At 41.1% G+C, this 72,089-nt stretch overlaps 1 protein-coding gene across 1 annotated transcript; it reads left to right on the top strand.

Annotated features, from left to right (window-relative positions):
- The first annotated feature begins 33,997 nt into the window (after window positions 1-33,997).
- LOC146330282 (axin-2-like) lies at window positions 33,998-50,804 on the top strand. The gene is made up of 11 exons (XM_084715805.1): window positions 33,998-34,223; window positions 35,139-36,082; window positions 38,641-38,781; window positions 41,527-41,629; window positions 43,540-43,680; window positions 44,285-44,706; window positions 44,795-44,944; window positions 45,036-45,269; window positions 45,425-45,529; window positions 46,165-46,290; window positions 48,886-50,804. Exons 2-11 carry the CDS (start codon window positions 35,250-35,252, stop codon window positions 49,010-49,012), a joined length of 2,382 nt encoding a protein of 793 aa, XP_084571931.1. The 5' UTR covers window positions 33,998-34,223; window positions 35,139-35,249; the 3' UTR covers window positions 49,013-50,804.
- The last annotated feature ends 21,285 nt before the right edge of the window (window positions 50,805-72,089 follow it).

Genomic DNA, 72,089 nt, shown 5'->3' with positions numbered 1-72,089 from the left:
AAGCAGTGGTGGACTAAAAAATACACCACCTATAAGTTGTAATGCATTTATAGTTCCAATCCATAGTTTAAAATAAAATTCTTTTATTGCTAATTTAAAATACAACAACTACTACACCTCTGTAATAAATACACACTGGGAATGTTTTCACCACATATAGGCAGGTAGAGGTCAAATCATTTTTTAGCAGGTAGAGCTGTCTATATAGAAATTTATCATGTTTTGGCCACTGGAAGGCACCCTAGAGGACACTTAATCATACTTCATCTACCACAGGGGCATCCAAGAGGGCACTTTGTGTCATTTTTTCAAACATGGGGGGACCAGGGGGGCGGTGGACCCCGCTTGAGTCCACCACAGTTGGAAAGTATTGATTTACACTCTGGTTTTGTTAAAATGGGATTTACTGACAGAAAGGAAATACAGAATTATTGTCAGCCTTACTCTGGCTGTACATGCATGTAAATGCTGTGATTGTAAGCTCAAACACAGGGCGAAGTTCATCATTCTTTCTTTGAGGTCAGCACTATCAGGCACATTTGAATCTCTGAGGCCTGCAAGAGCAAGTTTAAAAACCTGCACTGTCCTGTTCCTATAGCTTTATTCCTCTCTGTGCAGGGCATTGTGTTGACCTGGAAACAGCTATTCACTGCTGTGAGAAAGAGGCCCCTGAAACGCTCCTTCTCACTAAGAGAAACATATAACAGTATTAGATCTAGTTTAATTACACAGGGGCTTGCGGATGGGCCCCTCTTTTCTCTCGGCGGTGAAAATGCTTAGCGTTTGTTGTCGGTTCAAGGCTCTCTAAAGGATGTGCTGGCATGTGTAGGGTTCTGGCAGAGAGGAAACTTGCGGTGGGGGGGTGAACTGTTATTGTTTGAAAAGCGTGTAAGCGGCCTTCACAACACCGCATCCACGGAAATGAAGCAAAGACAGAGAGAGAGAGGGAGAGAAAGAGGCAGAGAGAGAGCAAGAAAGGAAAAAAAAAAAACTCTCGCGCAGCTTTGACTGACGACTTAACAGGCGAAACCGAATTTGTCTTTTGCCGGGAGATGTCAGATGCCTTGCCAGTGAGAGAGAGAGATGGAAAGAGGGAGAGAAAAAGCACACCACAGAATCTCTCCTGCGTCTTTTTCGCCCTCTCTTTTCTCCTCCGGTTTAAGACGGCTCGGTGAATGCAACAACATCAAAGGCCCAGCACTCAGAATGTACATTGTTGTTCCAGTAACCACATGAAACAGAAAGGGAGAGATGGAGAAAGGCTGGGAGAGATGGAGCAAGTTTTTTTTTCCTCTTTCTTTCCTTGTACATAAATAGGGAGCTATGGAGGGAATCGGTTTAGAAACGGTAGAAGATTAACTCTTTTATCTCTTCATTTCAAACGTCCCCCGTATCCACATCCTCCACATGCTAACCACTGTCAGGATCTTCATGCCTGACCAACACCACTACAAAGCAGAGGTGTCTCCTGTATTAGGACACGTATGACTCCTCCACAAACAGAGCTGATGAGAGGAGAAATGGAGCCGAGGAGGAGGTTTATGTAGCGTCAGTCCTGACTCATTGTCATTAAGAAAGCTCTCTGTAATCGCAGCTAAACTTAGAAAGCTGCCACAGACATTCCACATGTGTGTAAAAGAGGAACATAACGAAACAGTCCTGAACTTGTGCCTCGACGTAACCAACCGGCTTTATTCATGCCTGCCCTTATCTTTACACAGAGACCACCCAGGAGCAACAAGTCAGCTCTCACCTTTAGTCTGTGTGTGTGTGTGTGTGTGTGTGTGTGTATGTGTGTGTGTGTGTGTGTGTGTGCGAGCTTTGTACTTTATAAGCACAAGTGTACGCCTGTGTCTGTATACAGTCTTGTGTGAGTGTGTGTGTGTGTGTGTGTGTTTGTGTGTGTGTGTGCGCGCGTGTGTGTGTGTGCATGCGTCTGTGAATGAATGTGTTTTCTGTGTATGTGTGTGCTTCTACCTCCCACCATCTGGGCCCTGTTTGGAGAGATTTTCTGTAAAAATCACAGTCACGCCGTGGCAGGATTACCACTGTGAAAAGCAGCACCTGGAAGAAACTCAGTGCTCCTGCTCCTTTCCCTCAGATGCTCAAAGAAGTTTCTGGCTTCCCAGCTTGAGGCGCAGGATTTGTTTTTGACCTACATGGGCGTCCTAGGCCTCATGTTCCTTTCCAAAAAGCAAAAAAGCAAAAGAACACATCTCAAATTCACACTCGGCTACATCCAGCAAGGTTACAGTATCACCACATTACAGTAGATAAACAAGTGCATGTGTGTGTGTGCGTATGTGGGGGTGCACACCAGTGTGTGTGTTTACACCATATATATCATATTCCCATGTTTTTTTTAATAGCAAGCCAAGACACTGAAGGCTGATTATCCACACTGAGATATAAGCCTGTGAATGAAAGAGTTCAATAATCCCAGATGGAAATTGAGTCGGAGCATCCCCACTGAAGATTTCCCATTAGAAATAATCTTAGTCCAGGATTAGCCACAATTAAAACTGTTTTGATGTTCCCACACATACACACAAGGAAATACCTCATGCAGCCTAGCAACTATGTCATATCTGTGCTTTTATTTGTATGCAACTTCTTCAGCTGTAAAGGGTAAAATGAAGCTTTCATAATCACGCCTGTAACTTGGAGTAAAACATCCATAACAGTTTTAGGTCAGTAGCTTCACTTCAAAATCACAGCTAGTTCAATCAAGTACAGTTAAATGCCACTAGGGGGCCGTATCTGAGGCAAGACCCCTTATAGTCTGATTTAACCTTAATCCTACCAACCGGGGTACCCACAGACTCCAGATACAGGCCTGTATTTCCTGTCATGTCTCACAGGTGCTGTATTCTATTATTCCATTTTTTTTTAGTTTTCAGTGGTAAATCAGTGTATATTCCCAGTGACTTCATATCATTGTTTTCTGTTTCAGTTTTCATCTGACCTTTCAAAAAATTGCAATCAAAAGCACGCAATTCTGCCTATGTGGTTGAAGTAGATGGAACTTTTTTTTTTAATTGAGTTCATGTTTGCCACGGGTTGTCACCCACTGCCAGGGGGTAGGTGTCAGTCATTTTGAATTAGACAGACACAGCAGACACATAATTTTAGATACGGTTTTACACGAAGTGAAAATTAACTGTAAAATATTAATTACATAACTAATAATGTTATAACAAAGAAGTCTCTGTAGTAAGAGTTTAAATAATAAGGTGACAAAATTGTTGCTTTAGTCAGGGCTGTGCATTGAGAGAATGTGCACACAGTGCCACATGATTGCTGTACGAGATCATGGCTCTGCAGCAGATCAAAAGCTCATCTTTTGTCTCTCTGGTCTGTATCTCCTTCAATCCTTCTGTTTCTATTCATGACTGTATACATAGGTGCAGATTTCCATGAGAGTGCAGGGGACATGTCCCCCTCAATATTTGTCCCTTTTGCCCCCCCCCCCAACAAAAATATGGAAGTAGTAGAGGACTTTTATTTTGACAAACCACTAGACTGCGACTCACTGACACAATAATACCTTCTCTAAAGAAAGTGGTGGTAGTATGCAATCTCAAAAGCAATGGCTGTAATCTGCTATAATATGGAAAGAAAATGAAGCAACTATGCATGGTTGATAATAATTCGCCATGTTCACATGGTGGCCACTTTGCTTTGACGTAATCAAAAGGATAACCCCAACTGAAAAGACAATGGATAGTAGTAATTCCAAGTAGTTTCAAAGTAGTAGTTCCAAGGTAAAACGACATATTTTATAACCAGTTAGCTACTGTGAGATGACAGCTTATGTTAGGATTCAGCCACCTCTTAGCTATCATTAATGCTGGTACATAATACAGTATGACAGGTGTAAATTAATCTGAAATATCAATGAAAGAATTCATTTACATCTTTCTGATCATATTGTGTAAAACTGGCTGTAGTGTAATGGTAGCTGCGGGGTTATCAAATATGCTGTTTTACCTTAAAATATGACTCCATGTATCTCTGGATTGCTGATCAATCAAGAGTCTGTCATGTGATAACAATTTGTCAAGCTGAGTATGTTTATGACCTGCAACCTGAAACACAGCAGTATGCCATTATTCTATTGCTAACAGTATTTCAGTTTCCCACATTAAGCAAACAAGATGTCCTTCCTTTTACGTTGTTGTGATTATGACAGCAGTTCTTGCCTACTGTAATATTTCCCCATTAATAGGATGCTTTTCACGACCATTTGTTTCATACTCAGGTTTCAGACATATTAATAGATCTCAAACACTTTTGTAGCACGTTAACTTTGGTAAGCTAATGCTATAAAAAAGCTAATGCTATAAAAAATGTTAAGCCTGTGTTAAACAAGACAGAGAAAAAAATCTCCATCAAGCTAATTAATCACCTGAAGATGCTGATGAGGTTGTTGATGCTTCATTTAAAGTTTTGTTGTGTACAAAGGGTTAAGTTACACTGTACAGGTACTAGCTGCAGACAAGCTAACGCTATGTGCAGCTGTTGTTGGGGATTTGGCTTTAAAGCTAAACATGGTAAACTCTTCAGCTTTTAAATATACTGTAATTTATGTTTGGTTAGATGTGCTTGCCAGCTTTGCATTTCACATTTCGAATCTTGCAGTGATTGAGTGTGTTGAGTTTTGAAAAGTTAACCGCCCTGGCGATTGCTTTCAGCTCACTACTGCCCTGACTGTGACTGTAACAAGCTGCGGAAGTATCTCACTTTCAAATCACTTTCTCTATTTTTCTTTCTCTTTATACTCTCTCTTTCATGTGCCTTCAGGCACCAAAATTTAGCACTGATTAATTTAATGAGAACTGGTACTAAGTAGAACTGACACGATACGGTTGGTAACCTAAGTACGGACTTCAATACCAAACCCTAGTACACATACTGTATTTTGCTTAGAGTGTGTACTTCTCTCAGCTGTAACATGACCACACACACAGACACGCACTCTCTATTCATGCCCCTGCAGCCCCTCGACCCTCGGCCCCGTGTCGCTGTTACCATTTTTCCATCCGCCCTCACTCTTGACCCGCTGACCCTCTGTTTGGTGTCTGGCAGTGTCAGGGGTCTGATGTTGGTGACATCATCCGTCACAATGAGTCCACTGCCACCTCCAGCTCCACTGTCCATTGTCTGGCTGACAGTGAGCGGCCTTGTCCTGGCAGAGGACGGCACTGGCGCGGCACGCTCCCTCTGTAAATGATGAAAGAGAGCGAGAGAGTTGTGCTGAAAGCGCAGGCCTTGTTTGGCCAACCGCGCTGGCCGCTGAGCTGATCGGAAGGCGCCTTTCTCCCCTGACAGTAACTTCTGTGATCTGTGGAGATAAAAAAGAAGAAAGAATGTGTTTGATGTCTAGATTTGAATAAATACCCTGATGTTAATCGTTTTACAGCGTTAATCACATTTGGTGATAACATAGCTCCTTGTGTGTGTGTGTGTGTGTGTGTCACCATGAACACATCTATTCAGTATGAGTAAATTTGAGTCACACATTGCATACATGAGCATGATTGTTAGTATGTGAGGATTTATTGTTTTCACATTGAGTTTGAGGTAGTGTTCATGGCTCAAGTGTGTGTCCTCGATCTCCTGTGCAGCCTTTAAATTTTTATGACACTCCCATGTTTGTTTTGTTTTAATGATGTGGCTCTCCTTTGGTTAACGCAGAGGCGCATGATTAAATCTTCACATGTAGTGGCTTAACAACATGCAATTAAGACCCTCCATACAGAGCAGAGCCCAGAAATACTTTGATAAATCCACTTTTGAGAGATGAAACAAGAGAAGTCAAGAGCGGCGTGTCTTTGCAATTATTTGCTGGTGATTGAGTTTAACCTGTTGTTAGTTTTTGACACATACGAGGCATACATGTGGATGAATAGATTGGTGATGTGTGTTTCCTGGAATTCCACAGGGATCCACATCTGGAATGGATTTTTACTGCGTTGTGAAAGGTCTGCCGAGCCGAAAGCTGAAATGAACAGCAGCAGCTCACATGTTGTGGTTTTTACCCATATTCTCCACGTCAGGTAGCCTGGAGAGCAGCTTCACCATGGTAAACTTGTAAGCACCTGGCTATATATTACCATGCTTCTAAACAACTCTTATAAACTGTAGCGAAAAAATATTTTTAGCCCTGACTGAGCTTTTAAAGCAGATGTCTTGTCCGTCTTTCACAATCTGTTCTTTTAGATATTGATGTTTGATATATCTGATGTGCCTGTTTGATCATCTGTTATACCTTTACTTGCTGAGACAGTTCAGGGTCTTTTGTGATGTAAATTCAACATCCTATGGCCCATGTCCTTTGAAGGATGGAAGAGGCTCAGACAGACCTCGACAGAGAATTTTCACAGGTGTCACAGAGACAAAGCTTGCCCCCCTCCCTTGTCAAAAAAAAAGAAGAATCTTGCTTGCCGCCACAGCATATGGAGAATTGTCCCAATTTCTTTTCCTTTATATCAAATGCAGTGCGTTTCAAGTCGAACCTTTTGTAGCATATACCACATGCGATTTGGGCTCTTGTGTGGCGACGCAAACTTTGTGACTTTTTGATATCTCGGTGAGTGCTGTCTGACAAGTTTCTGTCACTCACACTTCTTCCTTTTTCTCTCTCCACCAGCAAGCATATTTTCTACCCCATCGATTGATTAGCATACATCAAGCCCCTGTCGTCATGGCAAAACTTCATTTGAATCTTCAGTACTTTCCCCGTGTCTTTCAACCAGCAGCTGTCAGCCACATCAACACTAGACACGCTCTGCGCCAGACGAAGTTAAATTGAAGCACACTCTAACACTATATATAGATAAAATGTCACTTCTTTCAAGAGACAAGGCACCTTCGAAGTCGTCAATACGGAGCGCTTTATCACAGGCAAAATAACTTTGAAACTGGAGAAAAGAGTAAAGATGAAACGATTATTCTCTCTTCCCACTTTGTGCTTGAAAGAGGGAAAAAGCGAGATTATTCTAAAGTGGGTAGAAGCGTTTAAGGGGCTTGCTTTTTGATCTGCCTGTCCGTCAAGGAAAACGAAGAGCACCTCCTGATGCTTCTGATCGTTAGGTGTCCTCAAAGTGTCTCAAAGTCTCTTTGTTATCGCTGAGTGCGTCGATTAAAGGGAGGAATATCATTTATTCATTTTGCCATTGAGCGAGAGAAAGAAAGGATTCAAGAGCTTAGCATTCATTTTCGTCAAACTCTCGAGGTGCGGTGATGAAGTCAGCTTTCTTTTGAGAGACGAGCGGAGTTGAGGCAAAAAGAATTGGAGTGAAAGTTTTTGCTCGGCAAATTTTGAAAGGCCCCACTGATCTCTGAGATAAAATAAATGGTGATCAAACTTTATTAAACTTTTCTTTTAACGGCACGCTGCAGGACGGCAGTTCTGAGAAGAATTCTGTCTAACAAGGTGTTACTGATGGTTGTCTAATACATAAACATATGCACATCTCTCTCTCTCACACACACACACACACACACACACAATCACTCTCTATCTATTATGTCTATCTATGTCTGTCTCATACAGTCACACACTCAGGCACATTCAGACTGAAAATATATAGAAAGCTTAAGTACATGTTTATTGGGAAATGTCAAATTGATTTTAGGGATGTGGGCAGACAAAGCGAGCCAGAATCAACACGCTCTATACGTGCCTGGTTCCTCTTTTCACCGGAGGACAATGCCATATTCATCTTCGCTCCGTTTTCCAAACGCGGTATCTGATTCTTTAACATGCCTCTCAGTCTGGAAGTCCCTTCCATTCCTACTGTTTCAGGGTTTTTTTTTTTCTTTTTTCAAATACTCAGTCCTGTTGCGAGGTGTCTCTTAGAAGTTGAAAAGTTCTTTTCAAGCCCGAAGTTTTTGCCGTCTTCACTTTTCAACTGGCAAGATGAATATCGGTGGGACAAAGCATAGAAAGGAAAGGCTTTTGACAAGACTTCTGAAGGCCCAGGAGCTCGTCCTGTCTCTCCCTTTTGCAGTTTTCCCATAACTGGCTTTCTCGCGTGGCTGCTAAAAAGACACCATATCAAATGCAAACTGAGAAGTCACAGTCTTTCATGATACATCAGTGGGGCCCTTGTGGAGATGCTGCTCTGCTTAGGTTTTTCACAACTTTTGAAAAATGAGAAATTGGTGCATTCTCTCTTGTGTTATCAGAGCTGCTGACAGTAAGTTCATGTTCCGTATGTGCAGAAAGACGTTGCCATGAATACATGACCCAGAGCAAAGTCGAGTTTTAAAGTGCAACTTGTCAGACTTTATTTTATGCCATATGCGATTCATATGTCTCTCACTGAAATCACAGAAGTGGTGCTTACTTTTATATTATATGCAGACATCTCCCATTCATAAAAATGTGTAAAATGCTGTCATGGTTAAAGGAGCAATATGAAACAATTATATGGTGAATGTTTTTACTGTAATAAATCATAATATGACCATATGTCATCAGAGATCAAGGAAACATGTTAAGTTGAAATACTCACTATTCTGACATCAAAGCTGCAGCCACAGTCTCCACCTTTGAAATTTTTAGTTTGCCAATTTAACGTTAATTAGAGTTCATACTAATGAATGAGTTTATGTCTGTTTATGAGTAGTAAGAAATCATTAACTCAGTAAATCATTAAATCATTAAATTAGTCTTATAGAAGCCGTAGATGCTTATAACAGTTAAATTGAGTCATATGTTAATGGAGACTGACAGGCAGTTAGACAGGCAGTCACTTTACTCAAACTCCAGAGTGTGTATTTTCAGAGCAGTGGACTTTTGTTTTATAGATAGCAGGCTAAACTTTACATTTACAGACAACTGACCGTTATAAATGGCTGATCAACTCACAGTGGAGTTCTTGTTGTCGCTTGTTATTGTCAGTTTACGATGTTACGTGTAACTTGTACGTCTTTGGAGCTCCTACAGCCTGTAGTCTACCCTGTCTGGGGAGGAGGGGACAGGGAGACACAATTATTCATTTATTAATTAAATAAATGAATGAATTGAAAATATTTGGACTGCTGTACTCATTTTCACACATTCAGTTGCTCCATATTATGCCTTTAAATAGGTTGAAATCCTATTTAACATAGAGTCCCTCCTCCCCAGACTCGAGGAAGTTCAGGCAGGCTGCAGCAACGTTGCAGGAGCAGAAGACTAGTGCAACAATGTAATCTGATAATAACAAGCGAAAGTGAGTGCTATACTGTAAGTTAATCAGCTGTTTATAACTGTCAGTTGTCTGTCAATGTAAAATTAATCCTTTCATCCTGAAAATAAAAGTCCACTGCTCTGAAAATACACTCTGTGCAGGTGGAATTCAGTGTTTTCCAGGCTTACTGTCTGCCAGATCCCATTAACATATTGCTCAGTTTAACAGTTATAAACATCTACTCCTTCTAAATATTATTCATGTTTTCTTACGACTCATAAACAGGGATTTACTCATTAAGCAAATATATTCATATAATCAATATTAATTTTAACTCTAATAAATGTGAAATGGGCAAAAGGACAGTGCGGCTGAAGCATCATTGTCAGAGAAGCAAGTATTTCAACTTAGCGTGCTTCCTTAGTCTCTGATGACATGTCATGGTTGTTTTATTAATCAATTACAGTAAATACATTGCAGATTTCTTCTTTAAGGAATGTACGATGGCATTTTTGGTATAAAACAACATAAATGCCCAACTAGTTTACTTTCTTTTCATTCAGGCGTGAGTTGCTCTTTGTAGTTTGTGCTGTCTGGACAATCTGTGTTGGATATTTGAAGTCTAAACAGTCGGTGTTTTGTGTTCACCAAGGCTGGGGGCCCCGTGGTTTAACACTTTCAAGAATCACTTTGTGGGGCGACATCGTGGGGCAGCCTCAAGAAAACCTGAAATAGCTGAAACTAGACCTCTATGCAAATAATCACCCTAGGCCTCTGTAAACCATCATGTTTATGCATTGTAAATTGTGAAAAGGAATGCTTTAACATTGTGTGGCATATGTATTTCAAGGCTTTGAACGTTGGATGGTATCCGAATTTCACCCACACAACCACAGGCTTTTGCTCTCGCCTTTTGACTGAAATATCATTCAGATTCCAAGGGGACTAAAAAAAGGCTGCCTAAAGAATGTGTCTGAAACCATTCCCAAGTGGCTTCCATGCATTTAGCTATCGCTGCTGCAGGGTCAGAAACCTTCCACCAACCTCTCACTATTCTAAGTTTTGCTTTGGTGACCATGCATTTCTGAAATTACACAACAGACTTTGAAAGGTTTGTCCTGACTTCAAAAATGTTCTAAATCCATAGAAGACATATTATAATCCTTCAATCCTCCACTAAAACTGGACATACAAGGTAACAACAGGGCTGCTTATATAAACACACAGTGGAACATATTTAGATGTTGCGTCAACCTCTTTTCCACCTTTGAAGGAGTTTATAAAGAAAGGTTTTTGGCAGGAGTGCAGTCGCCACACCGGTTATCTCCTTCCTACGCTGTAATTCACCTCATTTGTAACACACCTCCTGCTTTGATCTGCGGTCTTGAAACCTTGTCTCACAACCTGTTTACCCACTGAGTCCTTGATTTGACTGGGAACAGACTTGGTGATGTCCTGACACACAGAGAAAAGGTGCACCCACTCCTTGTATCATCAACAGGTTATATTACCTTCAGTGTGTCACAGGCTAAAACACAGACGTCTCAAAGATTTGTTGGTTTTACACTTATAAATTCTCTCCCTGAGCTCACTTTACTTATTAGTCCAGGCAAGTTCAAGTTTACTTCACTTATATCCTAATGTTCAGAAAGACAAACGTTTGAATTTTTGTAATTGACTCCCAGATGGCCCTTGTATTATACAAAATAAGAACAGAGATTGGATATTAGTTCAGATTTTAGGGTAATACAGTCATTGTGTGTAGTGTGTAGGATTTTGTGGCATCTAGTGGTGAGCTTGCATCACCCTCCCCTTCCACATCCAGATCTACAGTGCCCGTGTAACTTGTAAAACACAGGAAAGGGAACATGGCAGCCTCCATGGAAGAGGCTCATTCTAAGGTAACAAAAACAAAAAACAATCTTATTTCTAGGTGATTATACACAAATGAAAATATATTTAATAATATATTCCACTTCTGTCATATTCTGCCAATTGATCCCTGTGAATCTTGATCTGAAATTAGAGTTGATTTGAAATTTGAAGTCTCACTTTTTGTGTAAAAACTACCAGTCTGCAGTTATTATGCAAATTTCTCCTCCTTTAATGGCCCTTGGAAATGTTTGACTGACGTCTGAGGGTCAGCATTACCTACAGTACCATTAATGGTCAGCTTTTCTGGGTTGCTGCATTTGGAGGACCCATCATTCTGTTAAGTGTGTATTCTGCTTGTCAGCTTGCTAATGTTACTGACTCCTACTGTTATTATATCTTCATGTTATTTCACTACCTGGAGTTGCTGCACTACTGTTGTCTTCGTCCTGTATTAAAGAAAAGTGCATCAGCGGTCCACATGTGATAATGGGAAATGACATGACGCACAGCCACAGGTAGTCCACTAACTTAAGTGCTAAGTCAGAGTATCATTGTGACTAAAGGCTGATTTATAGTTGTACATAGGGCAGCGCTACATATTGGCCTACACAACAGTTGGCGGTAGGATTTCTATATATCGCTGTGGTGAGCTTCTCCCGTCTTCCTGTAGTAGAGTTGGAGCAAGTAAATCTTGTACATTTTTATTGATAACACTAATGCTGAAGAAAAGAGAGAAAACATCAGATGCCACGTTGATACCTCAGCTATTTAAATGCCTGTTTGGCCATTGGAATTCAAGCTTTATAATAACTTTTTTTTGTGTCCATGCACAGATATTTTGCCACTCAAATTACCAGTACTGACCCACAATGGGTGCTATCAATATGGAAAACTCTTTGAAGACAAAGGATGTATATAGATATAATGCAATGAAAATGTGATGTGATTTTACCTGAACCTAAATCTGTAGACCCAACAAAACGTGAGAAACCAGCCCATGTGCTCCCAGTGAGTGGTCGCCATTTAGCACTGGATTTTTATTCCTGTGAGTTCATTCTTGATCCCCCAAAAGATCATCATGCTCATACAATCATACAATTAATGTCACAGATCCTAAAATAATCTTCTTAGAACAAGGGGCAGTCTGGGCAAGGTGCCCAGACAAAAACTGTCAACGTGACAGGTACAACCAGTGTGTTAAGATCTTAAAACTCTGCAGACATGCCTCTCTTGCGGCCTTGATCTTGCCGCCTTGACGTTTGCACATACATATAAATGCATGCACATGTATGCGCTTACACACACCCAGGTGAAATCCTCTCTCCTTTGTGAAGCGGAGAGGTGATTTTTATCAGGCAGAAAAGCAAGTAGGGTGACATTTTGGAGCTTTGGAGCTCAGAGGGAGCTTTGAAAGGAAATATATTCGGTTATGTCTGTGGAATGTCTTTGCAAGAATGTGCAAGGATTTGAACTCTCACCTTGTCTGTGTAGCTGTTGAACTCTGGTTGCAGTAGCTCGTGCATTCCTGTTCATTTGACAACATGCAGCTAGTATTTTTTCAAGTCCGTGCCATATCACAGATTATCCCACAACTCACTGGGTTACGGAGCCAACAACAAATGAGCTTGAGTGTGGGAACAACTTGCACTGGCATACAACTTGCTAAAAGTTATAAAACATGAGAGGTTTTAAAATTTGTAGTTTGTTTACTTTGCTTTTGTGTTTGTTTCTTGCAGATGGTAGTTGACATTTTGGTGGAAACATCGTAAGTGTAGAGCTTACATACACCAGTGGGTAAGTACATGTTTGCGGCTTTAAAGTGCTTTAAAGTGCTGTTATGTCAGTCCAACTTTCAGACAATTCGTCTGCATCATCGTTCCCTTGAAAAGCTAATTTATGGTACATGAATGATCAAGCATGTTTTATTTAAGTCATGCTGGAAAAACAACCCATTTCTCTTTCCCACCTCTCACTAAACCTTTGATTTCAAGTTTGAACATATGGTCATTCTTTTTGTGTCAAGTATTTTTTTGGTCATTTTAGCCTTTAGCATACAGAGAAATGACAGGAGTTAAGGAGAGAGCGAGAGAGAGAGAGAGAGAGAGAGAGAGAGAGAGAGAGAGAGAGAGAGAGAGAGAGAGATGGCAATGATGATGATGATAATAGTTTGACAGAGCAAGTTTAAATTTTTTCTTGCATCACAGCAGCTGTATTTTCAACATCACATAAATGCATATATTTTACATTACATTCACAGAACACAATAATCATGAGTCTTCAAAGTACAAGTGGGATTAAGCTCCATATTTAGTTTTAGGATTGATTGGTGTCAAAAGAGTTCTTCAGTCTAACCTTATTAAATCGCTGAGTTTCTCCGGTGTTTCTCCAGAGATTCTCCTACAGTCTTTGCCCAGATTTTCATTTGGTGGAGCAGTTTTGACTTCAAAGTAGTGAACAAACACTTGCACCACGTAGTATTACAAAACTGTAGAACATGCCACAATAATGGCATGCAACAAAGATCCTTAAAGGTTCTTCCCCTGTTAATGTTGTAGTCCTGCTGTCTCGCTATCTTAAAATATCACAGTGAATACTGTTAAAAAATAATTACAGTTTATTAATTACAGGTTCATTGCAGAGATCTGGAAACATAATAACATGACAGAGCATTAACCACAAACTGCCACATGATCAGGCAAGTTGTAAACAAACTCCCAAGTCGACCAAACTTATTTAGAAGAAAAAAAATCAGGACGAACACTACAATGAAATTAAAATGATGCCAATTATAAACATCCATCACAGTTTACAGATGGACCTCTTGGTTCATTGTTGACCTAGAGCTGCAACACTTAGTTGAAAGAAAATTACTGCACAACTATTCTGGTCATTGATAAATAATAATTTTTTTAAGCAAAAATTAGTTGTTTCTTGTCAAATGAAAGAATTTGATGCTTCTCTTTGTAATATATGACAGTATATGAAATGTCTTTGGGTTTTGGACTGCTGGTCAGCAGTGGTTGGATGTAACTAAGTACATTTACTCAAGCACTATACTTACATTGATGACATGCTTGTACTTAACTTGAATATTTCTATTTTTTGTTACTTCTGCTACTACTATTCTTCAACTCCACTACATTTCAGAAGGAAATTTTGTCCTTTTTACACTGCTAAATTTATTTGACACTTACAGTTACTGGTTACTTTAAATGAAAGAAATGTGATATATGAAATATGAAATATGATGCAGTATTATTATTAATCTATCCAGTGGTATACAAAATATCTAAAGTTGGCTCCACATTGACAAACTACATCAAAATGGTTTTACTGATAAACACAGAAGAAAACCTAGAATTCTACTTCTATGATAAAAGTGAAAGGAGCCATTCTACATGCATGAGTACATTTTACTGATAATACTTTGACATACTTTTATGATGTGCTTGTACTTAAGTGACTTTTGAACTCATAAAGAAAAGTAAAGTAAAGAATCTAGATACTTCTACCACCACCGCTGGTCAGACAAAACAAACAATATGAAGATTTCACTTTGTGCTCTGGGAAATTACACTGAGCAGATAGAAGATCTGTTTGGCAGATGAATCAATGCTACATTATTAGCAACGCGCACAATCACTCACCTTTTCAGTTTTATTTCTGGATAAAGTAGGTTCTATAATCTGGCTAAACCTTTGGCTTTTTTTTTTTTTACTAACTTGTCTGATCATCACATTTCTTGTCTGGCTTTGATGTAGTTATGTTATCATGTTCCCAGATCTCAGCAATGTTAATATAACTGATAGAAATTGTGTCTAAATCTACATATGAAGGAAAATAAAATAAAAAAAAAAACAAGTTGTAAAAAAAAACAGTATTTATCCTTTAAAGTATAGGATGATCATGGGTTTTGGAGATTGAAAATATGTGATTAAAAGGGTTCAAAACACACACACACACACACACACACACACACACACACACACACACACACACACAAACACACACGCCATTAGTCCCCAGAGCTCCAGCTGCCCAGGGCTCTAAAGTCATGTTGTCCCAGTGTGATTGAAGGTCCAGCTGGTAGACCAGCCCTTTTGATCCCTTTCCCTTTTATGAGAAAGACAAACAGCTCCTCGTCGTCACCCACACTGGAGTGATTGATCCACACACACACACACACACACACACACACACACACACACACACACACACACATACATACATACATTGTGTTCACAGTTAGGCACACACATGCATGCACACATTCACATGGTGATCACAGACAGGCACATGTGCACATACACTCACATTTCCTTAATGGATGCCCTCTTTCCCACTGTAATCACTCTTATAATGACCTGCATGAACTCTGAATGAAACCCAGAGGTGAGAACAAAAGACTGCAAAGATTCATTTTGGCCCACTGTTATGAGCCGGATATGTAGATTATAATGTGCTGAGGTTATTATCAATATGATTTAAATTTCATTTCTTTTACTAACTTGGGGTTCAAACCACTGCCTGATTTTTTTTTAGTTAAAGAATCAAATTCCAGCCTACTATAAATATCATGATATTTAATGTTTATTTAATATTTGTGATTCCAAAAACTGGAAACTCGAGAGTCTAATGTTTTGTTCAGTGACTCAGTGAAACAAAACATGCTAATATGTTAAAGACTTCCTTGCAATGCAACAATCAAAAATCCTGACATGCCTCATGAAATGAACATGGAATTGCTTCAGCATATCACTGACAGTCCTGACTTTCTTTTAACCAGCTTCATGTATCTTTCATGTTCAAATTTCTAGTCCAAAATCCCAGAAATTCATTTTTCTTCCCATAGCTGCTAGGGCAGTTGCAGCTACTTTCTTCTTCTTGCATTCAGTGGACTGCACATCTGCTTCCAAGTTGTGTCCTGGTTGTTGTGTCTGGCTGGTGACGAGCTGCTCTTGTTGTGACTCTTTCACTTCCTGGTATTATTTATGTCATTTGTTACTGATGTGTTTTGTCTCAGAAAACAGAGATTTGTTTTGTATTGTAATGTTAAAGGAACTTGTCTGTATGGGAGCAATAAACCATTCCTTCAACAAGCATAGCTCCCTCTGAACAAGTCATTCCTCCCATTGCTGTTACAGCTCTACATATATTCTGTCTATTACTGAGTTTTTTTTTCTCAAAGAAAGTAAAAAAAAAACTATGATTGTTAAACCCGCTACCAGCAGTCATGGCATGGTGATGACATTTCTATCATGTGACCCACAGTAAACAGGAAGATGTCTTCTATGTGCTGTAAACAAAACGCTGAGATTTCCACTGGGTACTTTTTGTGTCATGTGCTGTCCCCCACTAACCCCCACTGTTGAGTTCATAGTTGAAAATGGTACACTTTCACTAAGACACACTAATATTATGCTCAGAAGCATTTCGACAGTGCTGACAACCAAATACAAGATTATGTAGTTATGATCATATGTGGAAAAATAACAAGGGAAAACACTACATGGCTGATGTAAACAGTTGGCTGAAAATGATGCATAAATGTTAGGATTGACATAAGCTGTGGTGGAAAGAGTGCTGAAGATCTGTTCTCAAGCACAAGTACTGTTATATTACTGATATATTATTCAACTACAAGTAAATCTACCGGTGTTAAAAATGTCTAGGTAAAAGTACAAAGTATTCTTCTCAAAACTACTCAGGAGAACTACTCAAGCTAGCAATAATTACACAAAAAATATAATTTAATATTTGGTCCATGGCCACTTTGAGCCAAACAGGACAAAGGAGCAGCAGTGTGAGCCACTTTACTGGCTTTTACAGCATTGACAAATCATCCATGGAGGCTGGGATCATTTTCAGCATGCTGATACAAATGAAACATTTACACAGATCTGGAACAGTTGGTGTTATATAAATACTGTTTTAGTTTAGTATAACCATTGATCTTATAAACACTGAATTACAAAACAGGAACAAATCATGCTATGATTGTGAAGCTATAATATCCAACCTGATGTTTGAAGTGGGGTTTTCCAGTGATGGGCTCTCTCTGCCTTTGGCAAACTGAGGAAACAATAGAAGAGCAATAGTGGAGAGACGGGAGGGGAAGAAGGGAATGTGGTGCCAGATCTACACTTCCTGGGTCCCAGCTGCCCTCGAGGTATTTCAGGGCCTCCTTACACGGGAGCCATCCATACATGGGATTTGCATTAAACTGACTTTGATGGGATCTCCCTGCAGCTAAAGTGCTGGGACACAACGTGTGCTCAAATTCACAACTGGGCACTGCACGGCAGATGAGAAAGAGCTTCCGCTCAGAAAAGGGTGTCATCTTTCTCATTTTTGCACCACGGGGCGTCAGGATGTCTGAGTTTGCTTTTAGACGGCCAGTTTGTAACGATCATCCATGAGGAGAGGGACACAGCCAAGAAGAGTCTCATACATACACCTGATGTGCTGTAAATGCCTATTTCACTGTGGATATATAGAAAGAGCACAAGAGGCAGGGAAGGAAGGGTGGACAGGGTGAAAGACAGATGCAGACAGAAACAGACTACAAATAAAGATGGAAAAAGATAAAGACTTGAAAATCCACTAAGGGAGACAGACAGAAACAAAGGGAAAAGAGAGGCGAAGGACATATGAAGCAAAACGGACAGAGGTAGAAACAAAAAGATGAAAAGAATGATTTGAGATACTGTGAGTCCTATAGGGGTCAGCTTCTTTTTCTCTTTCCTGTCCTCTCCCTCTTACTCTTACGGTAATCCCTCCAGTAGCAGTGAGCTGTTAGGCTCCTCCATAAATCAGCGTTTGTATGAAATACCAGCGGGAGCCAAAGGTCAAAGGAGAAAATTAGCAGCTGTCTTTTCCTCTCCTTTCATGTTAGCCGCAGGGCTAATCGCCAAGTGCGCCATCAGCCTCATTTCCACTTTAAAACAAACTCCCCGACAAGCTGGGGAGGAGCTGTTTGCCCGCTCTTACATTTTATGGCACTGAATTTTATTCTGTTAGGGAGGAGGAAGGGGAGGAGGAGTGGTGGGAGGGTGCTCCTGCTCTCTGACACCTCTCTCTCCGTCTACACTGTTCTTTGCTTCCACCTCTCCCATCATCCTCAGGTGTGGGAGGGCAAACAGTGGAGCATGCTCCTCTCACACTGCTTTGTTGACGCATTTCAGCAGTGCAGGAGCGGTGATGATTGGCGGTATTTCCCTCTGCTCCACTCCGAAGCGGTGCTGCTCATTAATATGAGGCCTTGTGAACTTTGTTGACCTCTTCACTCCTACTGTTTCTTTAATTTTCCTGCCCTACTGATAGGACTTCCCAGTAGTTGGAATACTCACATTTTTGGACTAGATGTGTTATTATTGGCCAACATTAGTACAAGGAAGGTTTTAGTAACATTTACAAATAAACTGAACATTGAAGTCAATTAATTTATTTTTGTTTTTCAAGAATTGGAACCACTCCCTTACTTAATATTTGCAAATATAGATGCAAAGAGGCAGGAAGTCTCTTATAAAGGCAAGGTCAAATTCCAATTGCTTTCAAAAGAAGTTGCCCACATTGAGCTCCTGAAAAGTGATGGAAACACTACACTACGGTGCACACACTATTTTTTTTTATTGCTTCTACCTTTTTTGGAAAAGTAATAGGGCTTGTTAACGTGATCAGTAACTTCTGTGACTCCTTTGCTCCCTTCATTTTTCCATTTTGCTTCATAAACATGTGCAGCTTGGCTTGACTCGGTTTGACTTGGTGCATCCACACAGTACACAGAGTTTGTACCTGCCTGATGGTGTATATTTAAGAGCCTGATGAAGTGTTCATATTCAGCGTTCAAACATTTTACTTCTAATAAATTCTTCACAATAAAAGCCCCCATCAGAATGCTTTTATTATGAGGCAGCAAAATCAGGAAATGTTTTTTCATCAACAGTAACCCTAACCCCTGCAGCTGAAACTGAACATGAAACAGTAAATAAGACAGAAACCTTAAACTATAAACTGCGACACAGGAGAGAAACTAACCAAACAGAGATACAGTTAGAAGCTACAAAAGCACTGAGAACTGAAGACACAGAGACTTTTGAAAATGTTTTGACACAAGTTGAATCCCGGCTTTCCAGTATGCATCAGAGAAAAACCAGAAGGGCAAATTAGTCTAATGACAATAGAAAAAGAGTCAATCGCCTATTTTTGCAGGTTTACCTACAGTATATGAGAGTGACACTACATTCTGTAGCCCAGTAGTGTGATAATGAACTTAAACACTTGGGAATAAGAATGAGAAATTTTCAATTTCCTACACACTCAATCTTTTAAGCCTTGAGGGTATTGAACACACAATTTCCAATCTGAGCCCCGATTGTGCATTTATTTTCTCATGTTTCCACTACTGTTAAGTATTAAATTTAACAAGCAATGTGTTTCCATACATCTTTATTTGTTCAAGGCGCAATAGTTAATTTAAGTTTTTTAGAGAAAAGTCAGGAAGGCCCTGACCGTGAAGATCACAGTTTCGTCTTTTACATATGAGTGGAGTAGAAAACAACAATCCAAACTCCATTCGTTGGACTATGATTGATTGTCTCCAGGTTGTTGCTCCCACAATGATCACACATGTTCATAAAGTTGAACCCTTCTCAACTCCTCAAATCACTTTGCTGGTTCTCATACTTTGAACTGTGACAAACAGGTTCAACTCACAGTAAATGAGATCCATTCGCCATTCACCAAGTCACAGGAACTGAAATTTATGGATCTAGTGGAGTTTAAAACAGCTCAAGTCATGTACAAAGCAAGATATAATTTACTACCTGGCATCATAGAAAATATGTTCTTAGACATAGAGGGGGGTATAACTTAAGAGGTAAAGGTTGTTTTCACACCACTCTGAAAAGTATTTGCATATCAGTTTTTGGGGTGATTTTGTGGAATGCACTGGGTGAAGAAATCAAACAAAGTAAAGTACATAGTAAGTATGTATATGTATATATATACACACACACACACATATGTATGCAAAGATTCATGGCAGTGCTTCATTTTGTGTTGTGTATAAACCCATGACAGTTCAATAGTACTGTTCTTATCTAGCTTCTAATTACATGGTGTGTTCTTTGTACCATGACAGTTTTCCTAAAATTAGATTTAAAAAACAGCAATATATCACCTCGCTTCCAGTATCGCAATATATCAGAATATATTCAATCATAACCCCTGTATGGTGATATTTTATTGCCAGATTTTTGCCTATAGACTAATCCAGTGAAACAGCAGAGGTTAAGAAGCCACCATTACTGCTGTGTCGTCTCCATACAGTTTGAGTCAGAATGAATGTGAGCTGTCATAAGAGGTTTACAATTTTCTACTTTTACACCTACATTTTTGTAATGTTACTTTTGACAACAGCATCTAGGAAGTTGGGAAGGACCTGTGCAGTTCAGTTGCTTCAACTTATACATACATTTCTGTCTGAGCCCAGAGACTCTACAAAGGTTCTCTGGCTGTTTTCACAACCAACATTTAACTACTGTGTACTGTGTGTGTCACTATTAGCGAGTAAAAGCAGACACAGTGTCTAGAGGGGAACCCCAGATCCACAGGATCTCACCAGAGTGAACTTTTTCTTCAAAACCATGAAAAATCATTTACAGAAAAAAATATTTGAAAAGTGCAAACTACAGCATTACAAGATGTCAAATTGTGCTACAATTTCTCACACAGATTTACCAAAAACACTTATACTTCACAAATGTTGTGTTTGTTGTACAGCTGCTGTACCTGATAACGATAGATTATACAGGTGTCTCCATTACTGTTCCACAACCGTATCTTTGTGTTTATGCCTGTATGTCTCCTCCTATTCTCTGCTGCTCTCTTCTTATGACACCTCAAATTTCACTTGCCTTGTTTCTGGCATGACATGTAAATGGTGATCCCAGCTTCAATGTTGTTAAAGCATATAGACAAGACATAAGACATGAATAAAATAAGAAGCTCTGTTCCTTCTCTCTCACTCTCTCATCCATCTCTATGTCTGTTGGTGTCTTCTCTCTTCTTCGACCCTCTTCACCTCCATTCCCTCTCTCTTTCACTTTACGTCTCTCTTCTTCTTTTTCTTTTTTTTCTCTCTGTGGGAATGTTTTCCCTGTCGGTTGTCAGAGCAGTCAGTGAGGTGCATAGCAGCAGTGCTTTGTTGATGTTCCTCTTTGCCTATCTGCTGTGCAGTGTGTTTTGAAACTCACCCTCCCTCTGCACACCTGCTGAGTAGCTGCATGACACTGGGAAACATCCCACAATAGGGTCAAAACACTTTTATCTTAGTTTTAGTTATGGATTTAGAAACTCTCTCAGGAATAAACGAACAATATGCAGCTGGCCAGAGCCGAGGTCCTGGATGGTTGTTCTCTTTTGCTGTATCCGGGACTTCCTTTATTCACAGTAGGTGGGTTTAACTCTTCAGCTAGAAAAAATATCATAACCTTACATAATAAATTCAAGAACACACACACATTTATAAGTTTAGAACTCCATAAAAGCTAACAGAGATAGACAATATGCATGCACACACATAATGTGTGTGTGGGCATAAGCTTGAGCACTAGTGTGTATGTTACACGGGAACATATGCATGCACACCTGTTAGAAAATGATCTTTTTAACCTAATGGCCACTATCTTTGCATGTACAGTTTGTAAAGACTACAGATCTGCAGACACACAATGTTTGCCTAAAGTGAATGATCTGCTACATCGTCTTGATTTTCTAAATGTTAACCTTGAGGTTTAATAATGTGATCCACTTTTACACTGGACAGAAACCCACTTACACCCACTAATATCTGGCTTTTGTCTTAATGGGCTTTCATTCCCAGGTCAAATGACTCTGCTGGGGCAAATGGGTATTTATTTGCCTCAGCTCCAGTGGGCAATGATGGCAACATGACATGCGGCTGGACGGGTTAATTTTTGTTCCTTTTCCACTGTAGGCAGTGAAGGTTGTGTCTGTCGGTAACTTCCGCTACACTTTTTCTCCTTTTCCATAAACATGTGCTGCATGAACAGACATGAGTTGAGGTGAGTTTCCTGTGCATCCTTGACATCCTTGAAAAAAAAACAGGAAGGCAAACTCAATCACTAGATCCACTGGCAATGGGAAAGCCAATTTTAGCAGGTTCACCCCTGCTTAAAAATCTACATATACATGTTAATTTTGGTGTGAAAACAGAATAAGAAAGAGCTATTGGTGTGGCTTTTCAGACATTGCTCCTCTCATTCTCACAAAAATACAAAACTAACAAATCTAATGAACAGACCAAGTCTTACATCAAGTTAAAACTGAAAAAAATGGCAATTTGACAACATGACTGCCAACCATGTTCTGTTTTTCACAAAATCACAATTTTATTTAACTTTTAGCCTGTTTTGCATTGTAATTGCAGTTTCTGCTTTAGTATGAGATACTATGGGGGACTGTAAAAGTGTAAGGCATAGCCTTAAAAGTGTATGACTCACACCAAAGCCATGAGAGCCTGTGTAAGTACTAGTTAACTTCAAAAATTCAAGCAATCTTGTTGTTGTTGTGTTCCTTGACTTTTCTGTCAGGCCTGTTGAGTTACACTAAGCTTAAGGTACAGACTATATATCAGTAAAAACTCCTCCATCCTTTATATTCACATGCCACTTTCATACATATTTGCCTAAAAGCATAAGGAAAATTAAGAAAGAGAGTATGCGTAATGTGTGAGAATGAGCATGTTTATGTAAATGAGCCATGTTTAAACAATCAATAGGAGAGCTGTTCTCAAATCTAATCAATTAGGAGCTGGCAGAGCAGAGCGAGCCATACGCATACTGTAACATTTAGGATGAATAAACACAAACCACCATCACCACACATGATTGGCAGGTAATCATCTCATATGCCAAACATCCACTTGACAGCTACAATTATTATGGATTTTTATGACAAGCATACAGTATTTGTTCCCTCCTGTTCATTGAGGAAAAATGCATCTGTATACATGATAATCACACACTCATGTTTCCACATTTCTGAGCTCTGATACACCAAATATTTTTTCCGATTTTTCTTCTTTATCCTGGAGAACTTTGCTGAGCACACAAACAAAAAGACTCTTTTGTACAGCAATACACAAAGTGGAATTTACCCAGGGAAGCTAGAGACTTCAACTATTGAGCTAATTAATTAGAAAAATTTACAGAATGAATGCTTTGCTGAAGGGCTTAGCAGTAGCTGTTGGGGGATGGAAGAGAATTACTCATTCCTTTTCAGTTTTGGTGTTTCTGCAAGTTTTCCTAGGAATCTTATGTATATTGGGCATCATGATTTATGTCCAATGCCAAAGCAGGAAACACTGTGCCCTTAATGTATATTGTAACACAATGGAAAGTAAGGTTGTGCAGATTGGGTTGGTGGATGTCATGTGGCAGACCAGCGTTCATGTTCTGTCACATAACTGCAACTCATGTTACTTTTTATTAACCCTAACCCTCATCATTTCCTGATCTTAACTGTTTTAGTCACTTAGTGACAATCTTGACTGTTTTTCAGCAACCAGACTTTTCCTGAACCTCAAATAGGGATGCACAATATTGAATTTTTGCCAATATGCTGATTGTGCCAATATATTTTTTCCACTTATTGTAGAGAACAAGTCTCTCATGTAGTGGCTGCAACATATTATGTCGACTCTTATCATGATGGTCCACTATTTTTCTTTTGTTGTTGTTTGTTTGGTTTTTTCTGTGTCTTTTTGTCCTTTTTGTAAATATTAGTATTAGTAGTTAGTTGTATCAGTAATATTAGTATTTTGGAAATAGTTTTTATGTTTTAGTTATTATAATTTTGACTGACTTTGTTTCATCTTTGGGTCACCCCCAGGCTCCTGTAGGAGGGAGCTGGCCCACAGCAGTCTTATTGGGCTTTTCCACCAGCGCTTTTGGCTGCGCCGAGTCAAACCGTGCCACGCTCATGTTTTCATTACCATTTTATCGCACCAAACTGCGCTGAGCCACACCCGAGATGGACCTAGTCTGGAGTGGGGCCATAGCAAGCCTGACCCGCCTCCAAGTGGGCTGCTCTGACGTCTCGCCAGCTGCGGTCAACCTGTGATGAACCTCCTTTCTCCCCCTTGAACAAGCGAGTGTTGTGATGCTGAGCTTGTGTGTGCAGGATAGCAGAGAGAAAGATATTTCTTAAAGTCTCTGTATGTTCGGCTCCCAGTGCTTTTGTAGCTTCTAACAGAATCTTTATGTTTTGAAATGTAGTTACTCTCCTGTGTTGCTGTTTGTACGGTCAGGTATCTGCATTGTTTTACCATTTCATTTTACTTTCAGCTGTGTCAGTGTCATGTTAAGTTTCTGCTGATGAACCTCCTGAATTAAAACATTTTCTGTTTGTGGTGCTTCATAATAAAAGCGTTTAAATACTGAAACAACAGGGGACTTTGATTGTGAAAAACTTTTAAAAATGTGCATTTATCCCAGAGGTGTATATGAACGGTTTATCCACTGCGTTACAGCTGCTTGATTCAAGCTTTGTCGAGCTTGTGTTCAGTTAAAAGACACACCTTCAAGCGGGTAGCCCTGTTGTAATGGAAATGCAAACCCCTGCCATGCTGGGCTGACAGGCCGAGTCAAAACGAATCGAGCCAAGCCAACTCTGTGTATGGAAAAAAAAAAGGACCCTACAGAGAGGGCCTGTTCGTTAGGGATTGACAGACACCATCAGTTCTGATGGTAATGGCTCTTTAAGAGCTGCATTTAAAATTGCAGCGCTGAAGAAATGTGATTTAGTACCTCCTCTTACAATCAGTGTGGAGCAATCATCATGAATAACAACTTCCTACCCACCTCAGACACTAAAAAACATAATGTAGTTGTCATGCACTCACATTATGGCCCTGTCTCACACTAATCTAAAGCATAAGTGTAAAGTGTGAAGCACATTGGATTTAATTTGTTCAAAATGTGTCCAAATTCACCTTTGCCAGCTTGTGCCAGGGGTGCAGGGGTATCCTGCACAGTGGGATACACCTATCAGCTGTGCCCAAGTACCTTGATTAATTCACAGGCAAGTTTAGACCGAACATGCAATGAACCAATCAGAAAGTCAGCTTTCATCACATTCAAGAAGGTGTGCCAGGAGCTGATTTTTAGCGAGGTGACAGATCTCCTGGTTCGAGAAGTGAAAGTGCAAGAGCGTGCAATATATGGAGATGGCAGAATGTCTCCAAAAAAGCTCCATGTGTAAATAGTTAATTTTACATGAATGCCTGCAAAAAGTAATACATGAATGATAAAAGCCATGCAGATATGTAACTGGTTATGTTTTACACTAAAGCACCTTGAAATTATGTTGTGCTTTATAATTCATTTTTATCCTCATCATTATTATACAGCTCTGATGGCCGAAGCTCCTGAAGAAGGAGCCAGTGGGCAGCAGGGGGAGATGAGTGAGTAGTGAGGGAGAAGTGAGACTGGCCACAAAGCTGCACCTCAATCCAACTGACCACCCACCTGAGTCAGACTGGGCACACGTTATCCACCCAGCACCACACGCTGATAGATATAACAATATAAGATCATTGCTCAGTCCTTGTTTTTTCTGAATCTCAATAAACACGCAGACACAAACACTACAGCTGCTCCAGCTGTCATGCGACTGATCTGTTAAAGATGGTCTGACAGCTGTGATCCATGCACACTTTGCAGGTCTGTTGAGATTTATTGGGCTTTATAACTATAATACATAGACATAAATGAAGGTATTTTGTGATTGTGATGTGTGTCTGCCTTGGCCAAACACGCCGGGTGCGATCTTGTGCAAGCAGACCGATTGCGCCATAGAATTTGCGCTTCAACCCAGTTTTAGCTGGTCTAAGGCACAAATGGTTATTACTCCAATGCGACAAGCACAAGACAGAAAATGTGCGTGGCCACACCTTTGTTTTGCCTTCCTTTTTAGACCTCACACCTGTGGCCACACAGATCAGGCACAAGTTCATTTGCTATCTTGCAGAAGTGGCAAAATTGGCAACTGCGCTGGTGTAAGATCGCAAATCCACCTGTGCCACTGGTGAAAAGACTTTGCGCCAGGTGTAAGATAGGGCCCTATATGTTGAAAAAAACTGCTGCTAAACATAACCCAGGGTTTTGTAGATTCATATATTCATATATATCATCATTCTTCTTTGGCACTAGGGTTGTATAGATTGTATAGTACAACCTCCTTAATTGTTTTTTTAAGACTTGTGACTACTGTCACTCATTACAGAAGCTATGAAAAGTGGCGGATATGTGAATAACCTTTCACTTTTGTTAACATTGTGAGTTAGGTCATTTGGCCTTGGCAGAATAAATGCCAGACGTTGTAAAATCCAAGAGATGGCATATGATCACTCTGTTTGACAGTCCACATTCACAGATAAAAGTAATGCTCTGAGGTTAAGTGCACATGTAGCTGCTCAAACTTCATAAAGAAAGCAGTCATTATGCTTGGTTAAAGTGGTGCAGTGGTTAAAGTGAGAGAACTAGAACAATTGAAACAATGCTTTTTTTTCTGAAACAGTGGTGTGACTATGGAAGCATAAAGACATATATATCATGCAAGTAATTATACTCTTATTCACATCCAAATGTGAATTGTCTGCGATAGACATCACCCGAGATATTAAGGAGAAATGTTTAAACTTTAATCTTAACAAGAACAAGCAATAACAAACAATATTGACCACGTTTGTACTAGCAGTTTTGCATATCGTAGAAGAGTGGGCTATTGGCTTTGGCAGAGATCTGCACTCTCTGAGTATCCTTCTAGTTTGGTAATATATAGACTCTTGTAGCCTCTATTTTTTGTATTTTTACAGTTTTAACACTTGCATTTATAATCCAGAAGCCATCTATTTTGCCCCTTTGGAACTGATAGCTGCTTTGAAAATTCACATATAAAAGTGTCAGTCATCAATCCACTTTCAAAGCTGACACATACTGCTAATTGGCATTCAGCTTAATTTGCCTGTGTAGCTGCCTTTGTAATTGTGGTCCACTTACTTCAAAGTTGGGTTTTTTCATCTGCAAACCGCCTCTTCATGTGGTGTTTTCATTATTTTGTCCACCCTTTGGTATTTATGCTCTCATCAAACTCAATTCCTATGATTGTGACTTTTGTTGTTGTGCCCTGTGAAATGTTTTGTGACAAACAGTAGGAAGCAGCTCCAGGCGAGCAGGGCTACATGTGGATATAAAACAGGTTTTACAAAGATAACAAATCCTGTGTTTCAGTTCACACAGGTGATGAAATACGTGTCTGGTTCGTGCTAACCACTCACTAAATTGTTTGGTTTTTGCCACACAATCTGACACTGTGTGTGGACATAGCAATCATCCGCACTTTTCTGTCAGAGCGTGTCTGAAACTGCAGGATGTAGATATCTTGTTATCACAAATTGAATAATGAACCATTGTCATGTCCGTCTGTTGGTTTTATGGTCTCACTGTCTGTTGCTGCTGTCTTCTCCAGAAGTCAAACAGTTGAACACTAGATCATTTGGTCAATAGGGCCATTTCATTTACCTTATTAGCTCATGGATTTGCTGTCAGGCTGAGTCTCGGCCAGTTAGTTGTCCGTTTAAACCAGCATTGGTCTGTAACAAGTTTTGTTCAGCCTCTAATAGGCCTGACTGTTGCTTCATATCAAGCATTTTTCTACATCATTTGTCTGATGCTCATTAAGGATGGCTAACTGAGCTCAAAGTGAACACTAGCACATTTCTCTCGCTTTCACAATCAGAAGAAGAATCACTTGATTTGTCGAGCATGATGCATTGACAAACATAATAATACACATGAAATTGTTCAGTGCAATTACTGGCAGGAACAACTGGCACAATTACACAGAGCATTCAGATTATGTCTAATGTGCTAAATATGGTCATTACACGCTAAAAATAATTTACGATATAAAGTTTTCTACTGTTCTTTGCATTAATGAAATGAGGTGGTGTTTGCAGACTGTTGTTGTTCTATATTATTTTTCAGCTATACATATTATCTTGTACTGAGAAAAGACAGACAGGCTCACACACTGTCTGTACACGCTGGCTTGGCAAACATTTGCTCACATCTGATAGGGTTTCGGTTACCACAAAGGTTTGCCAAGCCCACACGGATTAGGCCAAGCATCACAGACATTGTTTCTATACATTATTAAACTTTTAAGCCACCGAAAAACAGGATTGTAAGAAAAAAGAGGGAGAGTGGGAAGAGAAAGTAATTATTCATCGTCAGTGCTCACACGCACCCCCACACCTTCTTTAGCAAATCCCTCACTCAAGTTTCAAAAAATGACCATTCAGTTTTTTTGTTTTTGTATTTTTTTTTTTAACCTTGACGAAAACCTCACCTGATTTTCGTCATTCTTGATTTATTTAGACCTTTCCCAAAGTTGAAATTAAAGTTTATTTTCTCAAATTGGGCCTTTTAAAAGGAATGGTCTTAACAAGCCATAACAAGCGGATGAATGGCTGGCTTCTCAAACTTTATGGGTGTTATGCACCATGTCCAACTTCAAAGCCCGTCTTAACTCCACACTTTAATTGTATCTTCTTCAAGCCTGTCTGCCTGACCGCCATCTGATTCTGCTGACAACTGCACTCCTCTCTCCTCTTCATGCTCATCCCTCTATCTTTCCATTCCTCCCTCTCCGTCTTTCTCCATCTGTCATGACAGATACCCCCCCCCCCCCCCCTCCCTCCCTTCTTCTTTCCTTTAGCTCCTCTAAAGTCACTCTGCTACAAGTGTCAACTCAGGCACGAGCCCTAAATTACTTTTTTGGATGAGTATTGACATCTACCACTCACCCCTCAGCTCATGCAAACAGAATGATGCTATTTGTCCCTCTTTTCCTCTTCCCACTCTATTTATTTCTCTATCACTCCTTTTTTTTTCTATTTCTCTCTGAGCCTACAAACAGACATTCACGCTTCTCTCCATATGGGCTTTAATTTGCCATTGTCCCCCAAGATATTCCTCGCTCAGGCTTGAGATAAAGGGATAATCACTTCAAAGGGAAGCTAGGGGGGAGACTGCCCCCTCCCTCCCAGCTGAAAGGACAAGTGGACAATACGCTAATTGAGAGGGGGAACTGATCACAGGGTCTGTTCAAAGGGACGCCTGGCCACGCCCCCTCCTCCCCTCCGACGCACTTAATTTTATTAGTGTTTATGGTGATGCTTCAGCCAAAATTATCACTCAAACCCACCACAGCCTTTGAACTCCAAAATATTGGGTTATTTGCAATTAGCCACCCTCTCCTCTGTTTTTCTGTGCTATTTTAGCACAAGTGTAGGATTTGAGAGGAGGGAAGAGTGATAAAATGGGCTGTACAGAATTTATTGTTCACATTGTGGGAACATATACTGTGGGCTGCAATATGATGCAAATCCAAAACTTCGTATGAAAAAGCGACAAAAAGGGAGAACACAGGCCTACTGTTTGACTGATGCAACTAATGATACACCATCAAAGACTTCTGCAGTACAGTGCTAACAGAAAGAAAGAGATAAAGAAAGAAAGAAAGAAAGGATTTTTTCTAACAAACCATTCCTACACACTACTATAATTAAAGTCCTCTGTCTGGTTCCATGTATCCTGATGCGACACCTGTACTGACAGCAGTGAAATGCATACTTTCTCCGTGCCTTTAATGCTGGCTCTAATTAAAGAGGAGCTTTATTTCCAATCTTTGGTGATGCACTAGGTGCCTTTAATTTCTCCCCAACCACAAGCTCTCAATTAGCCTCCAGGTCACCCCGTTTTATTGGGGCTTCATAGCAAGTCAGTGGCAGCACTCTTGTCCTGTATTGTGCTTTTAAAGCGTTTGGATCTTCCTGTGAAATGGTTAGGGCCCCAACAAAGGGGTCAGGGCAGGGTCAACATCAAAAAGGGGTTTCTTGTGGCTACTTTACAGCACCCTCTCTCTCTTTTGTCACTGCTAAACACAAGAGTGGGCATTCAAGGGTCAACAGGTGTGGTCTCATGGGCTTAGTGTCTCATGACACTTCCCAAATGAATTTTAAAAAGTCAGTAACTTGTATTTTGGCTGCATCTTTGGTGATCGAAGCAATTTTGTTTATAGAAATGCATTAAAAACAAAGACACCCTTAATAATTGAGTAGCCTGAACTTAACATGTCATTAAAAGCAAACTGAGCAAAGCATGAACGAAGCTTCCTGCCTGTCAGCAAAAATTGAACTGTCTGTGGACTTTTTTTTTCTTTTGCAGTGATATGTGCAGCCTAATTTAATTTGAGTGAAGATAACATCTTATCCTAAATGTGAATATCCCACTTTTAAGATTGTCCTGCACTTCAAAAATTACATTTTATAACCCCTCCATATCTCAATTCTCCTTTCAAAGCAGACTTTAAAGAAGTTAAAGCGCAGATAACAGTATAGCTACATATTTCATGGCTTTAATTTGGGCCGTGCTGATCAGCCAAGTGCCCCTTGAACATCACAGTGCCAACACCACTGACCCATTTTGTGATTTCACGTTCCATCTCGCGCCTCCCATTGCAAAGTGTGGGCTTTTGGTGCATTTTTGGTGCTGGATTGTTTGGATTTGTGGCAGCAATGTTTGTTTTACGGAGCCCTCCAGTATAAACAATGGCTATGAATGACATCTTCACATTCACTCTGTCACACACACGTGCACACAACAGAAACAGACAGACAGACAGAGAAAGAGACCGTACAGTCTGATATCATACAGCTTTGTGATAACACCTTTCAGTGAAAATTTCGCAAACGATTGTATTTGAACTAAGCTGGACTCAACCATCAGACAAGCTCACAGCATGCAGGAAGTGGTTGGCAGGATTTCAATATAATCAACTGGACTCCTCTGCTCTAGCAAGAAACCAAGGAAGGCTTGCTGTTTCACACATTTGCAAAAGCTAGATTATGTGAAAAAATACTCAGCAGCACATTTCAGAGCTAACATTTACAACTTGGCTGGAGGTTTTAAAGATCTAAATTGAAAATAATAGCAGTCTATGGTCACTGAATATTCTTTCTCAGCAGTCAACAGTGCCAACCCGTGCTGGATAAGATTACATGTCACCCTAAACCATGTGACCAAGTGTAAAGACTTGGACAAGCAGACAAAGATGCTGACACAACTGTAAATCCACATGGGAACTAATGCACAGCAGGCTTATTTATCTATGTATAACTCAACATGAATTAATCACTACTTGGGGACCTCAAAGAAGTTGCATTTCATTAGTTTCCTTGTCCTGTACCATCATGAGAGTTTTGTGAATTTGAATCCTCTGACTTATATAATTATATTCTCCTTTAAAGTTGATTTTCAACATCAAAGGGACAATATAGCCTTTGAAGTACCATGGGATTGGATCACTGTCTAACCCACTCTTTAAGATTCTGTCACAATGACATTAGGAGAGTCATGTGAATTAAAAGACTAGAGAACAGCTCTTGCCTTTGCTCTCTGTCCAATTTCAATCAAAATGTCATGCTGTGCCATTTTCCCTGAATGTGGAACTGGCAAGTGTGTTAGGTTGACATCTTTGTGGCTAAAAGCCTGTGACTAATATGTAAATTATTTGACAGTTACACTCTATAGGATTATCAAATCAGGGCTATATCATAAAAGAATATGTTTTAAATAGTTGTGGATGTTGTTTAAAATTGTATTTAACCGCAAATGCTTTACTGTCACTCCCTTATTCTGGTAATTCTGTAATTAACAGGGAATATTACTGGATTTACAAAAGGATAATGTTTCCATACTTCCCAGCCTTGAGACCTCAAAAGACTTTGTTTCTTGATGACCTTTAAAGAATGAAAACAACAAAATAATAGTATACTGCAACAGCATTCATTTTACGTTTTACTGTCAAAGATTACAAAATAATTCATCCCTGTAACCTGAACTTGACTGACATACACTAATATTCATCAATTTTCTTTGATCCTTTTTTTGCCTCAGTCCCTAAAAGAATGGCCTTTTCCTTTAAAACGTTCCTTAAGAAATGTGAACTCTTCCTTGGAAGCCTGGTTTGGTGACACTGTGTTGTTGTCTGGGTGCAAACAGAAGACTTTTAGGGCTTATGCACGCTGTACAATGTCAGAAACAGGTTCTTATAATTCAAAGGGAAAATCTCTAGTAAAAAACATCAGAAATCAGAACAAATACAGAAGAATAGTGATGCCAGAGGGAAATAGGAAAAGTATCGATGTCCCCAAACCCTTGCAAAATACTGGGGCAGATATTCGCCTGTCCAGCTATACTGGTACTGATGAGTATTGGTCAATAAATATCGGCTATACTACTATCTGATTTAATTGTCAGAGCATTTCATTTTAATTCTTATGCAAAAACCCCAAAAATACTCTACAAAACCAATGTATATTTATGACGGTTTTTATGTACTTTACTGGAAAAAGTAAATGATGATTTGAAGAGTCAGAACTGTTCTTGTTTTTTCTTGTAATAGTGATGTCACTTCAATTCGGTTTAGTCAAAGCTATTAAATATCAATCATCCAGCCTTTCTTACCTGACAGTGTGCATAAACTATAAGTAATATGAACTTTTTTTAAATACAAAAATGTGAAATTATCAGTTATCTTATCAGAAATTATGGGTTATCATCTTATCACCTTAAAAAATCCATATTTCGCATCCCTATTGTAAACTACTATAGAAAAAATAACATATCTTGCTTTACAACAGGAGATAATTATATGCCACTTGAATGATGAAATGTATAATGTTGTTGTAATGCAAACCCTGCCACACGGCTCCTCCTTAGTTAGGTGAACAGACTAAACTGGCTCCTGTCAGCTGAAGAAGCCACAGGCAACAAAAGTATCGCTTTTGTTTGCTTTGTGTTTCTGTTGAAACTTTGTGTAGTAACAGACGGACTGTAAGAATAATGCTATTGGCGCGGCAGATCACTTACTTCTGACGCTCCAAAGCCTCAGGGAGTTGGCTCTAGATTGCCCGTCTTTGATAAGGTCCTGGCAAACGTGTAGATCCTTTCCCCGTCTAGAAAAGTTTAATAAACCTCAATGAACCTCTAACTGCAGGGGTTTGCACACTAGAAACTGCTGAGCGGGAGATATGTTGTAACTCGTAGCTGTTCCTACTCCTTTATCTTATTTCTAGTTCATTTTATTTCGTTTTATTTCACTAGTTATTGGGAAGATGAGACATTGTGTTTTTATGTATCTTCCGGGACCAGGCCAGCGGTTCCTCACTTTGAAGTCCGCAGTTAAACCTTCAGCCCAGTTGGTTTAGAAACAGCCCGGAGGATTTCTACCGCCTGCCATGACTTCTTGAAACACTACCTGAGGAGAAAAGTCGAGGGGAAAACGATTCTCTTCTTTTATTCGCGGCTGTATTAAAAATTGTCCAATGTGATAGGACATTACAGGACAGAGAGCAGCGCGGTTGTAGGCACAGCCTGTTGTTGGACTACTTTACTTTAACGTTTTCAAAAAGGGAGGCTACTCGGGTACATGGATGGTAAGTTGTAGGAAAGCTGTTCCACAGGCCCCCTCTCTTGGCCGCTTTGATGTGCTGCTGCTGAGCTTTGAAGTTGAGAAATGCGGGCTATGTTTCTTGTTTGTGGGCGAGAAATACGGTGAGATAGATAAGAAGCTTATGTGTGTGTGTGTGTGTGTGTGTGTGTGTGTGTGTGTGTGTGTGTGTGTGTGTAGCCCAGATAGAAAAAAAACGAATATTTGTCGGGTGGTGCGTCTTGTAGCTGGGAAAAAAGTGGGATGTATTCTTCAATCAGAGCCCCCCTCCACCTCCTCTTTTACCTCCTCCAGATTTTGACACCCCTACTGATCTACATAGGGACTGAGCCTGCCTACTCTGAGGTCAGTTGTTGAATGGGACAGGGTACAGCAAACTACAGCGCTTGTTTTGCAGCGAGATAGGACACATGTGGCACGACACAGGCTTTAAATAGTCCGTCGTCGCTTTTTGTGCTGGATTATTTGGACAGTTTTGGACTTTATTAGACTCTACTATCAATGGAGTAATTATTCAACTTTTTAACGGGTTTTTACTCCGGTTGGATCTGCTGCCCTGTGATGGTATGTGGTTTTTACGCACGTTTATTCAGCTTTCATCATCGGATGTCAGAATCGGCTATGTTATAATGTAGAGTTACACAGCCTGTTGAGACAGTATACATTATTAGGTTGCTTTTATGACAATCAGCGGCACAGTTTGTGTCGTTTTAGCTGCTTGTCGGTTAACGTAACAAGTCTCTTTAGATTTGGCGCTGAGGCTCCGATTAAAATCACTCAGCTTCTGTTCTGAATGAGGTTTTACTTCAAATTTATCAAGTCTTTCTGTCGTGCTGGTAGTTCAGACACGTTGCCGAGGCTGTGGCTTTAATAATGTGCTGTAATAGCCTTCTTGGGCAGATATTAAGGCGATTGATCGCTTACATTTACGCATGAGAGACTGCCTTTTCCCGCGGGGCTTTTTACCCCTCGTACATTACAACGTTTAAGGTCATTGTGGTGCAGATCAGATGCATTTCCACTCGTCTGTACATTTCTGGGATGGCGAGGACAAGTGTGGGCTCCGAGTGGAAACGAGTCTATGTGTGTATGTGTGTGTGTGATGCAGACAGGGGTAGGGTACGGTCGTCCGAAACAGATTGGGAATTAATTGGAGTTGAAGCCTGTGACATGGACTCGTTAGGAAAACACGTGTAAGCCACAGTTGTGAGAATACGGTTTTGGTGAGGAGTGAGGCTGTGTGAGATGATTATTCTTGTAAAATGTTTTTTGATGTGACAGATCAATGCACGTTGAGAATGTAGGCTGCAGTTGATCTCTCATTTAGATTATAAATAGATAAATGAAACGAAAAAAAGCCTTTCATATTTCCTTTCTCTGTGAACCCGGCGAGGGTTTTGAAAGGGACTGTTTACTTGATGTCTTTCTTTGAAGTTCAGCAGGATCTGGCTTTGATTAGATCAATACTTTGTGTTTCAGAGTGAAGAGGAGCTGAGAAGCTCCCCCGCTGCTTTTAGAGAGTGAGGAGGATTAGGCTGGAGCTCAGTGGAGGCACGACGGCACTCTCATACGGCAACCGGAGCTGGAGCCATGAGCAGGGCGCTTACGGAGCACATCAGCAGTAGCTTCCGAGAAGATGCTCCTCGTCCTCCGGTACCGGGGGAGGAGGGAGAGGCGTCATGCTACAACCCCAGCAGATCTGCCAAAATGAGAGCCCAGAGCAAGGTTAAAGATACCCCCGCCGCCGCCGCGCCTCCCGGCTCCACACCGCGGAGGAACGAGGATGGTCTCGGGGAGCCAGAGGGCAGCGCGTCCCCGGACTCGCCACTAGTCCGATGGACAAAGTCTCTGCATTTTCTCCTGGGCGACCAAGACGGCGCTCACCTCTTCAGGACCTTTTTGGAGCGGGAGAATTGCGTGGACACTTTGGACTTTTGGTTCGCCTGCAACGGCTTCAGGCAAATGGACTTAAAGGATACCAAAACGTTGCGAGTTGCCAAAGTTATTTTCAAGCGGTACATCGAGAACAACAGCATTGTCGCCAAGCAGCTGAAACCCGCCACCAAGACCTTCATAAGGGATAGTATTAAGAAACAACAAATAGACTCTGCCATGTTTGACCAGGCACAGACGGAAATTCAGTCCAACATGGAAGAGAATGCATACCAGATGTTTTTGACTTCTGACATATACCTCGAATATGTGCGCACCGGCTGCGAGAACGCGGCGTACATGAACCACAGCGGTCTCGGCAGCCTCAAGCTGATGTGCGGATACCTTCCTCCTCTCATGGAGGAAGAGGAGTGGAGTTGTAATGACCTGAAGGCAAAAGCGTTAGGGTCCGTGGTTGGACTGTCTGCGAAAACCCTGAGGGCTACTGCTACCATCCGGACAGCAGCTGAAGTGCTGGAGAATAGTTGCAGGTAAGAGCAGCGCTCACCTAGAGCGTGCATGACCGTGTTATCACACCTTAGTGCATGTAGATTTTAAGTACTGTTCCCTGTGCTCATGATCAGCATCCCATCATTAGTTAAACTACAGTGAATGTGTGGCAGTTGGCAGTTATTTCACAAATGCCTAAGAGAGAGATAAAGGCACTTGATCAAAGGGTCTCAGAGGAACATGCCTGTATATTTGTGCCCTCCTGCCTTGCAGTTAGTCAAGGGGTTGGAGGGGTGGAGGGGCGGGGTGGGTACAAAACATCAATGGATCTGAGCCTTCCTTTTAAGTAAATGGTGTCTTGCAGGCAGCCCTCTGCTGGCTTGCTCAAGTTTCCTGTGCTTTGAAACCCTTCCTCCGGTTCAGGCACGAATTCAGACACCAAACCTCATGACTGTTACGGCGACATGAAACAGTATGATGCTATTGTAGAGTTATGCTGGATTTCGTCTCTTTTTCCTCTTGTCAATAAGCCATATAGTTACTGTACAGCATATTGTCACAAAATCTCCCTAACCCAAAGAAATGCTAATACAGAGTTAAAAGAACTTGTGCAGTCAGTCTCATGCCAAGCGGAGATATTGTTCTCTTGGTCAGAGATGAAAGCAGAACTGTTTGTGGAAAGCATTTGGGCTTTTATCTTAAGAGCTCGTCCCACACATTGTCCAACAGCTGAAATCTTTTCAAGCCAGGAACATTTTCAAAAACTGGATTTTATGCATGAGCCTGCATCAAAGGGCACTTCAAAAGTTTTTCACTCAACTACTTTGTCCTCACATCTGGACGCAATTGTTACTCAGAGGTTTGACAGCGTCTTGATTCTTTGGTTTGGAAGGAAAAGTGCAATTTATAGATAATCCTTACTTTCCCTGTCAAGTTAACTAAACATTTAGAGAGACTAGAATATACAAATAGTCTCCAGCATGATTTTTAATAACAGTGTATAAACTAGTTGATTCACACTAATAACTCAACTTAAACACTCCCTTGAGGATTTTATCTTTCATGTGAGCAAATGTCAGTTAAGATCATAGCACAGTTATTCAGTTGCTCGAAAAGTGGCCATGTTGAGTCAGAAACCAATAAGCACAGGGTTTGTTGACATGTGGGCATCTCCTGGTTTCCTGGTGTGATCCCCTGCATTCTTGTTTTTCTTTTAAAAGAAAAGCGAGAGCCCCCTCTTTCTCCCTTCCGTCACCCGCGTTCTCCCCCTTTCCCCCTGCCCCTCACCATCTCTTCAGGTCAACCAATTTCCATCTCAAACATGTGGAACTAATTTTGCCACTGCACAGATTCCTTGTTTCCCCTCTTTTTGAGAAACCTCCAATACTCAACTCCAAAGTGATAGAAAACACAACAACAAAACATCCTCAGCTCAGTTCCGCAGCTTCAACCACTGATCCCACTTTGTCATAGATTGTGTGTGTGTCTCAGTGTTTTCCTTCCTCTTTCTTTTCTATTCAGCACTTTTATCTCTCCTTTTTGAAAAAAAAAATCTGTCTGACAGAGACTAAGCATGCTTTGGAGTGAGACAGGGAGAGACAAGAGGAGGGGAAGGGGGAAAGACAGGAAGGGGGGGATCATGAAAGAAAGAAAAGAGATGGAGAAAGAGAGGGGGGCAGAGAGCCCAGCTGTGCTAAATACCTGACTCTTTGCGCGGACCTTCCAAAGGTCAGGTTTGTGCTTGGGGCCTACGGCTTTAGTCATGCTGGGGTTCTCCTCTCAGCACTCCCGGCAGAAGGCATTCTCATAAAGAAAGGGGCCCTCCTTCCCCCTTTCCCTCTCTCCCTCTCCCTCCCTCTCTAAAGCTCAAGTTCCCCCTTCCTCATCTTCCCTCCCTCTTCCTTGTCCACCCCCTTCACTGCTGAAACAGGAATGCAACACAGCAGGAGAGAGTAGAAAGACAGAGAGGGAGACTTTAGAAAGGAAAGCAGGGGAGAGTGGGTAAAGGAGGGGCCCCAGACTGGATGATAGAGAGAGACGGGGAGATAGAAGTGGGAGAGCATGGAGGAGAAAACACTCCAAGGAAAGAGAGAGTGGAGTTTCAGAGTGGAAAAGTGCAGGAGTGTGGCCCTGGACCAAACAAAAGGGTGAAGAGATAGCAGAAGAGAGAAAAAGAAAGTAGGGAAATGCTGGTGTTCATTCACACACAGCAAGGCTGCTCACTTCATCCACTCCAACCATCACCCCTCAACCCCCCAAACACACAACCTTTGTATGTTAGGGAGGAGGACATGAAAGAGAGAGTGGAAGAAAAAGAGAACCCATACCTCCATTTCTAATATGGTTGTCACATTCCTCAGGCCCAAAAGTCTCACAAAAGTGACTCTAATTGCAGAAATCTGCAGAGAACATCAACAAAACAAACTCCAAGCTGTCATGTTTGCTTTTAGAATTTTTTATAAAAAATGAACAGTAGAAGGAAACACGGAGCAAATAAACTTTACCCAACTGTCACTTTATCCCCTGTCTTCAGTTCAAACCACAACCTAGAGAGACATCACATTAAAGCTTTGCAAATGTCTCCCTGGGTCTTTCGCAGGTCCCACCGTCGAGGAGACCCTGCCAGTCCCTACTTTGTCAACTCTGGCTACATTTTTGCCCCTGCCACCAGTGCCAATGACAGCGAGATCTCCAGTGATGCTACGACAGATGATTCCATGTCCATGACGGACAGCAGTGTGTAAGTCTTTTTACTTTTTATTGAAATCAAAGAGTCGTTTCGTAAGTTTTATTTCAATCCAGCTCACTTTGGAGATAATGTAGCTGCTTCAAAGGGCTCATTTCCATTCAGCTAACCCTGGCCAAAGCTCTGTGAATTTTATTGTTTCCATAATATCTAAAAGTGCCTGGACCAGAGTTCAGTCAACACCTTTCCAGGAAAAAGTCTAGGGGTGTGAGGAAAAATATTTGGCCTTGTAGTTCAACAGACTCAGCTTTTCTTGGGGCCAGGGGACTGCACTGTTGCGCAGTAATGGTCCGTAATGTATTTTAATTATCCTCTATGATTGACTCCAGGTAACTCTATTAATGTGTAGTTGTTTCTGTGGCCTCCAGGGAGATAACTCTGGGAAAGTCATTATGTCTGAAGACCTTTTGAAGTTTATTCTGATGCGTTACAGGCTGGAGAGAAGAGAGAAAAAAATGAGAACGTCTTGATGTGGGTGGGGGCGTTGCCTCATTTTCCTCAAAGTTGAAATGTATCCATCCCACCCACCCTTCTGCCACAACAGACTTGTTTTTTTCATATTATCTAATCGCTTTTTCCCTTTGAAGAGCTGGAGGAGAGGGGGAGGGAAATGGCCATTCGGGCCTCAAGACAAACTCATTGAAAAATGTTGGCACCAAATGAAAGGAGGCTTACTCACATGGTGGGTCGGTTTCCTGCCACTGGCCTCTGCGGCGTGCTGAGATCATGTGTCTGTGAGGCTTTCACAGGGGTTACTCATTTCTAGACCTTGGGACGAAGCATGAGGAACTCCCCCTGGCCAGACTAGGGCACCCCCAAAAAAATCACCTCTACCCACCCACCCAACCCTCCACAGCCTCTCTCCTCCACCCTCCAGAGCCAATAGCAGGAGTGGTTAGGCTCGAAGTGCAAGGGAGTGAGAAAATAAAGTGCATGGAGTATAAAGGGCTTAACTGAATCGCTTTCAGCCTATTGTTAGGTGAGGGGAGCTTAGGGGGATAAGAGGGTGGCTGGCTGCTTTGAAAATGACTTGCACAACTGAATAGGAGATCCCCATAAAGTAAGGGCCCATGAAACCCTGAAAGAGTCCACGGCTGTTTTCTCTTCCCCAACCTGGACAAAGTGCCCAGCCGTCACATGGCTCACCAGGGTGGGACAGTTTGGATTGATAATAACATAGTTAGTGATCGGGAAGTTGGCGAGCTTTGTGTGGGAATAATGTTTTGCTGCTAAGTTTGGGGTGCTTGTTAGCGCACAAGTTCCTCTGGGCTGTTGAGTTTTACTTTTGAAGAGTTTCCTGTGTTTCTTCCTGCGCCTTAAGGGATGATGGCTTGTAGTCTCAAGGGTACAGTTTGTGAAGCATTGATTTTGGTAGTAGGCCCCACTTACAAGTAGCTTGCTGCAACACGGGTGATATTGTCAGCTTGGCTTCCTTTATCTATTCTTCTTGTCAATGTCACTCTGAAATGTGACTTGCAGAACTTGTTTAGATGAATGAAGAAGAAGAAAAAAGATTAATTGTTGAAGAGCGTCATGTGTCAAAGTCATATTCTTTTAATAGTTCTCACCAAGGTCTTTGACACAGAGATCTCTCCTGTCCTTGTCCCTAGCTCTCTCCACCTCTAACTGATTTTAATAAAAAACACAGCTTCTTCCTCTCTCATTCAGCGAACAATTTGATTAGTGTGTCCTTTTACAGTGGTTAAAAGGCACACTGCAAATTTGAATCTCATTTCCCAGATAAAGAACAAGAAGAGGAGGATTTGGGAAGGGGGGGTGGAAGAAGGGGTGGGGGGATTTTTTTTCTCTTTTTGCTTATATCTTATTTATGGATTTACTTGGACGCTGGGGAATGCTGCTGCACCAACTTCAAACATTACCTTATCTTACAAACCAGCCTTTTGATGTTGCTGAGATCAGAGGCTCACAGCACAGCGCTTGCCAAACGAAGATGGCAGCGGGTGCATATGTGCATGAGTGTGAGATTTCAAAGAGGCAGCAGAAAAAGTAGCGTTTGGGCTAGGTCAGACACTTCTGAGCAGCCAAAACGGCCAAGATAATTGGCCCAGCTTAAGTGGCAGCTGACTGGAAAAGCTAGCAGACACAGAATGAAAAATGGAGAATAAGATTCCCAGAATAATTGCTTAATTGTCCTGAGACTACTGGTATTCCTAGCTACATCTCTATTCTCATATTAATATATCAGAGCTACAAAGCCAGCAACACTTAAGCAGCATTTGCTAGCCTGTTGTAGTTTCCGATTCTAACCAGCCTCTGAGGTTAGCATTTATTCTTCTGCCTTTTAAACAACCACTGTCAGAGTTGACAAGGACTGATGTCATCTTATCAGTGGGGCTCTTCTTTTGAAGCCCACAGTGGGATGTTTAGCATATCTCTCCCATTGTCCTGGTGTGTTTTGTTATGTGTGTTTTTGTTGCCTTGGCTTCAAGGGCTCCCCAGCCTTTTGATTTAGCTGTAATGTGCCTAGTGGGTGGTTACTGGGTGGTGTTGTGTCGGTCACTTCAATGATGAACTGCCTCCTAAGGGCTCTTTTTCCACAAAGATTGGATAATGGCGCTAATGCACCAACAGTTGGTGTGGAGGTATTGTGACCTGCATGATGAGTAGCGGTAAATGATCAAAACTCAACTCATTATAACAGACCACATTAATAGTAAAGGGCCATTTGAGGAGTCTTTCTTACCAACTGTAAACGTGTAATATCTTTGTTTTTTACAGAGATGGAATCCCACCATACAAACTGGGCACAAAGAAGCAGCTCCAGCGAGAGATGCATCGCAGTGTCAAGATCAATGGCCAGATAACGCTACCCCACTTTCCTGTAAGTCCTACTTCCTTAAGTTCTACTTCCTGTCTCAGTGTTTCCTTTTTTGTAATCTGCTAAACTCAAACTTTTACACGCTGACAGACAGCTGGGTCCTGATTCCCTCGAGGAGTTTTGCTTTATTTTATTTTATTTCTTCAGAGCTCATGTTGTGTCAGAATACTATATTTCATTCCCCCCGCTCGTTTTTATATAAAAGTCGGGGTAAATGAAAGGCAGGATTTGCATACCACTTCACTTCTTCTTCTGCTGTTTCAAGCCCCCCTCCCTTCTTCACCCATCCCAGTAGCTTCTGTAGGGCTGTAAATATAAACTTGTGTTGTCATCTTTAGTTTTCTGTCTCACTAACTGTAGTATGTCACAGAGTGTCATGCATGTTTTATGCATCAGTGATAGCTGTGGTTATAGCAAAGGTAATAGACATCACAACGGTGTTAATGTTAATGCTGAAATTCAACATTAAGATTATTCTTTGAACTGGATAAATGATTAGCTAAACTACATCTCAGCAGATGAATGGGAGGCACATCACTATTCACTTCGACTTTCCTCTACTCCCAGCCTGATATCTGGTCTCCTTAGTATTTGGGTCATACAGTGTATGTGCTTTGAATCTGAGATTCTGTTGACCTGCTCAAGTTGTTTTGGGAAGGTTTAAGGAAGTAGGTTAGAACAGATTGACACAGGTTAGAAGGTGGATTTGTTTGAGACAAGAAAAGAAATGTGAAATTCTTTTGTCTTCATATCCAAACAGGTATGTGTACGTGGAAGAGTTGTGTGTGTGTTTGTGCATGCATTTGACAGTGTTGTCTGTTCCCCCTTTTTTCTCTCTTCCTCTCTGTCTTTTCTCTCTTCCTCTCTGTCTTTTCTCTCTCTCAATCTCTCTCTTTTCCTTTCCCACTTGCACTCCTTTAATGTCTCCCTCCTGATTTGGAGATGGCTCTGTCTCCCATGATGCACCAGCCCCAGGCAGCGGGGGCCCCGTGCAGGGCTGGCGCTCCTTTGCCAGCAGCTCTGCTTGCCTTTCTTCTTCTTCCCTTCATCGTGTCTACAAAGAGATGAGAGGAACAACAAAAAAAGAGTCAAAATCAAGAAAGCCAGTGTGCCAAATAACAAAAAAGTAAGAAAGGGAGAGAGAGAAGCCGGCGCATATAGTTAAAGAAAAAGGAGGATAATGTGACTAGAGTACCTCTGAGCTGCCCTGCATGCAGCCGGGAAATAAATTACTACTTCCCCTCAGATCTTCCCAGTATTTGACTCCTCTATCCTCTCCCTCCCTCTTTTCCCTCCTTCTCTGTCTCACTCTCTCACTGTGCCACCATTGCCACTTCACCAACGCACATCTCAATCCTCTTCCTCTTTTTTCATGCTGTTAATTTTGTCCCCCTCTCCCTTTTTTCTTCCCCTCTCCTCTCCTCACTCTCTCTTCTCTGTCGATATCTGGCTTTTATTCGGAGATTTAAAGCTGCGTGTCCCTCCCACCCCTAGTGTGCGTTTGATGTTTGACAAGGGCCCTTTGAAGTGTGCTGACTTCAGAGGCTGCCTAGCTGATGGCTTGGTCGGGCTACAGAGGGTGCAGGCAGGGGGCCTCCCCTCCGAGCGAGACCAACTGCTACCCCGCCATCACTACCCCCTTCTCTCCCCCTCACCCAGCAGCCTGGCACTGCCAAGGGCACTGGGCATGAGAAGATCTGGGGAGGGATGGGCGGCGGAGAAGGTTCAGGTTAGCTCGAGGGCAAGGGCATCTGGATTAGGCCTTTTGGAATAGTAGCAGGCTTTTTGGAACAAGATAGGATTAGGGCAAGGGCAGTGGATTAATGCAACATATTGCATCCGTCAGAAACACTAAGCACTTACACTTGCACACACACTAAAGTGTCCTTCCCCTTGTGTCGTTTGCCCTGCAGAGGACACACCGGCTGCCTAAGGAGATGACTCCCGTTGAGCCCTCTGCCTTTGCTGCCCAACTCATAGCCCGACTGGAGAAGCTGAAGCGAGAGCAGGACACCATGAGCTCATTGGAGGAGAGGCTGCAACAGATCCAGGAGGTATGGATAAACCTGTTCAAAACAGTCTGACACTTTCACTAACATTCAGCAAGGCTGCCACTTGGAAATTCTAACTTGTATCCAAGTTAACTTGGGATGATTTCCATATTGCACTACACAAGCCTTTATGCCAGCGTTAGCATGTCGAAGAACAGGGAAAAGACCAAGGGATTTGAAAGTCTGTCTTGGTTTAGCTACTACTTTCCTTTTCCTCTCTGTCCTACACTACTTCATCTGTAGGAACTTTCAAACTTATGTTTCTAGGCACACTTGAAGTTCCTTCAAATAGTTAGCACTTAGCTACTCTCCAGTGGCACGTTTGCTGAGTATGTGTAGTGCCAGTCTCTTTGTGAAGCACAGGCACACTCTGCATTATAGATGAAGCACACCCAAAGCCTGTTAGCGAAGATAACAGTGTGGCAAAAAGGAAACTCAAATCAAGTTATCCAGCCGTTTGCTCTCACTGACTTCAGAGGACGATAGATATAAGTTGGTGTAAGTTGAGACATAAATTCCTCTGTTTGCTGCTTTTCCCCACATGTGACTGTGTATGAATGTTTTCTCAATTGCCTTACCTTTGTTATTTTATTCTTTGCTTGTCCAGGAGGAGGAAAGGGAGGAGAGTGGCGACCTCGCCAGCAGTACCTCCCTGCATCACCCCCTACTCCCATCTGGCAGCCAATGCGAGGAAGACCCCCAGGCTATCCTGGACGAGCACCTATCTCGTGTCCTGAAGACACCTGGCTGCCAGTCACCAGGTGTGGCTCGGCACTCACCGCGCTCAAGCTCCCCAGATCGGACGGGTGCAATGGTGTCCTCTGGCCACGGGCCCTTCTTTGGAGCTTATCCGGGGGCTGCCAAGGTTCTGATGACAGGCAGGCAGTCAACAAAGCACATCCACCACCACTACATCCACCATCACCACGCTGGGCCCAAGACCAAGGAGCAGATCGAGGCCGAGGCGGCTCAGCGAGTGCAGTGCCTCTGCCCTCCAGGGGGCGCCAATTATTCCGACTTCACCCCTGCGTGAGTGTAACTTCTTACTTTCTTTAATTATCCTAGTGCTAAAGCTGCTCTGTCTCTGGACCTAATTTGCCTCTACCTCTACCTCCAGTCGCTGCAGCACTTTGTCCAGACGGCCAGTGAAGGCCACCGATGAGGGCGTGTCTTCACCACGCCTTCCCCTAGATGCCACCGACCGCTCTCAGAATGTTTGGCAATGGATCCTAGAGAGTGAGAGGCAGGGAAAGCACAAGCCACACAGGTGAGCATCTTTCAGGCATTGTCACAACATCAACACTAATGTCTTGAGTTCCCAACTCATGTTCATGTATCAACCCTTTTTATTCTAACAGCACTCAAGGCCTAAAGAAGTCCAACCCACTTGACGCCAAGACTCTGCCCAGTCGGACCCATTCCTCATGGGGTGGAGGTGGCATCGGCAGTGGCTCTCACCTCCGTGGCCACCATCCAGGCCACCCATTCATCCAGGACCCTGCCATGCCACCACTGCCCCCACCCAACACCCTGGCACAGCTAGAGGAGGCCTGCCGCAGACTAGAAGAGGTCTCCAAGCCGCCAAAACAGAGGTAGGCAAACTCGGACATACTTAGGACACACTGCCAATCATACATATTTGATTGACCACATCAGATTACCTTGTAAATGTGTAAAGGTGTGCAGTGGTTCCTCTTCATATTAATGTGACTAATAATTTTGACATTGATCTCTGTGATTTTGACAGGCAATCAACAGCAGCCAGCAGCCTTCAGAGAGACAGGAGCCATCCTGCAGCTGCCTTCCCCACTGGAGGCAGTCCTCTACCCAGCCCTGGACTCCAAGCAGACGAGTATGTGTCTCTTCTTTTACTGCTCTCCTTTTCAATCTATAACACAATTCTTTCGTTGTTTCTGTACCTCAGTTTTTCTTAATTTGTTTCTCAATAGCTTTCTAGCTTTCTAGTTCATTTCTCATACACACAGGCACTATTTTTGAGCATTCCCTCTCTTTCCAAGCTTGTGTTTTCACCCTCTTCCTCTCAGATTTTCTCGCTCTTCCCTTCAAAGAGAGATGTGAGTCAGCATAGCTATGTCTTTGAACTCCTCTTCTCTCGCTTTTTAATCATTTAAGATTAAACATGCTTTAATACGGAATCCCAACTAACCCACCCGTCTCCCAACACACACACACACACTCACTCACCACTGGAACCCAACAAAGATGTGTTACGCAGCCCCTGGTAACTAAAATTTATCAGCCCCCTTCATACATTTGTTGTTTAACGGGTTGGGGTGTTTGATGTGAAGCTACAGCCACCTGACTGTGAGGCCTCTTAGTTTTAATTGGTTGACCCTCGGTGAGCCAGCTGTCTGTAGGTGTCCTTAATTAATAATAGTCCACAGATTTTTTGTCTACGTTCAACAAACTGACCCTTTCTCCGACAAGTGCAACTGTTAAAAACTAGTTTTAATTTTGCATTTTCAGGTCCAAGGAACTAGTGGTCACCTACTTCTTCTGTGGTGAGGAGATTCCTTATCGCAGCATGATGAAGACCCACTGCCTCACCCTGGGACACTTCAAGGAACAGCTTAGCAAGAAAGGCAACTACCGGTAAATATGAACCACTGACAACAAGCACACAGATCACAACACACTAGAAACTTACTTGTATAGATGTTTGTTCATACCTGTTTGGATGGTATGGTGCCGTAGCAGGGTTTATTATCTATGTATGTATGTGCATTTTTATTGTGTTTGTATCTGCTTGTCTGCTGAGTGGGAGTGTGAAATACTGGAGCCCAATAGCTGAAAAAAATGGGCTGATCCACTGTATTCAAGGCTTACAGAGAGAGGGGGAGAGGAGGGGGGGGGGGGTCTGGAGTGAATTTTTTCTCACATCTGGTACTGATTTCCATGGTAAGGCAGCCTTAATAAATATGGCTTTGAAGCCTGGGACATTTTATTTTGTGCACAAAGACCATTGCGAGGCCTTCAAATTCCTCCTCCACACTATTGCATCAGGCATTAAAATCAAATGCCGCAAGCACCTTCTTCTGTTAATGACTGATAGCAGTTAACACAGCAAAAATACCTCCTGTCAATGTCATGATGATCAGGGAAATTTCCTAAACAATGTAAGGACTTATTAAGTAATTTAAAACATAACAGCTAATCAGTTTGAAGGTATTTAAATGAGGAAGTCCAGGTTTGCTTTATTAAGTCACTGTTCCAGTACTGCGTAGGTTGTATGCCAGTGAAAAGACACAAAGTATACATACCCATGACATCAACATTAGCTTACAGCCACATCTGCTTGTTAGGCAAGAGAGAAGAAGGCCTGCAAACAAGTCATTGCACCCCTGCTATCCCATAACTCTTCAGTGAGTGAAATGGGAGGGGGAGGTGGGGATGAAGCGTCTGGCTTCAATGGCAGCAGAATGTGTGGAGTTGGTTAATTTGGACATGGCAGCAGTACAGTGGAGAACAGTACGCCGCAGCTCTGCCAGACGATATTGGTGCCAGATGTTGCGAAGAGAGAAAAATCCTGCCACATAAAACATGTTCCAGTGGAAAGACTCCTTCTGTCTCTCTCTGTCTCACTCTCTGAAACAAAGTGATGACTTTGAAGTATTTGTGAGTGAAAATGTCACATTTTCTCCTGGAAAACAAATTCACCCAATTAAATTGAGAGGGGTGATGCATTTATTTGGTTTCTACTAATGAAGATGAAAAGACCAAATCCTACCCAGCAAAGCCTAAACAGCAGAGAAAAACTTTGCTGAAATGCTATATCATTAAATAAAGCCATCACCCCTCTGTCACACTGCTGCACACTCGAGTAGAAAGTCTTGCTGCTGTGGTAATGCAACCTCCTTCTCCTCCTTCATTTGTGTGTAATCACAATCAAGAAGAAAAATAAAACTGTATGAGTGCGTTTCTGTACGCCCCTCCTTACACGTGTTGTTTGAATGACTCTAAGCTGAGTGATTGCTCATAAAACACAGAGCTTTTTTTTTGTATTCTGAATGCAGACACACATGGGCAAAATGAGGCATTTTTCCATTACAAAGCTTATCATTAAATCCCCTCCCGCTGATCTTTTGCTGGGTTTAAAGTAGAGAGGAGAAATCATTAGGAGCTCTAGGAGACTTCACAGTCACTGGGACCAAGCTAACCCTGGGAGTTATCTCTGCTTGAGAGAAGAAGAAGAGTGGGCTAGCTAGGTGACCTGTGACCTCCAGGAGACTGTCTGAGCGGTCGCCACCCTCCCCCCTCCCAGGGTAAAGCCCCTCCGGCTCGGCCCACATCCAACCTATCACACCCACTCAGTGAGCAAGGGAAGGCCTGCACTTCGCTTTTCCCCCGCTTTCTTCCCTTCCTGCTCCCTCTGTCTCCCTCTGAAAGCTGCCTGAAGTGTGTGTGTGTCTGTGACGGCGAGCGTGTGTGAGGGAGAAACATAGGGCATGTGTGTGTTTATGTGCAGGCAGCGGAGTGTGCTCTTGCAGTCACAGGCAGACTCTCAGGCACCTGAAATGTCAACCTGTGTGACAGAAAGGCCCTTCATTTGACAGCCAGCCCAATTAGAAGCCATGGAGACACAGAGAGAGGGAAGGGGCACTGCTGAGGAGAGAGGAGGGGGGGCCTTAAGACAGCCTCTAATTAACCCTTCAACTTTAATAAGACCTTGCAGGACAGATAGGGATCTGTAGAATGGCCAGCAGTCAAGATGAACAAGTGGATGAGGAGACGAGCACACATGGATAAATACACACACACACACACACACACACACACACAAACAGGCTGTTTCTAGCAGCTTGAATTATCACAGGGAGTGTTTAAACGGAGGGTTCAGCTCTGTTTGTGCAGCGGTGTGATGTGGAGTCAGGCTCTGCCTTTGAAGTGTGCAGGGATGGCATTGAAGGCTATGACTAAGTTGTTTTGAGCAGGATCCATTTCTGGCTCTCAGAGTGTGTGTGTTTGTGTTTGATTTGGACTAAAGGGAGTTGTGCGCGAGCCTGTATATGGAAGTAGTCGTGTAGGTGCCTCAAAGCGGTTTTAAACACGATGAAATGTATCAGATGCACTCCTGCTGCCACTCTTGTCAGTATTCGTTTGAGTTCATTTTTTGCTTCTGTTTTTTTCACGCACACCTACGCTCAACATTTTCTAATCACAGACCTCTCTTTTGTTTTTCCTCCTCAGGTACTACTTCAAGAAAGCCAGTGATGAATTTGAGTGCGGTGCTGTGTTCGAGGAGGTGTGGGAGGATGCCACCGTGCTGCCCATGTATGAGGGCAAGGTCCTGGGCAAGGTGGAGAGGATGGACTAAGAGCCACTTTCTTGCCAACCAACCAATGCCCTTCCCCGCCCAACCAAAAGCTAAACTGTCCCGAAAAACTTGAGCAAAGAGACTGTTTGTAATTTACGAACAAAACACTCTGGACTCCTTTTTTTGTTTTTTTTCCTATTTCTTAATATTAAGCTAAACAGAGTTAATATATCCAGCACAAAAGGAGTGACTGAAGGAAGACGAGCCAATGAAGTATGCCGAACCCAGAGGAGGTGCCGCCCCTCCTGACTTTATCAACCAATCAGCCTTAGAAACACAAGGGAATGACAGGAGAGACTTTAAAAGACCAATACAAGGATGATTATGATGATGATTGGAGGCCAGTGGGGGGGGAGACCCCGCCTCTTCTTGAATATAACCACTGAAGATGTAGATGACTGTTTTATTGTGATGTAATGAGAGACTGATGGTGCGTTCACGCCGGCTTCCCGGCCGAGTGCAATGGACTAGCAGGCGCTGAATACAGTGCCACCAACCTGCTCTTAATGTTATACTCCAACATCGTTACAAAAACGTCTGTACATGTGCATATACATACATGCATATATGTATATATACATGTATTTTATATATAGATGTTTTTTGTCATGAGTTGAAAGTTTTTATTAAGTATTTATTGAAAAAAACAACCCTCTCCTTTCCCCGTTGTCCCCCCCTAAGTCTTCTTAAACCTGTGTCCTCTCCCCCCCTCCCTATTTCCAGCCAATGGGCAAGCTGCTTTGAATGTTGGGAGAATACTGTGGTGATATTGTTTAGTGTTTGTTTTTGTTTGTTTTTTACTTTACACAAAGGACGTGACACTAGCCTAGCACCTCCCATAGCCTTGTAGCCCCGTCTGACCCGAACTAACAACCTTAGCAGTGGTCTTGTCCGAGGCGCACTCCCTCCACTATTCTAATGGTCAATCCCAGTCTTATATGCTGCTGATAGTTTATAATGTTGAGTTTGTCACACTAGTATCCCCCCTCGCCCCCCCCCCCCCCACCTTCTATTTCTCTCAGTCCGGCGACAGAGCTCAATCTTTTTTGTTGTGCCTTTGTTTGTGAACCAGGCATTGCACAGGGGGGGATGAAAACAGTTGCAGATACACACAGAGAGGAGACCTGGAGCACAAGTTGTACCATCTAATAATGGCAGTGTTTACAGCCCGCACACCAAAATAACTTGTGCTAACAAGAACCAGTTTGGGTCACTGAGAACGACTTCTTGAGGAAGTCTGCTAGCGTGTCAAAAACAGACAAAAAAGAAAAAAAAGTGAATATTGAAGAATTGTGGCTCCGATATCCTTTGAATGTTGTTACAGTAACATCGTATATAGCAGAGCTCCTGTATACATTGTAATTATGCATTCTGAAGTATGGATACTGACACATGTGATGCACACATAGAGTACACACACACACACACACACACACACATAAACAATACACACACACACTCTATCGCTGGTGTTTTATGAGTACAGCACCTGTGCCTACATGGATGCCATACCATGTGCTACCCTGTTTCAGGGTTTTAATATATATCCCTTGGTTTTCAGAAGGGTTTTATGTTGAAAAGATATTTTTATGCTTTTAATAATATCCTGTAATCATGTTTTGTTGTTTTGTTTTTACACCACGGCCTTTTTTTTTGTTTTGTTTCATTCTATCTAAACTGTAAATTATACATTATATAAAGAGTTTCATTTAAAGATTTACATGGACCTATAATTATTGTAATTATTGAGAGATGTAGCCTTTATTAAAGTTTTATATTTTTCAAATGAAAACTGTTGTGCCTGGAATTGCTTCTTTCATGATTGCACAGAATAATATGTTACTTCTTTTCACTGCATCTCCGATGTCCTCATAATATCTATCTTGTCATGTCATGTACAGTTTATACTGCACAGCAAACGTCTCAGCATTAGTAAGAGATGATTTTCTTTTCTGACAAAATTGCAAAATGGGTGGGATTGTTGTAGTCACACAGATTTAGAAAAGCAAAAATCATGGATTCAGTAGAGTATTATTTAACAAGTGTTTAACACCAGGTGTCAGGAGCCTCAGGGTGTCCAAGCAGCAAGACACGTACCAAATAACTGGAACGTCCCTGACATGATTCTGGACAGAGAACTTTGTTGCATATCATACTCATGCTGGGTAAAAATCTGCAAAGCTAATCTTAAAAATATCTGGCTTCGGTCCAGATAATGCTCAATTTTTAAGGAATATTGTAAAGGCATGGAAGCAAATGTAATTCCAGTTAAACCTCACTAAAATATCTGTATCAGCTGTCCAACTGAATATATAACACTTAAACTAAATGCTCAGAAATTGTATTGTGTCCTTGTATTTAATTGTATAGTGGAAATTACTCTCCACACTATGCTATAGTGAAATGATTAATACTGAAAGTGACAGAATTTGCTAAGTAGGACAGGTCTATGGAACCTGTTGTAAATACTCCCACGAATTATTCTTGACAGTTACCTGCCTTGTGTGCCACCTTCGTGTCTCTCTCAGTAATGAAGAACGTGAAATGTTGTTATAGTCATCACTATTAAAGAGGCACGGTAGTGTTCTGCTGTGATCACATCACAGTGTGGATTGAAGGTGGAGAGGTGACCCTTTATTTGAACCAAATGATTAATAAAATTCATTGCGGTTGTCACGTCATACAGTCATTATTGCCAAAACTGAAAAACCTGAAAAACACGTCTCGTGGCTGACAAAAAAATGACAATTAAATTCATGAATGCAAGCTGTTAATTCACAGTGTAAACAGGAATAACTAAAAGCCTGTAACCTTTTGATGCGTTACAGCTCCTCAGTGGTTAAATGTGCGTGTTCTGTATTCAGCACTTAAATGGGAGACATTAAGCATGGAAATGGGGGCATGGGCTAATTGGTCCTATTAAAGAGCAATGAGGACCAGCGCTACTCTCTGACAGTCAACACAAACATTAATGAAGCACCCTGCATCCCCTATCAGAGGGCCTAGCCATGTTTGCCTCAATTATCTGGCTTTATTTCAGCAGTGGGGGGGGGAATCGTTTAATACAAGGAAATAATTCAGTGGTGGGGATCGCGCGTGCTGTCTGCTGCATGTAGACTCACTCACTTGTACAGCTCAATTCAAATTGTTGACATAAAAAGAGACTTGCAATTGGCAAAAAGCAGAGGTAGCCACGTAACAAAGATAACAACAGCCATTACTGACAAGCTTTCACTTCCCACAAAATGATTTTCTCATTTCTTTCTCCCCTGGTAGCTGTTCCTGGCAATATGGCAAAAAAAAGAAGAAAAACAGACAAGCCGCCAATGCCTGTCACATCTATGAGATACTGGAGGTTTTCTCTTTCTTAAACCATATACACACTTCTATTTTGTGCCTTAAAAAATAATTTTACTGCAGGAATCCATCCTTGAACAGTCTGTATTTTTAACACCACAAATTGCAGATTAATTTCCCCAACTCTTTTCATCAAAGGCACAGTGCGGGGAAACTTCAACACATAATCAATGCATTACATACTCCCCAAACCTTAAAATCAATTCCTCCATGGTTTTAACTTTACAATGAGGAGGGTTTAATCAGGCTGAACCAGCTAGTTTCTGTTGAACCGTCTGAAACGGGGCAGGTGTAACCCTCCACCCTTCCACCCCCACCCTCCTCGCCTCTCCCCAACTCTATTTTTACAGCCTCTTGGGGCTCTGGCTTTGAAGGGAAACCTATCCAGGAAAATTGCTTGCATTTTTCCCCACTGAAGCGTTGATAGATGGACATTGACTGTCGCATTCCCTCTCTCGCACATCAGGAGCTCGGGCTTCTCCTTCCCCCCGCTATCTCCGTTCAGCCTTTCTGTGGCATTCCAGTCCTAATAGGTGCTTTGTTGAAGTGCAGTTCAGGTTATACACAGGTTCTGAAGTTCCTGCCTTCACGGAAAACTTGACTTTTCACTCCTTAAACTTATGTTTTTATGTAAAGCACACACTTGTTTCACAGAATCTTTTCATCAATGGTGAACATTTCTGTGGTATATCTTTGATTTCATTGGCAGCATATGCCTTTTCTTTCCTGCCACCCTGTACACCCCATATGTCTCATACGCCGCTACCTTCATCCCTGTCTTTTCTCCAAACACTGGCATTCATTTCTCCTTGCATTGTGGTAATTGGCATAGCATGGTTGAGGCTATTGTAAACATGGCTGTGTGAGACTGGTATAAAGAGGCACCAGTCACTCCCCAGGCTAAGCTAGTGTGCGAGGCAGGCAGGGGCTGCTGCCTATTGTGCTGTTGAAGCCTTTGTAGATTTGCAGTGGGCCCCTTTTTAATCGCCTTCTCATACACCGCTTGCCGACTCGCTTTGCATATTTAATTGCCAGGTAAAATCATTTTGTCGACAATCCGTTTAATTATTTGATTGTACAGTAACCGTAAAGAGTGAGCGAAGGGAAGAGGAAGGGATAAAGGGGGATAGAGAGAAGAAGAGAGACAGAGAGAGAGCAGCAGGCAGCAGAGAAAGAAAGAGGTCTGTTGCCAGAATAGACATCAAAGCTGTGCCTTGATGTTGATGTTGAATGGGCATTAATGGTTTCTGAAGGCAAGAGATTGCACAGGAAAAAAAAGAAAGAGAGAAAAGAAAAAAAAAATAAACCCTCCTTTTTCTCTGACAATCCCGCCAGCAATCTCAGTAAATGCATAAACATTGGAACCCGGTGCCAGATAGAGGGCTTGAACAGAGAGAAAGAAAGTGAGAGTGAGAGAAGATAGTTGGATTGTTCACTTTCATTTCCTGTAATGACCGAAGGGTGAGTAACAGAGAGGAGATGGGTCAAATGGCCTGATTTGAGGCTGGCAGTGATTAGGAGGCTATCGCCATGTAAAACATTTCAGTTAAAAGACCAGAAGATTCAAATATTCAGCTTCTGATAACTTCTCTGAAGTCACAAGGACATCAAAGAACAATACATCACATTATATGTCATCCTCACAACTAAAACCATTAGCCCGTGCTGATTTAGCACCAGTGTACATGCATGGAGTCATCTGAAGCACTGAGCACAATTTGAACTTCTTTTGATTCAAATATTGGATAGAGGGCCATTGAAGTTACCCTGCATTCTAAATATATAAAGCATAAACAAAGTCCAGGCTTGATTTTACTCATATAGCATCTTATAATGTTTAGTCAAATGATGCAAACAGGAGATGGTGCTAAAAACTCATTCAATTCAGATGTTTTATTGAGATAGTTTGACAGATATGATATACCTAAACCTGGAATAATAGTGTGCTGCAGGGATGAAATGTTTTTGTGGGTCAAACCAGAAGTTAGCATTGCTTTGGTTCCCTCAATAAAGACCCAATAGGATTTTTCCATTGGATTTTGGATTAGTGCAGAAAATAATATTATTAACCTTAAAAACTTTACGATACTGACATGTTTTGTTCAACAATATAATCTTCACAAATTAAGACCACTTTTTTTCTGAAGTGTAAATACAATGGCCAGAGGTAAAAAGGTAACATTAGGCAATAAACTAACTACACCACAGTCACGAGTGTTCAATGTGATGACGTCTAATGTCACAGACAACTTCTGCCATTTCATTTAGCCACTTGTCACAAACCACCTCTTTTAAGACACATAAAACACACAAGTGGGGTACTTAATGACATACTTTATGTCGTAGAACAAAACATGAAAACTCTCACGCTTATTTAAGGCATTTAACTAAAAACCAGTGGCAGCTGGTCAATAGAGGGCACCTCCTCTCTAACATCCTAAAACTTCAGGGAAGAAGACTTAATTATTTTAAAATATATACTGTATATTTCTTTAAATGAGCAACGACAATATTGTGTAGTTAGTGAGTAAAATGTATAATCTGCACTAAAAATGTGCTGTTAAAAATGTTTTACGATGACCAAAGTTACGGATAGGTCACGTGTTTCCGGCTTGAATTTTTTCATCCATTTACTCGCTATAAGTTGTACATGCGCAGTTTGATCCTCTCAATACAAGAAATAGGAGTTTAGTGAGGCGCACAGAACCTGCGCCCTCAGCATTCATCTGAATGATGCTGGTTTACACATCATCAACCTGTGGGTGGCAGCAGAGAGCGACTGGCTCGATGTACACCTGATAATTAATACAGTAGAGTGAGATGTGTTGATAGTAGGAAGAGTTTAGCGCGTCAGCTGCTACAATGGAGACATAAAATCCGCGAAGTCACCATAAGCAACGTGGTTTGAGAGGAGAACGAAGAGAAGCTGAGAGTTAAAGAACCTGATCAGCTGACATTATAAACCAACAACAATCAGAGGATAATGATAAACTCTCGGTGGAGAACATGGCGACAGAGTAACTCCAGGTGATCTTCAGACAGGTGAGCTGTGCTGGATAAAGTATTCACGTCCTTAAATTCAGTAAAAATCATTAATGCCACTCTGTGAAAATGCTTCACTACAAGTAAATATTCTGCATTGCAGGATTTTTACTTTACTTTTTTAAGTATGTAAACATTATCAGCTGTTATCAGTATGAAAAGTAAAAGTAACCACTGTGCAGTAAAATTGTCCCGTTTCAGTAACAAGTAACTGTACCTGTTAGGTAAATGTAGTGGAGTAAAAAAGTTAAGTGGAACTATAAAGTAATATAATATGCATGTAATTTGAAATTAGACTTAGATAAAGTACTTGAGTAAATGTACTTAGTTACATTTACCCACTGGAGATGACAGAAGCTGATTGTGTGGTGTTGGTCTTTTACAGACTTTTAAATAGTTGCTGTTTTGTGCAGAAAAGTGGGCGACACCTTAAAGTAGGTACTATATATAAACCTGTCAAAGACAATTAACCACAGAGTCTCTGAGAAATCTCTCAGGGAGAATTTATCAACAGAAAATACATTTTAAGCCACAAGATGGCAATTTTTAATTAATTAATTAATTTATTTATTCTTAAATCTTGTTATTTTCTAATAGATTTTAGTGTGTTTATAATTTTCTTTCATTGTCTAAAGGTTTGTGGTGTCAGATTTCTTTCATACTTACTGAAGTACTTTTTGCTGACTTTAGTCTTTAAGCATAAATTGTAAAATAAAATGTAATTATTATAAATGATTTACACAAATTGAAGTACCTTAACTTACCTTAACTAAGCAAGTTCCATTAGGTTATGAAACATGTTCATTTAGTTCTGCAAGTGCAAATGATGGCCCTTTTCGTATATTAAAATACACTGGTGTGATACTTTATGATGTTTGCCTGATTTTCGCTATAACTCCTCCTGGAGAAAAATTCACCAGCTGCCGCTGCTAAAAACACATTCAAAAATCCATTGACTTCCAGATGAGGGAACCAGAGTTGCTAAATGCTAACTCATTTCTGGGTTTTACGGTTCCTGCAGCAGCTGAAAACACAATAGTGTTCTTATGAAGTTAATCATGAACATGTTAGCGAACAATTGCTTAAGACGCAGAGCAACAGCATCTTTCATTTTTAGTTGCGTTTCTGTTCATCTACTCTCCTTTCACCTCTGTTCTGGTCTGGTCAAGAGTAATATTGGGTTCATTAGCTGCTAAACGCTCCCCTGTTGTCACCAGCTAGTTGTTGCAAGTTGCCTGCATGCTGTTTGGTGCTAGGCAGGTAGAGTACGGTTGAATGATCAGAGCTTTTCCACTGAAAATAGCTGCCTGCTGTTGCTGGAAACAAGGGTGTTGAGAGCAGTGACAGTGAATCAGAAGAGTTAAGTTGTGGACCGTTCAAATCAAAACAATGAGCTGAAAGATGGTAAAGCAGGGAAGGAAATTTCAGAGTTGCGGGATTATTCTCTGTGCAACACACGAGCAACAGCTTTTATATTACACAAGTACAGTAGGCCATTGCCATTTAATCGTTAAGAAATTTTTGATTACAGCATCTTTAAGGGTAACCTCTTTATAGACATTGAACAAGCACTGCAAATGGTGTTTATAAAATCTAATCCCCAAATGGATTTTGTGATATAATTTTCTTCTTTGTTTTTTTTTTCAGCATCATTTTTTAATTAATTTATTTAAATATATACATACAATTCTGGACTGGAATAAATAAATTCTAAATTATAAATAAGATTTTTTAATCTCATCACACAGTTCAAAAACAGTATGTCTCTGGTTACATCTTACCATTATGTTCTTCATATAGGAACATTTTGTCATGGCTGAAAAGTTATGCAATGGAAATCATCTGTTAAAGGAGAAATTTTTGATGTATTTACTGTACTAAATCGTAGAATACTATGTTAAATCAGCAGAGATTATAGAAATATGCCGATTTGAAATACTCGCTTCTCTGACAATAATACTACAGCCACAGTGACTGCCTGTAACTTGTGTTATTGTTGTGCATTTCATGTTAGAGTGAGGCAGGCAGTCGCTGAACTCAAACTCCAGAGTGTGTTTCTGCAGCAGTGGGCTTTTGTTTTCAGGATAACAGACTTAGCTTTACATCAACAACTGACATAAACAGCTGATCAACTTACAGTGTAGGGCTCGTCGTCGCTTGTTATTGTCAATTAACAGTGTGCTCATCTTGCTCTTCTCTGCCTGAGCTTCCTTGAGTATGGTGGGAAACAACTTGCTCGATAGTATGATAACTAGGATTTAAACCTTTTCTATATACTGTCTATGGCTCCCAGTCACTATTTGGCCTGCGGTATTTTATTTTTGAGTGTGCAACATATCGCTCCTGTAACACACACAAGTGAGTTTGTTCTTTCAGTATTAACTAGATGGAAAAGATAAAGTGCAATATGACAATAGTTCCTCCACAGGATGCAAGGATACTGCATTTGTATTCTTGAAACGAACCCCAAACAGTGTTTGCTGTCCTCTCTCCTGTCACCAAACACCTGAATGTTGTCTCGTGTTTCATGATGTGTGCGGTGGGGCTTGGCATTTGCGTGTGAACGGTCCAAGCTAGGGGCTTTAACTGCAGCTTACCTCTGAAACTCATCCAAAACCACCTTGATCCTCTTTTCGGCTGGCACTGCTGGAGATCTCTCTCTCTCTCTCTGTCTCTGGCTGTGTGTCTCTCTCACCCGCTCTCCCCTTCTCTTGTGTTGTCAAGTTTACTTATCTTTCCAGATTCCCTGAACTATCTTGTTTCTCTGTCATTCTGTTGTGAGGGTGATGTGTATGTGGGTGTTAGGGTGTTGTGGGGGTATCTGTAATCTGGAGGGAACATCTAGATTCAACATAACCTTGACTAGCATGCATGCCTGTTGAGCAAGTACATAACTCTGCTCTTTTTATCGACTTTACCTGAAAACACATCCAGCAGTGTCAGATTATGTGCACAAGATATGAAGTTAAAAACAGCAATGGAGAGAGATTCACTGTCAATAAAAATCTAATTTCTTTCAACATGTTATGGGAAACTGCTTATTTTTCATGATTTTTGCATTGTTAGAATTAGAATTTATTTTGGACTGTGTGGGAAATATAAATCAGCATATTATGTATAAATATACAAGTTTACATACATGGATAAATAGCCTCTAACAGAAAGTGAGAACATCACATAAAGTAACTTAGCATAACTTAGAAATGTTTGCAGTCCAAAAAAGGTGTAGGCTGAAGCTACAGCTTTTAACACCTACCATTTTAACAAGACATCATATTCAAAGGGATAGTTCACCCAAAAATTCAAATTCAGTCATTATCTTCTCACCCTCATGCTGATTGAAGATCAGGTTTATTTTGTTAGTCCACAAAACACTGCTGGAGTTTCACAGGAAAACAGTGTTGCAGAATCTGTTGAATGTAAGTGAATCATGACCAGATTTCAAACAATTAGAGAAAACATAAAATGCCTCCATACTGCTTGTCTTGCATAATCCAGGTCTCCTGAGGTCCTGACATTTTCACACTGTCACAACACACACTCCCAGTTCAGACAGTGTTCATGTACATATGGATGTGGCTCCAAACTAAGGATCTACAGTGAGGATTCAGGCCAAAAACCTGGCTATATAGCATTATATTATTATATTACATTATATTACACCAGACAAGCAGTATGGAGGCATTTTATGTTTTTATTCTGTTGGATTTTTTTTACATTTGAAAACTGGTCACCATTCACTTCAACTGTTTGAGAGATTCTGCAATGCTGTTTTCCTGTGAAACTCCACCAGTGTTTTGCAGACTAATAAAATAAACCCAACCTTCAATTGGCACGATTGTGAATAGATAATGACTGAATTTTCATCTTTGGCTTTAACAGGGTAAGATTAAACAACAAAGGTAAACTGGTAAAGGAAATCATCTGTTAACAGATCATTTCTGTCAGATCTGCATAAAAAATGCTGAAAAAAAAAAAAAATTTAACTTGGCAAATTGGCAGCTAAATAACACCGGGATATTGAGCAGTTATCCATTCTTCAACTGCATATATACACATTTCCAGGAAAATACAGAGGGCTTAAAGAGAAATCTGTCAACAAGATGAGGATGCCAGATCCCGTTTTCACTTGGCTGATGTGTTGTGCATCTGCACAAGCTCTGCATAGTTGCCCTAAACTGTTGGTCTGTGGTAATAAAAAAAAATGAAAGAAATTTGTTGTTCATAAAATGCCCATCTTTTGATCTTAGAAAATTAAATACCATAAGGCAAGGTAAAGACAACAAATCATGAGCAATTTGATAAAAGAGTAAAACAAAAACAAAACAAACAAATTAATTAAAACTTTATGTCTAATTTCCAGCCTTTTCTTAAGTTTGTGAACCATAGTCAAACTCCTTAAATCCAGGAGACAAGTTCCACTGGGGGCCCTGAGAGCCACTGGAGGGGCGGGTGTGAAAACCGAGGTAGAAATATAGATTGAAACAGAGTTAATTGAATATAATTTATGTAGGGGAAATAAACAAGAGTTTGTTGATGCCATCATGCTGACCTTTATTTCACTAAAACTGAACTTGAATTCTGTTTAATTGCTGAAGGGGGCATGCCAGAAAAATCTGAGGAACCACCTAAATGACATGCAATTGTCATCTTGTGACCACCAGAAAGAATGCCACGTAAAAAATAAGTGTTTTTTGCTTGTAATAAGTAAAACAAATTGCTAATGGAACGAGTGAAAATTCACTGGTTAATAGATAAAGAATTCAAGATGCACTATCTACAACAAGTCACTAAAAATGTTACTTTTTAGTAATTGTGTCTTAAATTAAGTTTGATGAGCTTGGCAGGGGGTTACCCCGTCTGTGTCGGATGGTCTCACTTTTTGTCACGGCTAAGGGTGAACTTTCCCACTGTCTTGAGTAATTCTGGATAACACAGATTATCTCTATGTATACAGTAATCACAAACTGTCCAACTGCCCACACCAGCTTAAAGGAGAAAAGCGTATCGTAGCTCTCTGGCCGTCTCTGCTCTGATTTAAGAGTACTCTTTTTGGACAACTTTTGTTCATTTATTTTGGGAGCATCCATCCGTCTCTTTCCCTTTCTTTCTACCCCTGCCAACTCTGTGTCAGCAGTGGATAGGCATTATCTATTTTGTCTAACTACCCCCTGTCGGGTCGCAAACCACCCCCAAGGGAAGCCTGTGTTCTTTGGGCAAGATAGAGCTTTGGGCCCAAACCACTGTCAACAAGGGGAACAATTTGGCTGGCAAGGGCCATATTTACAGATCGGTGAACCACAGCTCCATTTAGCAGTGTTCTTTCGTCAGTAAACACCACAGGACGGTATCTGTCTCAGATCTCAAGAGGAGGAACAGAGATAGAATTATTCCATGCGGCCCAAAGTTGGTCTATGCCGACCACCACTCGGACCGCCATTGTTTAGAACTTAAGAGCGCCAAAATGATCCGATAACACGAGTTTGTTGTGGCACGCAACTTTGTCCACATTCCTCAGTGACCCGACGGAATGCAGTCCCTCGAAAGGCTTCGCCTGTGGCCTCAGTTTGGAGGGTGTGTGGTGTATTTTGAATCCATCAGACTCTTGTCTTTTCTCGTACGATTCTGAATATTGGGAGCGGCATTTTCTAAAAATACAAAGATTAAGGCGCTGTGGTTTTTCACATGAATGCTCAAACTAAACTCCCTCAGGGCCATTGTGCTCACACAAAGTATGTTAATGTGTCAAGATATGGGAACCTTGAGTCTTGTTAACACATTGGCCCACATTACATTGTGGGTAGCATGGTATGCAAACAGAGAGCTGGTTTGGAGTTTGGGGTCAGAAAAGGCTTTGAAGCTAAACATACTCCTGTCATAAAGTTATATCTGGGACAGATGAGACCAATAAACCAGCATCACACTGAAGCCATGCAAGTCCAGTCATGAGTTGGTGGCAAAGTCAAGTGGGAAAAATAAAAATCTATTACAGATAAAGGCTGCTTCTGCGATTTCAGTTTCCTTTTTGGTTACAAGTGGCTTAACAATTTCTTTTTAATAATACTGCTGTCAGCAACCATGTTTACACACAAACAATATTCCTACTAAGTTGTTTACATGGCTAATGAAAATGAAATTTCCTCGAATATTCCTGTGTGCATGTTGCTGTGTATACTCTTGATTATGGCCGCATCTTTGCATCAAAATAGCATTTTTTTTCAAAGGTAGCGGTTCTCGGTTCAGTAGTATTTCTAGACCAGTTTTTTCTGTGACGTCAGAGGGGCGCATTCAACCCGAGAAGTAATAGTACACAAAGTACCAGCTCACAAAAAACATCATAAAATACAGTAATAAGAAGTGACTCCTGTTCATAATGTTTAAAAGAAGGTGTATTTCTCCCTCGGACCAGAAACGTGGGCTCGTCTTTGTGCGTCCATCTCTACCGCAGCCTTGCAAGCTGTTGCTTAGCTGGTCTGTTTACAGCTCAGAGCTGACCATAAACAGACAAGAGGCAATTAAAAATCCAAATGATATGCAGAAGCATATTCTGAATTCAATGTATACATGTCCAAAGAATGCTCCTACAACCAAAACAATACCAGTGTATCCCACATGTCTTAATTAGAATATGCTCCATTCTGAATCAGGCCTAATTCAGATTATCAAACCAGAATATGCTGTTTACACGACCTGTATCAAATTCAGAATTATTGCCATATTCTGAATAATAATGGAAAATTACTGTGCATTTAAATGTAGCCAGTAGCGAAAAGTGATAACTTGAAAAGACTAAAATTAAGGTTGAACTCAGTTCTCATTCGGGCGTCAAGAAGAAGAAGGCATTAAAATGAGAGAGCAGTCAGACTGTTGTTACTAGAACAAGATTTGTTACATTTTTGCTGTTGTGGTTGTTCCTTCTTTTGTTGGGTGTGGATATACAACACAGAGCTGGCAATCCAATCTGTGATTTAGTTTGATTATTGTCATATTATCACTTCAGTTGCGTACGACTGAAATTACAAAAGTGCACAGTGGAATTTTTTAAGTATTACTCCCGCTGTGCACACCTAAACATTACCCTATTTGTGTTTTGTTTGCCAACTTAAGATGACCATGTATTGATGAATGTATTGATACATAGCACAGTGAAAACTGAGCATTAAAGTAACATTTTTATATATATGATTTAAATATATAGCTCAATATGTAGCTCAAGACCATTCGAAAATATTTCACATTCTAAGACCCCAACATGAACCGCAGAGGACCTGCAGCAGCAACCAGACATTGTGATCCATACATGTTGTCTCGCTTGGGTGTGGCTGCCACAGACAATACTGAACGGAGATTTTTTTTTTTTTTTTTTTTTTTAGAAACTGGGGAATTTCTCTGCGCTTTTATCCTAAGACAGCCTCAGTGCTTCAGTGTTGTGCCTCACACATACCTTCAGGTCCGCAGTCCATTCCCCAGACGGCTGTGGGAAATGTGGTGAGGCCACTCTGGGTTTGGAGGCCTCCCAGGCACCACAGGGATAAAAACTAGCCTCCATCATGTGACACGGTCATGTGACTCCCGCGGAACTGGTATCCCACCAAGAGGATAGACAACAGGGATCAGAGGATTTTCATCACATCATTCGATATAATGACATAGGAGAGATTCCACTGTGCATATGTCAGGTAATCTTAATCAATGATTCCACAACGCTGTTGTCTTCTGTCTCCTGTATATTTCCTTGCAGCTATGATGGAAGCCAGTAGAGGTCCACATTATTCATATCTGGATCTGTTCAACAAACAAAATGTATCTGTATTTGAACAGAAGACCAAAAATGGGCGTGGTTTATACTAGAAACAGGGTGATCAGATGAGGATGGGTGAAACTGAGGGAGCTGGAGGTGAGCGTGTCATGACAGAAGGATAGAAATAGAATACTTTAGAGTAACATCAAACTCTATTTCTGATCTGAGCTCGCAAACACATTTTTATGTCTATGTTATGTTATGTTATGTATATGTTTTATCACGTCTTCTGCAGTGGCGTCTGCGCTGCCTGTCATCTGGGTTAAAGCAAGAGGAATTACATCGACAATCAGTTATTTATGAGTAAAGTGAAGAGTAGAGTGAAAACACCAAAAATACTCGTATTTTAATAACTAAAAGCAGGAATTATAGCCTACATAAGTGATTTGATAAAAATATTTTAACAGATTTAAAAGAAAATGATTGATCTACTAATTAGTGTGGACTGATTGATAATTGAATGAAAGAGTTTTCTCATTTGAAGAGTCTTCTTAACAGCAGCAGCTGTTTTTCCGTTATATTATTAATTATTAATTATTCATAACAATTTGGCAGCGCTCGAAAATAGACAACACGTTCAGTGCAGCAATTTCCAATTTTACTGTGTCACAGAGTCAGGTGTCCTCGGCACTTTTGCCTTCAAGTCTCAAGTCAAGTTGAGCGTCACAGCACACAGCCAGCCCTCGTTTTGGTCATATGATCTACTACTGTAACGGTTCACTTTTGGGACAAACAGAACAGGATTCGTAATATGGGACACCTCCTCCTGTTTTGGGGTTTTTTGTTTTTGGTTTTTGGTTTTTGGTTTGTTTCACAATACCAGAAGTCACATTAAATTTGGCAAATGTTTTAGTTTTTTAATATTCATGGCAGTGCAGTTGATGTCTTTACAAAGCCTAAAAATGTTTACATATTCCACAGCCTCATACCGTACTTTTCCTCTTTCTCTTTCTCTTTTTGTTTTTAGTTAAACTAAGTTTTATGAACTGTCTGAAGCCCACCACCATCACTAACCCTTTAAAAGAGGGATATTGAAAAATAAGAAAATGAAAAAAAAAAGTTTTTTAAAAGTTTAATGAATCAAAAGATTTTGTTTTGCATTGGAAGTAGAAATTCTACAGAAATACAAGTAAAAATATCCTTCAGTTGAAGAGAATAATCTCTAATCTTCATTAAGGTAGATAGAACCTTTTCTAACTATGCCAAGGTAATCATGGAGCTGAACTTTTCTGTTTTATCTGTTTCAGTCGCATTATTAGTGCTTTCCTGAATAACATATTTGGATTTGGATGCATCCCTAGAAACTAGATCATGATTTAATCCCTAAAATGATGTCAACAAGGGGGTCCTCAGAGTAACTGCTGGGGGAACCTCCAAATTAACTTTTTTTTTTCAAAAGTTAAAATATGTCTGAAAATACATGTTAATGTGAATCTAACATTATCAGATATAAATTTGCAGAAACATCAAAACAAAACAAAAAGCATTTCATTTACACAAAATGCTACCCATGAATCCTTGTCCAATCATGTGAGTTAGCTAAACTACTAAATCACAGTGTGGCAGCTCTCCATAAAGACACATTAGTTATCAACATATTATTGAAATGTGTTGGCCAGTTAGCAATTTCATTATCCCAAATGTAAAGACATTTTGTGAGCAAAAAGATGCTGACATAACCTCCACTTCAGAACCCACTGGCGAAAGTGCAGAAGGTAATGCTAACACAGCTAACATTAGCCATGATACAACTGCTGCCAACTCAGCTGCTATGGGCGAGTACAAACAAGAGAAAACCCCAAAATATTGACTACAGTTTATGTGGTAGGGGGTCTCTGCTCAATGTCTCTATATCAGCTAATGGATCCACGGCATAACATATATTGAAGACCCCTGACGTAAAATTAGTCTTTTATTTCATTCTTTTAAGTTTTTCAGACATTTTCACCATCTTAAACAAGTTAAAGCACACCAAGACCAACCACACATGCCTAAATGAACCTCTGAATACCACCTGGGTTGTGGGTGTGTGAGCCCTAAAGCTTGACTGTTTCCCATAGTAGATGCTCTGCCTGGCAAAGCTCAGGGCTTAGCCACCATTGTTTACTCTTTACCCACAGAGCCCAGCACCTGTTAGAGATTGAGCTGTACACAACCCAGCTGCAAGACATTTTCATCTAACACCCAAGAAGATAACTACCCCTGAAGCACAAACGATTAGGCTAATCGGCCTTGATGATGGGAAGAGACTAAGTTGGATGAGAAGGTAGAAAGTTGCGGGCAAAAAATGGCAGCCTCTGACGGAATCTGTCCATCTCCAAACAAGCTAACGGACAACCGCACGATTCAGTCGTCTCTTAATGAGGACTGTAGTGGCCCTGTCTTTCCTTGTTTGTGTTCTTCATCTCACATGCCACTTACTGATGGGCCAACATGGCCCCCCTGGCACGACAAGAGGCCACCATTGTGAGGAAATGGCTTTGCAGTCTGCAGGAGCCCACAGCAGCTCTGTCTGTTTTTTTCCTCCTGGCTCCCTGTCGCCAGCTTGTCCCTCTTCTCCTTTGCTTTTCACACACAGGCAATTAAGTCAGTTTCCCAATGCTGTGATCCCCTCCAACATTCTTTGTTCTTGTTTTTTGTTGTTTTCCTGTTCCTTAGCTTTTCTCCCTCTCTCCCTCCTTCTTGCGGGTTTGTTTCTTGGGTGAGGAGGTCGAGGCTGGGGGCGGAACAGAGAAAAGAAGGAAAAAAAAAACGAGAGGGGGGGGGGGTTACATTTGCAGCTTTATGACTAACCACATGTGTTTCTGGGTCTTTGTATTTACATGTTTCTCATGGAAAAGAGGGTGGTGGAAGGGGATGACGGGAGAGGAAAGACAAGCATATGGTTCTTGTTTGTTGAGTTAAATTCAGAGTCGGACTGTTTGTTTCCTGCGATGAGCAGAGGGAAATACGTTCTCGTAATCATCTTCAAATTTGACTCCTCCCCAGGCAGTGGTTAAGCATTTCCTTGAAATAAGATATTTACATAAATATATACACAATACGTTGTTTTCATGTACACAAATATACTGCAGGCTACATCTCTCGTTTGATGCAGAACCATTGCCATTTTGGTCCTCTGAAGGACATTCACTCAGTTTGATTGAAGGTTTTGTAAAGTGAACATCTTTGCTTATTAAAAGCTATTCAAACTCTCCCTCTTTCACGTACTCTGTTTCTGTCTCTGGCTGAGGCTCAGTGGTGCACACTTCCCTGCTGTTACTCTTTCACTCTGTACGCCTTGGGCACCTCAACTGCTGGCACCGGCCTTGCCGGTATAAAGCCTTCATGAGAACCAGAACCAGGTAGTTTACTCCCCCTTCTTCCTCTTCTGCCTCTGAGGTGTGCCAGCCCCTACCCACATGAGTCGCTGATTGTCCAATTGCCTTGTAGGGGTGGGATTCGGGGCTGGGAGGGCATTCCATTCTCGTTTGCACACCTTTGGCTTGTAATCTGCTCGAGACCAGACTTTACATACACTGTGGGAAGTATTATTGTCTGAAATCCTCGTAATTTCCACAGATTGTGGGAGGTAAAGGTTTTGTGTGAGTTTATTGGACCTGTTGGTCTGGTTTTATACTGAGAGAACTCCACTCTTAGATACTCTTATACTGTAAAACATCATCAATTAGTAATTCCAGGTGTTATTTTGTGATGCAACAGCAGTTTAAAGGTTGTGTGATTTACTGTTTTTGGTGTAGCCACTTTCTGTACTTCATCTGTAGTACTTAATGATTGGTGGTTAATGATTTAAGTTTCAAAACCCTTAAACCAAACCAAAACTCTTAGTTAAAATGTAACCTCTCTTGTAGTTGTTTTGCATTATTGTTTATCAAAATCAGTATCTCTATCCCTTTCAATTGATTTCTTAAACATAAAAACACAAATCAAAAAGTCAAAAAGAAGCACATGTTTTCGATCCTGAGGGACTGACACCGGATCATTTAACTGCAAATGGCTGCTGATATCTACAAAGCGTCCAGTTACCCAAGTTGCTTGTAGTTCAAGTGGAAATATTTCAACACTGTGCTGTGTCGTGTTTTTGGACTCAGGCAAAAAGTGTTTATAGTTAACAAATTACTAATACATTCACTGATCTGGTGAAGGAACATGCAATGTGGCATATTTACTGTGTCTGGACAGTCTCAGTTGTGCACTGGAGAAATGTTTATTGGCTTGACCTTGAGTTGGTTCTGTCCTTGCTGATGTCTTTGCATTACATTGAAATCATAGACTGTACAAATACGGTACAGTGCTTCCAGGTCTGAAAAGTGACACCATCACAAATGTGCAAAGTTTTGGTGTTGGTAAAAAAAAAATCTGATTGTTTGGACTCTTACAAGAAAATGATCCTACTCCTCACTTGATTTATTAATCCAATAATCAGTTCCCTTATGTGTTTATGGTGTGAATCACTCATTTCTGGTCTTCCTCAGTACAGCATGATGTTCATTTGGCACATTATGTTCCCATTTAGAGTAAAAGAGACCATAAAGCAAGGTAGTTTTGGTTGGCTATATGACTGAGAAGTTATTCTCAGTGGGGCTCACAAAACTCAGATCAAACCGTGAAACTAGGCAGCAATCTACATTTCCTATTTCTGTTTTCAGAAACATATTGTAGTGTACTCATTAGCTGTAATATGACATAGATTGTGACCAAGGTGCTGCCATTTTGAGAGCAGTCCTGCACAGAGCCTCCCGAAACTCAACTCAAACAAGGCAGCGATGGTCAAATATGAATCAAGATTCTGTTACTGCACTGGACATTTCTCAGAAAATTATCTTAGTATATTGTTTAGTTGTAATACAAGAGACTTTGCAGGCAGGAGCCAAAAGCAAACATCGCCAAACTCGCATCTGCTCCAAGCTCTTGTTCTACAGCGCATGTTCTGGTTGCAAAAAAAAAACAAACCAAAAAAAAACATGGTGACTCCCATACTGCCAAACTCAAGGCCTCAGAACAGTACTCCAGAAATCAAGTTTACACTTGATTGAATATGGCAGCGTTTCGGTCACGCCTTGTCTTCCTGATCACTGCTCAGAATTCCCTCAGTAATGTGCTCATAACTTTTGATTCATAGATTTACCAGTGTTTGAAATGATTATAAAGCTTTATTTTAAAATCATAACAAACCACTGATTCCACAATGTGTTGGATGTTGCGATAGGATCAGTTGGGTCAGTGCTGAATACGTTGTTGCCAGGTGTACCAGCCCTTTGAAGAATCAATAATTATAAATCATGTACAATAGCTTCCACATGCTATACTATCATTCTATAATGTGAAATGATAATGACCAGGTTTGGAACCAGCCTGAGGCCCATTTCACCAAATTTGCAACATGAGATCATTTCCTGTGGCTCATTTTGAAACATTCCACAAATCAAAACAAACACCACACTTGTGACTGTAAGACCCGTAGGACTCACAAATGTATCTGCAAATTTACATGCAACAATCACTTGTGAAACATGATGCTGCCACAAGTTGCATCAGTGCATAAGCAATGCTGGCAAATCACTTTTGAGAAATGTGTCCTTGACTGACTGTTGAGTTTTTTGAATAAATATTTGGTTTGAGGCATCTGACAATGTTTAATACATAGTAAGAGGAGTAGGAGAGATGCTAAAGAACCACGATGAGTGATGACAGATGAACATATCTTGTACTAACAGATGTGGTACCAACAACTGTGAAAAATCTGTATCTTGAACTTCCCAAAGACAATATGTGACTTCACCAATACTGTTTGAATCATTAATGCCTTTGCTAGATTAATTGTGTTGAAATTCAAGAACAATTCATTTGCATTAGGTTGTGTGAATTTTGAAGCAAACATTTTGTGAGTTATATATTGGCTTGGTGGTAAATGACATGTTGCAAGGCCAAAGTGTAATTTATACACATAGCAAGTTACAGACTTTTTTCAAAAAATGCCAAATGAACCAAAGGAAGTAAGATTGCAAACCTCTGCCAGGTCACAGATGGCAAAGCACCTACTGCAATGCCACCACAACTGCCAGATGCAGCCAGCAGAGATTTGCAAAGTTCTGAATAAAGTTTTTTTTTTTTCTTTTTTTTGGTTTGTTTTGTATAGTATAGTTTGCGAAGCTCTCAACCTACTGGTCAAGCTTCGTTCTTAACAAGATCGCAGATACAAGCGGCTGAAATGGGTGTCTGGCATCTCCCTTAGGGATAGGGTGAGAAGGTCAGTCATCGGTGAGGAACTCTGTGTAGGGCCGCTGCTCCTTTGTGTAGAAAGGAGCCAGTTGAGGTGGTTCAGGCATCTTGTAAGGATGCCACCTGGTCGCCTCCCTAGGGAGGTGTTCCAGGCACGTCCAGCTGGGAGGAGGCCACGGGGCAGACCGAGGACTAGGTGGAGGGATTATATCTCTGCCCTGGCCTGGGAACACCTCGGGATCCCCCAGTCAGAGCTGGCTAATGTAGCTGGGGAACGAGATGTCTGGGGTCTCCTGCTGGAACTGCTACCCCTGCGACCCAATTTTGGATTAGTGGTTGAAATGGATGAATGGATAGAGTTTGCCTATTCATTTATTAGAGCCTGCATTGTCCACAGGAAGTTATGTATTACTAGTCAGAAGGTTAACGTTTTGGCATAGAGCGGATTAGATTGCCCCAAGTGATGTGTCATGTTGAGGTTTTACAAAATGGCATTACAATAAAAAGGCTACTATATACAATTAATACAATTGGGCTCAATTAATCCACAAGAGTCTCTTTACAGTCATATCCAATTTATTGAATTCCAATACTGTTTAGAGACCCCAGTATGCAGAAATATTAAAATACAGCATTTTTAGAATAGGTAAAAATAACACATCTATACAACATGCAAAAACTTGCTTTGCTGACTGGTATCAGATGGATGGTATCAACCAGATCATCTACTTTCACATGGTGTCAGTATCTTCACTCTAGCTCACTGTAGCATCACAGTAATGAGCTCCTTACAGCTTATAAAAGATGGACAGATAACAATGACACACACACACACACACACACACACACACACACACACACACACACACACACACACACACACAACCAAACACATGATCTCTTTTAGTTTCGGCTGAACTTCAGAAGCCTTTTAAAACTTAGTGATTTGCTGAAAATTTCTTGAATCATAGGCCTGCTCAATATTTTTGATAATTCCTCAGCAGCTGGTTTCAGGAAGCAGCAGATGTTTGAGCTTTTTTGAACACGCAGTACAAAAACGTGATCTGTTCCTGTAGATGAGGGAGACGGTGGTGTGAGCAGGTTACATTCTTTTATTCTCTGTGTTCGTTGTGTTTGCACAATCAAAATTGTGGTGGCCTAACAAACATTTCTCTGAAATTGAAACTTTAATTTGATTGCTTTAAGAAAAATATCAGTTTGGGGGCAAACTTATTAAATGGAGGCTCTGCACAGCTCTCTTCAACAAATCCACCATCAGAGGTCAGAGAGTGATAATGTGCGGAAAATTACAGATTTTAACACAGACTAATTATTGCAACATGTAATAAAATTCAAGCTTGTTCAAGATGTTTGCTGACATGATATTTGATTTTTATTGTTGAGGGGGCTCCAATCAGTGGAAAATTATAAAACAATAGAACTATAAAGACATGTCAAACCTCAGCCAAACATCAAAGAGACGGGTTCATTCGAAACAGTTCAGCACTAAATGAGTCACAGACATCTTTCAGGAAGGATGGCCTGTGGTTTGTCAAAATGGGACAGTGAAAAGGCAAACAGATTATTTATTCATGTGTTGATTTGGTGGTTGTTTTCGTCCCTCTTGTCACACTTCCATTTCAAATGTCAAAGGACCTCATTTGGGTTGTGTCAAAATGCACCACGTGGAGAGAAGAAGAAGTTGTCACTGCTTTTGCAGACTGAGACGGCTCTTTCAGAGGATCCAAGTTTAGCTTTAGCTTCAGCTGCAAACTCTTTGGACTCACTTCATGAATATGGACCGAGCAAGCGAAAGGAATGGGCTTCTTGATCCTGCCATCCACCTGGGAGTGCTGGAAGGAGAAAAAAAAAAAAAAGCAGAGCATGTGCAGTGAGCGGAGGTGGGAGGTCATGTGTGATGGCGGACGAGTGAAAGCCAGGAAAGCGAAAGAGAAAGATAGTCAGCATTGCTTTATTTGTCAGGGTGTAGGCTGATGTAAACAAACGCGGAGCTTATGCAAGCTTTTGATCTTGTGAACCGTGAAATCTTCTCGGTGAAAACAGGAAAATTAGGCCTCACTGCAGGGAAGGAGGAGGGGCACAGCAGGCAAAGGCTCATGGGAAAAGATATTTAGTCTGAGATCGGGAGTTCCAAGCTATTAAATGAACTTCCCCCTTCTGACTTAATTTGATACAGCTTAACACTGTTTCCCCCAAAATGTTTAACCCCGAGGAACTCATAAGGAATGGTATTGGTGGAATTATTGTTCCCTCATCAAAGTGGCAGAGTTGTAATCGAGCCCTTTGTAGTTTAATTGTCTTTATTCAATGCCAGGTCCTCATGGCGAAAGACCATTCAGCTGGGGCAAACTGTGGATAACAAGGCACCAATAACTAGACAATTAGTTCATTTTCACCATAGATGAGGCTCATAATGATAGATACGGAAATCTGTGCTGAGACGCTGTTCTTTTCATGTGAGGATCCCATTGAGCAAGCTGATTTTCATCAGACGGCCACATTCCCAGCCCCAATTTTGTTGACATTGCAATAGTGGCTTGAGGGGATGGGGGCGGCGAGGGCGGTTGGGTGATAAAAGGGGATGGGGGGCTACTTGAGAGACAGAAAAGAAGTAATCAGTTGCTTTGCCCATGA

The sequence above is a fragment of the Lutjanus erythropterus genome, chromosome 3, assembly GCF_056507025.1.
Source record: "Lutjanus erythropterus isolate fLutEry1 chromosome 3, fLutEry1.hap2, whole genome shotgun sequence".
Lineage (NCBI taxonomy): Eukaryota > Metazoa > Chordata > Actinopteri > Lutjaniformes > Lutjanidae > Lutjanus > Lutjanus erythropterus.
This window is presented reverse-complemented; position numbering and strand designations above follow the sequence as displayed.

Bases quoted from the DNA above. Each gene is read 5' to 3' on its own strand.
- LOC146330282 (XM_084715805.1), top strand. From the start codon at position 35,250: ATGAGCAGGGCGCTTACGGAGCACATCAGCAGTAGCTTCCGAGAAGAT. The intron at 38,782-41,526 runs GTAAGTCTTTTT...TGTTTTTTACAG, and splicing joins TCCATGACGGACAGCAGTGT to AGATGGAATCCCACCATACA. The intron at 46,291-48,885 runs GTAAATATGAAC...TTTCCTCCTCAG, and splicing joins AGCAAGAAAGGCAACTACCG to GTACTACTTCAAGAAAGCCA.